The sequence below is a fragment of the Anser anser genome (assembly GCF_964211835.1).
Source record: "Anser anser genome assembly, chromosome: 1".
Taxonomy (NCBI): Eukaryota; Metazoa; Chordata; class Aves; order Anseriformes; family Anatidae; genus Anser; species Anser anser.
In genome coordinates, this window is record NC_139720.1 from 194,441,131 (window position 1) to 194,513,219 (window position 72,089).

At 42.9% G+C, this 72,089-nt stretch overlaps 1 protein-coding gene and 1 long non-coding RNA gene across 12 annotated transcripts; one reads left to right on the plus strand and one right to left on the minus strand.

Moving 5' to 3' along the window:
* Positions 1-1,519: 1,519 nt before the first annotated feature.
* On the minus strand, positions 1,520-49,253 carry ZC3H12C (zinc finger CCCH-type containing 12C). 11 transcript variants are annotated; one of them, XM_083810662.1, is made up of 7 exons: positions 45,217-46,004; positions 44,390-44,527; positions 25,397-26,163; positions 12,669-12,808; positions 9,348-9,582; positions 8,205-8,311; positions 1,520-7,021 (listed from the first exon to the last, which is right to left on the minus strand). In XM_083810662.1, the coding sequence occupies exons 3-7, from the start codon at positions 26,089-26,091 to the stop codon at positions 5,622-5,624; spliced, it is 2,577 nt and encodes an 858-aa protein (XP_083666788.1). In that variant the 5' UTR covers positions 26,092-26,163; positions 44,390-44,527; positions 45,217-46,004; the 3' UTR covers positions 1,520-5,621. The 11 variants fall into 11 exon arrangements, with proteins under 11 accessions (XP_083666788.1, XP_083666786.1, XP_083666785.1 ...); XM_083810660.1 differs by lacking the exons at positions 44,390-44,527; positions 45,217-46,004 and adding exons at positions 41,341-42,680; positions 44,528-45,205; XM_083810659.1 differs by lacking the exons at positions 44,390-44,527; positions 45,217-46,004 and adding exons at positions 41,152-42,680; positions 44,528-45,205.
* On the plus strand, positions 12,815-18,786 carry LOC310886334. Its single transcript, XR_014575272.1, has 3 exons — positions 12,815-14,209; positions 14,801-14,899; positions 15,041-18,786. It is a non-coding gene; the product is annotated as an uncharacterized lncRNA (long non-coding RNA).
* Positions 49,254-72,089: the final 22,836 nt, after the last annotated feature.

Below are 72,089 nucleotides of genomic sequence, written 5' to 3' on the forward strand. Positions count from 1 at the left end.
GAGGTACATGTTTCTTTTTTTTTTTTTTTTGTATGGTTTAGACGGTGGTTTTAAGATGTGAATTGTCACCTCACAGAAACAACACAGAACAACCAGTGAAGGAACAAGGAGCAAGTTTGACAATTGCTTTATCACGTAGTCCAAACATGACTTTTAACTAACGTTTTTGCCAGAGCTGGCTTCAGGACAATAAAATCTCGCCTACTCAGTACAAGTACAGAGATAATGAGGGGAAAAAGAACTACAAAACACAATTATTGCTGCTGTATCTGCATTTCTGTTTCCTTGCAAGATGTTCTGTAATATGCTGGTAAAACATTTCTTAAATACCAGTATAATTAAGAATGTTGTTCATATAAAGTAACCATCCAGCCAACCTCACTTGTTAAATGAGACTTCATCAGAGAACAACAACAAAAAGGCTGTCTTACAAAAATGGAGAGGTTTTTAGGAGGTGTAATTGTTACACCTTTGAAACAGTGAGGATGAGATGTGCAGAAATGGCTGAATAGATTTTGGTTTCTGCGTGCTTTCAGTGTTGGCAGCAGCAGTGAGACCTCACCTCTGCAGGGCAGCAGGCGTTCCCCAGCTGTTCCCGATGTGCTCCTCAAGGCCCTGACTCCTCCAGCACTTGCACACATGCCCACCTTTATTCGGGCCTTCTCCAATTCCACCAAAACCAGCCAATGCAAGCACTTGTGCTGAAGTCAGGCATGTGCGTAAGCACTCAGGAGACGGGGCCCTCAAACGGCAACTAAAGCTGAGCGAGGGGAGGAGACCTACTGCAGCCATTTACACTTTAGACGTGAATGGATAGGCAGAGGAATAAACAATTCAAGCACGCATTATGCTCATCCCTCGGGACCTGAAAACGGAAGATGGAAAATGATTTGCAGCACGCTCACAGCTATCAACAGCTCGGTGTATTCGGTAGTGCCTGCATAAACAGCTCCTGTATTTCCCGGACACCAGCGTACCACCTGGTAACGCGCTGCACAGAAAACCCAGCGTACGGGAGTAGGATCCACACGCGTGGAGACGTTCTACGTGTGATAGATCACGACACCACCAGCTCCTGGTGAAGCCTTAAGATATCCATGAAATGTATGAAATGCATGCTAGAACATCTGAACGTGAAGTCTGAACACAGCTCGCGTTATCTACCGAAAGGTTAGCTGGAACAACCGTTTCATCACACAGATGATTTTGGGATTAGTTACACGGTTAGTCTGAACAATGCACACACACACATTGAATTCCAACAAAATTCTTAGACTAAACTTCTCTATAATTTACAAAGTATATAAAATGCACGATTTGACATTTAAAAAAAACCTCAGCCCTTTTGTAAGAAAACAAAACAAGGCCATAGGGTTTTGTTTTGTTTTAAGCTTTAATCTGTTGTTTTTTTATTTCCAACAGCTTAAGTTCCTATGCTAAATAAAAAATATAAACGGCACTCCACCACGGCCTTATAATGCAAGGAATAAATTAGCAAGACTCACACTGTAAATCAAAATAAATAATTTCTAAATTATTTTTATTAAAAAATGGTCTCTTTAATTGCACAGTATTTTAATTTCTCAGTAGCAATGCAAAGTCAGTTGGGTGTTGTATTATTCTAAATGCTTTAGACAGTACAAAAAGCATCTCGCTTTTTTTTTTTTTTTCAAGCTTCACACGTCAAAAACGTCAAAGTTGGTCAAACCAGCAACTGATAGAACTGACAAGGGTTTTGGTAGTCTCGCGAGGTGCTGCGGCACCTCTCCCCCGGGCACTGCGTCCTCCCTCTGTCACCCCGCGGGGACAAGAGCCGCCGGCTTCCCGCTCCAAGTGAGGTACTCCGGTTTGCACTGACGGGTTTGGTATTTTTGGAGAAGTGTTCACCAGTAACTACTACTTTCACAGCAGAAGGTCGGCAACAAGTCAGCAACAGTCCGCATACTCAAAGGCTGCAAAAGTCCCCTTCAAGGGCATCCCCAGGCTGGCACTCCTCCTTTTTGGGGTGTTCCACGAACACAGCAGACTTCTGGCTCTCCTCGGAGCTACTCTGCAGCGGAGCACCGAGCGACAGTTCAGACATACCACAGACAACGGGACACCTGAAAGGATGTGGCCTTACCTCAGAGCATTAGCGGTAGTTGGCAAGTGAGTTTAAGGTATTAAAAAACAAAATAACAAAACAACAACATGACATTTCGGGATTTTTTTCAAAAAAGACATCTTAGTGATTAACACTGTCGCAGCCCGGGCACGTTGAGCTCAAAGTCAGGTATCCACGGGGCATTTTAAGAACTCTAAATGTTGGCAACACACTTCATACACAAAACTGTTGTGGGCAGATGCCTAATGTCAACGTGCCCTCGAAACACCGTGTATCTACACACCATTACTGAGGGAGCTATAATGGCTTGGATTGTATTTAAAAATACGGAGTTTTTGCTAAGTATCAAAACAACTCTTGAGTAGTGAAGACAAGGGAAAGCGCTGCCCTCTTTTTAGGGGTGGGACAGGCCTAACTGTGCTTTATTCTCTCTAACTCCAGCACTTGCAGCAAGGACAATGTTAACGAGCCACCTTTTACTGTTTAAGATGCTACGGTTCAGTTATTTGCATCAACGCAACTACACCAACAGGCGCGGTACTGACCAGTACCATCGCGTTCGTGCTTAGCACTGGTTTCCTCTCTACAGGGTGTTAAATACACAGACTGATCTCCTCCTGGAGGGGGAGGTCACACACACCTCCTCCTTCCCTCTGCTACTCACAACAACAACAAAGGAAATACCAAGGCCAACGCTTTGTCCGCTGCGTGTTTTCTTTACCCAACATAAGAGCCTAAGGGGAACTAGCACATCATTGCACAACACTAAGAACCACCAAATATCTCCCGTTCTTATACTTTTAAAGCATTTTCAGTGCTTCAGCACAAAGCACAGAACGTACGGCAAGGATTCCCCCGCCACCACCACGCTTCCGGGGGCTCGACGCCGCACGCGGCGGCGCCACTGCCGGCAGCTCCGACCTGGGCACGGCGGCGCTGCTCGAAGCCTTCTGAGGCTCGCGTGACAGGGAGGAAAGATGAAACGCCTCTTCTACACGCACACGCTTCTGTTCGCGTTTAAGGAATTCATCTTTTGGCAGAAGTGAATTCCTACATAAAAATGAATGTAGAAACTCATCAAAAACACAAATACAGTAACTGCAGTACTAAAACAGCTGCATCTACACTATGGTGTAGTACTTCAGTGTAATTCAGTTTTTAAAAAATCTTAGAGTACAACTGAGATGAGACCCATTTACCACTCCAAACCTCAGCGCTAGCGCTGCACCAACGTCTACGTTCAGACATGCTCTACAGATAGCGACCCACCAAACCAAGGGAAAAACTACTGTCAAACAGACAACTCAGGCTAGATTATGTACAGCACCTCCTGTATTGTCACAGGGACAGGCGAATGCAGATCCCACGCCAAATCAGCAGTAAAAGCCGTCTGGAACACTACTTCCTGAATTAGTTTGCTGAACATGGTTCAGATTATTGGATATGTCTATAAGCACAATGCTCTTTAGAAGCATTTACTGTATACCCAAATCCTACTCACCGCAACACACGGTGTCGCGCAAGTAGTGAAAATGTCTTCGTATTCAAAGGTGCTTGGACATCATTTTCAGGCAGCATTTTACCTTTATTTTAGTGAGTTTACACTACAAAGATTTTAGAAGGAAGAAGATCCCAATAGTTTCTTTCTTTTTTTTTTTTAATATGTGAAATTGAGACAGACACCTAAATAAATATCTATTTTTACTCGCCTAAGTCTATTCTATGTCTGAAAACTCTAATTTTCCAATAAGGGATAAAATGTTGCCCAAAAGACTATAGTTATACATTTCTGTTTCTACTAAATCTACAAATCAAAATAGTTCTCAGTTAAAAAGATACAATTTGTATCAACAGTAAAAGGTACTTTCTGGTTCTTCAGGGCCTTTAAATTCCAGCAAGTGTACCAAAATTATCAGCAGTAATAGTGTAAACTAGTGGTTTTTTTAACACTGAAAAACATTACAACGGATGGAAACCTAAAACTGTAGGTAACTGACTATGTCACGTTAAGTACAACTGACATCAATTGCAAGATCTATTTCTATTTTATATATATATATATATATATATAAAAGCTTACGAGGTGCTAGTAAAACCCATGACTTTAACCAGAAATATCCCTTACTAGTACTAAAACAGACTTGTTTTGTCTGTTTCTAAAACTACACTATTTGTGGCAAGAATCAGGCCTCCACGATGCAACAGGCCAAGGACTAACCTCAGGAACACATACAGCCTCTTCTCTCCCCGCGACCCTCCCTCCCCAACCGAAACAGAAAAAAGTTTAAGTTATTATTTTGAGCTACAATATCATTACCATAGTGCAGTTAATAAACGTTGCATATCCTCAACACACAAACCCTTTTCAGGCCAGCCTTGATAAATAGCAAGAAAAAATCAAACAGTATCTTAAATACAAAACTTGCATTGAGATAATTAAATTCATTTAAAAACAGGTAAATATTTTATGAAAAGCGTATTTTATCCAGTACACTGGTGCAGCAATACAAAGAAAAACACATAAAACAACTAAACAGAACCCTATGATTTCAGGCCCCTTTCTACTGACCAGGAGTACACAAAGCTGGAAAACAGCACATGGGGATTGAAACAAGGTGGCCTGTTTTTAGGAGGTACTGAGTGTTTGCAGTTTGTGGTAGGTTCGAAGGGGGCTGCAAATTCTCAGCACCTTTGAAAATCAGGCAGTAAGGCTTTCCACCTTATCCATAAATTAGTAAAAAATAAAAATTAAAAGAAAAAAATTGTCCTCTGATTGCATTTGATCTTACTAATCAACTGCATCAACAAAACATGTAACTATTTAAACAAAACAAAGAGCAATGAAAAGTGCCATACTATAAATTACTAATATATCGTTACCCATTTCACCGTTAACTGGTAACTCAATTATTCGTTTAAAAAATAAAGTCAGTGCTGTAGTAAATCTTTGTTTCCTATAAATATGATTATAGCACACAAAAAAAAAAGCCCACAAAAACAAACAAACAAACAAACATGGTGTTGTAAAAAGTTCAAAAACTTGGCTTGAAAATTGTCTGCTGGAAGAAGCAAAATCCTCCCTCTGCAGGTCGTTTTGACACCCCGCAGCCCAAGGACAAACATCCAGCAAGTTAAAAAACAAAACCGAAGATCGCAACAACATGTAACAAGGATAGAAAGTGCTGCATATAAACCCCTGATGCACCAAAGATTATAACCAGAGACGACAGATTTTTTTTTTCATATATATATATATGTATATATTAATTTAAACTGGAGCATCCTCCAGCCATGAAAATAGCCATTTAAAAATTTTCAAACTAGAACACAAAACATACCGGGTACTTCAGATGCATGGGGCTATACATACAGACTCCATGATACAGTATTTCACATAAACGGATTACTATATAACCTCCTTGCTGAGAAGGAGATCCCAAATGCTATTGTAGCAAACCTCCCTCAGCATTAGAGCTGAGCTGAAAAACTACTAGACACCACAAAGATGCATCATCTCTCAATAACCTAGCTGAGATTTCTCCACTAAGATGGCTGCGGCGAGCTGCTGCGCGTCCGTCACGTGAGGGTTTTTTTTCATGACAATCCTCACAAGATCGGGGGGGAAGATGTTGCACAGGTTTATGTAAACCTTCTCCCTGGTGTCTTGGTGCCTCGGGGGGTCTTGAGGGATTCCACAGTAAGGTACGCGCCAGGTCTGCTCCTGCTGTTCGGGCAGGCTTTGGAAGGCAAACTGCTCGTAGCACGGCTGCGTGGGGTTACTGGGCAAGGAGTAGGTCTGACGGTAGCCGTAGGCATCGACCCCGTAACTCTGCCTGTCCCAGCTTCCAAGCCCGTCTTGGCCAGAAAAAGGCTTCCTGTGTCTCAGTGGAGAATTATCGTACAAGCGCGAGTCCGAAATGCTGTCGATTCTGGTGGACACGAGGGCTCTGCCCAGGTGCATGGTCTTTGAGTGCGGCGAGCTCTGAGACGCTGGGTAGTCGTTTGGGCAACTAGAACGAGCACCGACTGCTGGATGCTGCAGATGCACAGCCATGTACGGAACTGGAGGTTTGTGGTGATGCTTTGGTTCTTCGTGACTGTAACTCTGCACTCGTGTTAGAGGCTCGTGGTAGCTCTGTAAGAAGGGCTGAGAGTTAAGGCGGCCGTGGGGGTGCATGTGCTGGCACTTCAAGTTCTCCTCCAGCTGCGGGTCAGGCGAACTCATGTAGGAGCGGTCGCTGTAACCCACGTAGGAATCACTGCTGCCACAACTAACGCTCCCTTCACTGCTGCAGTCAGAAGCCACAGAGCTGATCCTATAATCTGTGTCCAAGGAGAAGCGCCTTTCGGGACTACGTGGACCAGATATACTCAGATTTGAATACGCATTCAGCATAGAGTAATACCCTACATCCACGGGAGAGTCACATTTGGGATACTGGTCGTAAGGCATTGGCGTTCCGTGATTTTTGGTTGCCATCATCACTGTAGGAGGATATTGTCCCTGTGGTCTTTGATCCTGAGGTGGGAAATGGACTCCGGATGGAAGGCCGTTGGTTAAAGGTGCAGTACTTTGGGGTTTTGCAGCAGAGGAACTTGGTATGCTAACTAAGGAAGGTACAGACCTGGTTTCCAATTTGTTTTTGGTGGGAAGCTTTTCCTCCAAGTCTTGATAGACTTGAGTCCTTATACTAGGATCCGATTGCCTTTTCGGAGCGGCACGCTTAAGCTCAGAAGTGCCATCATTCTTAGTACTACAGGGAACACTATTGCTTTTTACCAGTCCTCCTTCACTTGTAGTTTTGGCAGCTGTGCTTCTAGACATGGCACGAAGCTCATCAGCTACAGATCGCTGAGGCTGATTTCCTCTTTCTGGATGATAGTATTTGCACTTGTGTCCATAGGTACATTTCTTCCCTGTTAACACAAACATAATGAGATTAAAAACGTGCAGTAAAATCTGTTAACTGTTAATGAAAATGCCTCTCATTTAAAGTTTTGCTGACAATTTGAAAGATTGATCAGAGGGCTGCAGCACCTCTCCTATGAAGACAGACTGAGGGATTTGGGGTTGTTTAGTCTGGAGAAGAGAAGGCTCTGGGGAGACCTTACAGCAGCCTTCCAGTACCTAAAGGGGGCCTACAGGAAAGCTGGGGACGGACTGTCAGGGAGTGTAGTGATAGGATGCAGGGGAATGGCTTTAAACTAAAAGAGGGGAGATTTAGATTAGATATAAGGAAGAAATTATTTGCTCAGAGGGCGGTGAGGCCCTGGCACAGGTTGCCCAGAGAAGCTGTGGATGCTCCATCCCCGGAGGTGTTCAAGGCCAGGCTGGATGGGGCTTTGGGCAACCTGGTCTGGTGGGAGGTGTCCCTGCCCATGGCAGGGGGTTGGAATTTGATGATGTTTAAGGTCCCTTCCAACCCAAACCATTCTGTGTTTCTAAAAGGATCGTGCAAATGGTTTTGTGTGACATGGTGAGATCTAGGATCTCCTTTCTTGAATTGTCAGTAAAAGAGGCAGTGGTAATGTGCTGCAGTAACTGCTGTAGGAATACAGACCAACACCACCAGCCAAATTTTGAGCTGAACACGATGCCATCTGCGTGTATGCGCACACGTGCTGTATTGTGCTAAGGAGATATACAAGTGGGAAACTTAACATGAAAATCATAGAGTCATAAGAGCAGCAAACGTTCAGCTCAGTCAAGATGCTGGTGTGCCTGTAAGGAAGGCGAGTACCTAAACGTCAGGCAGCTCAATCCATTTTCTGGCAGAAAACTTAGATGTGCTATGGACAAAGCACATTATAAAATGGCTTTCTGGAGCCTGAGGAATTTAGGTGATGTTTTGGATCTCTTCCTACCAATGATTAATGAAGTTGCTCCTTTAGTTCAACTGGTACACAGAAATGTTCTTTAGCTAGCACATGTAAAAAAATCACTAACTCCAGTGCTCAGCTTTTCAAACATTCTCAGGCTAAGACAATAACGTAAGAACCTCTGTTTAAAAGTTTTATTTTTGGCAGCGTTAAAATAAAGCAGGAGTTCAGCCCCCAGTCCCAGCAGTACAGAAAGCACATGAACAGAAGAACAAATTACCATATGGACAAGGTTGCTTCTTATGTTCTGGCACAATAGGCTTCTTCCTAAGAAAATTGTCCAGACTTGGGCCATGGCGGCCAAGAGGATCATCAGGAGGCATAAATCTGTAAGGCAACAAAAAGGTATTATGGAAGCAAATGCCTTTTCATATTCCTCATGCAATGATCAAGAACCTCACGACTGCGTCCCACACCGTAAGCTGCCATGCTAACATTTTTAAGCCTGGGTACTTTCAGAGCTGCTTTGAAATCAGCTGCAGCTCTTGACGTCCCTGTCCTGCAGCGATGCAAGACCACCTTTCTGCTGCGGGTGCTACCTGAGAGACCAGTCACACAAACATACTGTGTGGACACCCCTCGTCTGCTTCAGGCACCTCTAATCTGGCCCAGCTGACTGCCCTGCAGCAAGGCAGGGCTGCACACAATCCATCCCTAAACCAGTGCAAGGGCAGCAATTTCTTAAAACAGCACGACTAGATTTGCAAAACTGCTGATTGTCAAAGGCTTTTTCATCATTACTGAGGCACTCAAATACAAATGTCTGCTTGACAGAGTACTGAGACCTTCCCAATACAAGAAGACACCAGTATTAATTGCAGGTGACACTTAAGGCCAGGGGTATGAATTTACCAGAGATGGATCTAAGTAGATGGTTCAGCTAGAGACCTCCTGATGTCCATTCCAACTTGGGTTGTTCTATGACTTTATGATTTAGGAAACTAACCATAGGTACCCAAAAATGCTGGCTCAGTACACCAAGAAAATTGAAATACTATACTGTAGCATACGTACAATATAGCATTTACATTGGCATACACCAGAAGAGGCAAATAATTTTACAATATAAAGATATAAACATATTGCCATAAAAAGGTCTGGCAAAAAACAAACAAAAAAACCAACCAAACAAACAAACAAAAACAAGTTCAAGTACATTTATTCAGAACACCAAATCTATGACAAACTATTCCTTCTATTTTCCTGCATCTACTTTAATGATTTGGGTGGAAGATAAATTTATACAAGTCTTCACACTGTCGTTTCCTCATTTATTTTACTTACTTATTTAGTTATTTTAGTTTAGTTTTAGTTATTTTTACTTTTCCTCAGCTATTTTACTTAGAAGGACAGAATGACTTACTTGTCATTAACAAATGAATACATCAGCAAGCGTTCATCTATGAACTTCTTCCATTCAGGCTTCTCATTAGCTAGATCCCTGTAGTTGTCATTAGAAACAATGATGCCATCGGACTCAAAGGCCAGCTTCACTATGAACCGGTCATCGTAGCATACCACCCTTCTCCCTTGCACTCGGCGGGACGGTGTGAACACAAGAATCTTCTCTTTTTCTAATTTACGCAAGATCTCTTGATCTACAAGGAATAAGAATCAAAGGTCAAAAAAAAATAAAAAGAAAGTAAAGAAAAAGATGTTTGTTTCACCTCTGAAGACATTAGATTTTAGGAAGAAAACCCAAGCATTTAGGACTAACCATGTCTTAAAAGGCTACAGCCCTGCAGAAGATGTGTGATGTGTGATACTTGAAGTTACAGGCAGCAATCAACCAGCAATACTTTCAAAACCAAACCAAAGCAAATGAAAACCTTCCGCTACACAGCATTTCTCTAAGAGCAACACAGGGGACCTTGTTCACTTCGCTGTGGTTAAAAGAAACACTGCTTACCAAAACTCCTGTGAAAAACCTCTCTGCTTGAGGGAAAAAAAGTCTTAAATCTTACTTAATGTCCGTGATTAGGAAGGTTACACCCAGCTACAGCCAAAGGTTTTCCGTAACTGAGCTCTGTGGTAATGATACAACTCTTCCATCCTGTTGTGGTACCCCGCCAGCAAGAAATATCTTTTGCAACAACTTCGGTAGCTTAAATTAATGGAACTGCCTCATTAAAGTCTCTCCCCATCATGAGAAGGGTACTCCTAGTACCCGTAAGGACTAGAAAACCTATGTTGTGTACAGACATTCAGGCTCTCCACAAATTTTAATAATATCTGCTAAAAAGACTTCTGATGTCATCTTGTAACCATATAAAAAAAGCAACAGAATTTTTACTTATTTTTTTACTGCCAGTATTGGCTCAGAACTTATCTTTCACTGAAGTGTTTTCAATGTTATGTATGAAGTCTTACCAAACCCAAAAAGGTTTCTCTTCATCCTGCTGAGTAAGTGTTTAACATCTGATGTAATTCCTTCTTGTCCTACACAGTCCTTCAGTCACCCCTCCAAAAGCATTCTCTCTTTCTTTTTACTGAACCCGGAGGCCCTGAGGAGCTCAGACTACCAAGGAGGTGACCTGGACTAAGACTCCGGGCGTAGCACCAGTGCACCTAGCGCTGGGGCACCCCTGCCTTCTGTTGTTTCTGCTAGCTATCACTCTCCTCAGAGCAGACAAGCTACAAAAGAAAAATAAGCAGAAAGCTAGGCAACACCTACAACTGCAGAAGACACTTGCATGCTGAATATGAGTCATGGCTTTTAATAATGGTTTAAATCTCAAATAACTCAGCTGTTTTGTAGCACAAGAAACTCGACAGGGAAGATGTTCCATCCAGAAAAAAAAAAGACTCCAATACAGCACTAATATTACAAATATGCAATATATTTCATGCAAGCATTTATCTGCTTACTAGAAAAAACACAAGATTAGAAATGATTTTCTAAGGAGCCTTTTTGTAGGCATTTTTCTCCCTGTGTGGTAGATGATGAGTGAGAGTCTGAAGGAAAGTGATTTTTCCCCATTAAGAACAAAAAATCTGCCAAGTCTAGATGAATGACAGGTAGTAATAAGAAAAATTCAGTCATTACATAGTCCAAGAAGTTTCTTATAAATATGGACAGTCTAGAACCATTAGTTAGTCATTTGAGACTTTTTCAAAATTCCAGATGGCCACGTATTTCAGATACATCTCTCCAGAAATGGAGTGTCAGCACAATGTATTTCGCAAGACTGTTGGCCAACAGGCTCCCTGCATCCTGATTAAAATTTTGTTTTACAGAAGACACAATAAATTGCTTTGGTTTTCCTCCCATTTTCAGGGTCCATGATGACACGCAGGAAATTAGTTTTTCATGGTAGACAACTGGTCAACTCTAAGACTTCCTACTTGCTTGAAACTCCTTTCAGGGCTTCTAGGCCTAGCCACAGCTCCAGCAGATGTTATATTTCAATTCTAAATAGTCAACTCTTTATTACTTAGCCAATGCTCTTCTCATACCTCAAACACTAGTACAGTGAAACAACTTGATCAAGACCAGCTCTTATGAAAGGCAATATATCTTCTTTCTCGGGGTATGGTTTTCTGTATTATCTTTGCAATAGCCTATAACAAACATTTACCTGACTACCTTCAAGAGAAAGGCTCCACACTGCCTCTGTTGAGGGGATGACAACAGCTTTCCAAATGCTTTCTTGCACTAACATTGCATGCTCTTGTAGCAATAGGGCAAATGAAACGAAGAGTTGTAAAGACCTTTCCAGCTCTTCAGAAATGCACGTGCAAATCAAAACATGCTTCCATATTATTTTAGAAATCATAGCTACTATTCTCATAAGCTTCCCTTCCTTTGCACCAGGGGAGGTCCAGGTTGGAAATGAGGACACATTTCTTCTCAGAAAGAGCAGTCAGGCACTGGGACGGGTTGCCCAGGGAGGTGGTGGAGTCACCGTCCCTGGGGGTGTTCAAGGAAAGGTTGGACGTGGTGCTTAGGGACATGGTTTAGTGGGTGACATTGGTGGTAGGGGGATGGTTGGACCAGATGATCTTGGAGGTCTTTTCCAGACTTAATGATTCTGTGATTCTATGTTTAAAATGAAAAAAAAAAGGCAAAAAAAAAAAAAGCCCTAATTCTCTGCTTCAGCTTTAGGGCAGAAGTGGGACAACTCTCCATACTCCATACAGAACAAAGAAGCTGCATAAAGAAGTAAATGCCTTGACAGCTTTTTTTTTTTTTAATAAGCACATTTAAAACAGACATTTTCAAAAGCTTTCTCACTTGTTAACAGTAGCGTTCAAAAGGAGAACTGTTCCCTTTCTGCCAGGATCATTCCTCACTCCCGGCGCAGGGCAGAGTGACTCACCGCAGGTGACTGGCAGACAGGCCAGGCTGGCAGACTGCTCACCACAAGAACCATCTCTTGGTGAATCACTGCCTTCAAACCTTTGCTGCCAATGCTACATGGTTGGAACAGGTTTAAAAAATGGCAGTAATGTTCTTGAAGAAGTAAGTAGCAATATTAAGGGAAAACTTATAAGGCGAGCAGAAAGGGAGGACTTGGTGATAACATTACTTTGCCTTTTTCCTTCCTGAAGATTGCAATGAAGTTGCTACACCAAAGATACTTTCTATTACAGTCTTTCATTTTTTATGATCTGTTCATTTGTGCAGTAGCATTCACATTGTACAAAGCATCAAACAAACCAGTAAAGGCAGAACAGAGCTTACCTGTGATGAGAGCATCGGGTCTTGACTGTTCTTTCCTCCATGCTGGCACAAACACTGTAACATCCTTATGGCCTCTTTCCAAAAACCAGTCTACTGCCAATTTGATTCCTCGACAAGAAAATACTTCTTTATTCCCATGGCTGAAACACACATTAAAATTCCTTGTTATATGACTTTGCTTTTCTGTGAGCGCACAAGGAACACAGCGAAACACAAATCTCCCCATCCAGGATCATGTTGTTCACTTGTTTCAGGGTTTCTAAAGGCAACTGGGGGTCAGTCTGAGCCTTGCTCAAACGCTGCTATCACTTGCAAAATGGTATGGCAGAGGGACAATGAATCTGCTGAGTATTTTTAGTATCTCTAAACAGATTAGACAAATAGGAAAAATACAAGCACAGAGCGTTAAAAACCCTCACAGCCCAAACAAAAATCTGGTGTATAACAACCCCCACAGAGACTTGGTAAGGGAAGGCTGAAATACCCCATGAAAGAGCGCAACTTTTTGAGGAAATGCAGGCAATGAACACCGAGCCCCTGTGTGCACGGGGCCTGAAGGGCCAGCAGGGTCCCAGCACAGGAGCTCGGCGAGCTCCCATCTGAGCAGAGGAAGAGGAGGAGGACTCCTAACCCCAGGGGGAGGCAGGAGCTCTGCAAGACAGATTAGGGCAAACTGGAGACTGAAGTCAACAAAAGAAAACTAAGAATTTGCTTAGTGCTGCACTTAGGAAGGTGAAATTAATTGTGTATTAAAAAAAAACACGGAGAGACACAAGTTCAGCAGAATACGATCAGACACAAGCAAAACAAAAGATGTGCGTCCATTGTGCAATAACTGTCTGAGGTAAGGCAAGGGATGCAATTATTTCATTTTCTAAAGGCAGATGAGTCCTCAGCTGACTTCCACATCCAATTTCAGGCACTGCATATTATAAAAGATAGAGAGAAACTGGAGAGGATCCAAAAGAAAGCAAAACGAAACCTATGGGGAAAGGCTGGAAGAACTTCATGTAGTTAATCTGGGGAAAAAAAAAGTCTTAATACACTGGATGCAATCGAAACGTAAGACAGCAACCAACCACTGGGCCTCCATGGAAAGGTTCTAGTCCCGGGGAGGCCGCAGGGGTGGCTGCTGTGAGGAGAGGTCAGAGGCTCCCCATGCTGGATACAGCTGATTCCAGCTTGCTGCCCAACAGGCCTGTCAGAGAAGCTGGTCGTACCTCTGTGAAAATACACTTCAGAAAGGGCAAAAGCACGGCACAGTCAGAGGAGAAGGTAATGAGGGACCCCCAAGGCCAGAGGAGGAGATGGTGCTCTGTGGGAGAGCAGGTACCTCCCTCAGAGGGACTGCGACCAGGGATGGGGCCATGCTGGAGCAGGCACAGCCCCGGAGGGACTGCGGCCTGTGGAGGGCCCGTGCTAGAGCGCAGGAAGAAAAGCATGAAAAGGAAGGAGCAGCGCAGACAGATGTGTCCTGAGCCCAACCCCCTACACCACTCATGGCCTCACGGAAGGGACTGAATGTAACCTGGGGAGGAGAGGTGCCTGCAGTGAGCGTGGGGATAAGGAAGCAGGGAGGAGAGGGGGCTGAAGTGAAGCGAGTGTGGAAAAGGGAAAAGAGAGACATTTTCCCTCATGTATTTTAATGTTTGTCTTTTTTGTTTTCCAGTATCTGAGTAAGTAATTAGATAATTATTAACGGCTTATAAACTAAAATAAATTTCCCAAGTTGAGACTTTTTTGCTTGCATCAATACTTAGTGAGTCATTTCCCTGTCATTATTTTGAGTTTTCTTGCTGGTGTTCCTCCTGTTTTCTCCCCTGTGCTGCTGTGGGGTGGTGGTGAGCAAGCAGCTGGCTGGGTGCTTGGCTGCCAGCTGGGGCCAGCCCATCCTGGTCCCACTGGGTAGGGACACAAAAGTCACTATAACGTGTGTATGGAACAGCTAAGCAATGCACTAGAAAAATCTTTCTAATCAATTAACGGGACAATCTGCCTAGGGGTGTTTTGAGATCTCCTCATGGGACACGTTTAAGAACAAGCCAGATGGCTCCTCTGGGGCTGGTCCGAGCTTTGTCCCCACACAAACAAGAAGGCTGGCAATTTTTCTAAGGTCTTTCCCAACCCCACAGGTCTATGTAGCAGAAGAGACACGCGGGCACAAGAGCAAGCCACCAGCTTTCGCCTGACATGCTTGTTGCATACACTGCATCACCTGCTTTTCCAGAAAGGTAGGAGACAATTCATTCACCGAGGAGCGGTTTGTGACAGGGACAATACGATGACACACCTAAAAGTTCTTCCTACTTTCAAGTTGCTAAGTAAATATAAACACAAGAAAAGTTATTAAAAAACTTTTTTTTTTTTTTCAGTACAGCCATTCTAAAGTATCCTTTCTAAACCACAGCACTGCCCTATGTTCCTTGGTAGTTTGAGGAAACTTGAGTAACTGCACACTGGATGAAGCGCTACAGGAATAATGAGGAAAAAAATTAGAAACTGTGTTCAGATTCCAGAAGCCTGCACAGGATGTGGCCTACACCTTCGTATGTGTCCAGGGGCTGAGAGATGTTGAATTGTGGCTAACACCCTCACAAAGAACCATCCTCAGCAGAGGCTGTGTTGAAGGTCACAGGCCCCACAAAAGAAGAACAAAAAAAAAAATAGAAAAAAAGAAGACTACCACATTTCTGTTTTAAGGAAGTACTTGCATTATTTCCTCTCCAATGATACTGGAAACAGGACCTGGGAACGTAAATCAAGATATTGCAATTGCTGCAGACTGCAACAATCAAAGTTTGCAGGTTTTAGCTGGCACAAGGAACTCTCTAAGGACTGCTTAAGTCCATCTCCTTGCCTACAGGGCTATACTAGGAAGACTGTAGGGCACAAGAGATTTATGTACCTTCATAGCCTGTTTAGCTATGGGTAGAGACCTCTGCAATAGTACATTCCTTGCTTTGTACATTACTGTAATGTAATACACTATTACATTGTAATAACACAATAATAATAAACTACATACAATATTTTTTCTAGGCATCACTTTATATCATACAATTATTCTTGCATTTGTTTAGCTGAAAGAGCAATATGTATTTTGTAACTTCCCAGGAATGGGAAGCCAAACCATGCACAGATGCATCACATTTAAAATCCACACATATGCACAGAAAAAAAATGGCCAAGAGTATTTCCAGCTATGGCAAATGTAATTACACCCCCCTGTGATAACACACATGCAGGACTCCTGGGTGTAAGGACTTCATGGGGCAGGCCAAGCACCACGTTTTTATTTTTGCTGAGTGATGCAGGGTTTCTTCCCTGCATGCATCAGTCAGCCTCCCTTGTGGAGCCTGATACAAGAAGTTACTGCTCGTGCTATCAGCAGATCGTGTGCAACCATGCACATATTGCAATCCATTTTAAAACAGTCAGGAAGGGTTTCTTCCAGCTACTAAATTCCAGTGAAATCACCGTGCTGATATTACTCCAAACAATCTCCATGGTTTCAAATGGATAAAACCACTTTTCACTCCTTACGGTGAACCAGCGTTTTGTTAGAGAACATTTTAGTAACAGTATGAACAGTATGTTTCTCCCCATAAATCGGATAAATCACTTCTGGAAGGAAATCCTGGCCTCTCTGAAAGAAATGAAAATTCTTTCCTGCTGCTCTCCGCTGGGTTGGAATTCAAGCCACACTGTTCAAGGCAGAGCAAGGCAGTTCAGCTCCTCAGCTTTCTCTTTCCTAACACAGACCATTGAAATATTCTCAAACAGAGCATAAATTTGAAATATACTTAAACTCCACATAACAGAAATGGGAAATATATTACAATCCATACAAGCTTTTCAGCATTGCTGAGCAAGTGGATTTACAGCTCACATAAGTCTTCACATTTTTTTGCTTCTCTTCAAAGGCATGCCTAAGCTAGTATCTGAACCGATAAAAATCCCCCCCCCCCCAAAATAATTTGAATTATTAGTGAAAAAGGCTGAAAAATGTGATTAAAATTTGTTCTTTTTTTGTGTTGTGGTTATGCAGATTTGACACTCTCCTTTTTGTGATCTTTGTGCTTCATCAGCTTTATGATATATCATGATGAAAAGACTGAAATCATGCTTCTTCCTCTTTCTTCCTTCTGATTATTTGTAAAGAGAAGAAATATTTGTATTTCTTTGTCAAGAAGCTTTTTTTTTTTTTTAAAAAAAAAGAAAACTCTTCCAAACATTGCAAGTATTTGGAAGCTCTGGGCAGTCAGGATAACAGCAATAGCAAATTAGTGTATTCTGCTCTGTTTCTGTTTGCTGACTGTATTTAAACTACTGCTCCAAGTTAAAGGAAAATAAAGAATATTCCTCAAGAAGTATCTATTACTCTTTCATACCATGCATGAATGATTTCTTTTTGTTACTACCTTCATGTTTGGCCTATCGATAGATGTAGTTTTATTTTTAAAAGAAAAAAAAAAAAGCTAGTAGTACTACACCGAACACTTCCTGAGCAAAATCAGTCAAGCATTTTCTAGGCTGACAGAGTTAGTAGAAAAGTGGTAAAATATCTGATGAGAGCATTTTCATTTTCTCGGTTACCTTCCTAGCCCCTAGATTAGATTTTCAAGCGATTAAGTCATGGCAAGGAGTTATGGTATACTCCTGAAACACTGACTAATAACAATAGTTGCAAGGCTTCTGCCATGCTGTAATCCAATATTCAACCCAAAATTTGGCTCAGATTTTGAAAGCTGCAGAATACAAACTAATGACATTAGGGTTGAAAGCTGTAATAAGGTCTGTGGTAATTCATATACAGGCTTTTATCTAAGTGAATTCTGTACACAACAAATACTTCACAGATAAAAGTATATTTATTAAAAAACAAGAACAACAAAACTAAAATGCTGATCAGTCTAGTACATTTAGAGGTGATTTTCTTAAATTCAGAGGATTTTCTTCCATCATTTCACGGGGGGAAGCAGTCCACCAGAGAGATAAGAATTTCCACCCTGGATGAGTGACTCATTAGCCTGGCAGGCTGGTTTTATCACTAACCTCATCCCTCCTCGCCCTCCCTTTTATTATTATAACGAAATTTAAAATAATAATAAAGCTCCACCAATTTCCTGACCAGGGTAATAATTTGTTCCAAAGCATTTCTCAGTAACCAGAGCCTTCCATGCTGCTTCTTATCTGCATTTTGGTGCAGATGTGAAGTGGATCAAACAGTTTACTTTTTTTTTTTTCCCCATTAGTCCAAATGACTCCAGTGCTTTGAGGTCTCTTTGAGGTCTTTGAGGGAAGAGGCCTTGTATCAAAGGTCTGTATGAAAACACCACTTCAGCTGCAGGACTTCCAGCGCTGGGGCACTCTCAGGAGCACGGGAACTGCTGGCACCGGCCAGACACGCATGCGGGTGTGTGACCGAGCCAGAGTCACGCACTCAGCAGTCAGAGTTCAAAACAGACAAAGAGAAGTTACACTCAGAGCTGCCAGTAACAGGCTCCCATCCACATGATCGTTACTTGTTGGAAAAATATTTTTATCTATTGCTTAAAGCGGCTTCTCAAAATAATGTAAGAAACAAGTCAGAGCACGGAGAAAAGGCTGCTTTAGTGCCATGTTAGTGCCGGTGCCACTGAGGGATGAACGTCACAACCAGTGTTCTTGTGGCTACTGAGCTCAGCAGCAGACAGTCTGAGAAGAGGCTAATGCAGCTGAATTGTTGGTTAATTATCACAATACATAGCAATTTAATTGCTAGATGGAAACTACATCTGGCATATAGGAGACAAAACCAATCACCCTTTGGTTGACACTGCACGAAGATTTGCAGCTGTGGAAAAACTATGTAGTCTGGGTATCAGCAAACCCTTTACTACGGCCAAATGGCCTGCGTCGTGATTAACACACGTGGAGAGGACTCAGATACCTAAAGAGATGTCCAGTGCTGGCTGAGCCACCTTTGGGTATCTCCTGCACATCCTCCAGCTGAATGCCCCTCCTGAACAGCATTGGTGCTGTCATACCTGCCAGGTGTGGACGTGCATTTCTGATACCGCCGAGCGCCTAGACCATCCAGCTGGAGGCAAGGCTGGGCACGAAAGCTGTAAGAAAACTGTAAAAGTTGTGCCTTTCTGAAGTGGGAGCGCATTTAACTAAAAAACAAAAAGTCAGCATCTTCCTCTCCCAAATAAAAGTTAGGTATGCAATGGACATCTCAGGTGGCACTGTCCTTGTGCAAGGATGTACCACCAATACGGCTGGGGTTTTCCAAACGGGGAAGCTGAAGTTCAATGCCTACCTCGTCTTGGAATACTAAGGGCGAAGGTTTCAGAAAAATCTAATTATTCAGAATAAGATTCACTGATTTCAACCAGAAAACCCGCATGACACATGATCAAAACTTCAGTTCTTTCTCCTACGTAATTCTGAAAGTGGTTGAATAAAAATTCTAATACAGCCATTACATGCTTACCATTCTTGTCTTCACATTGCTTTCACCATAAGCACAGCAACAAGGTTCAGACTTTGTTTACACGTTTTCAGCACAAAGTTTTATGTACATTTACGTAAAACCTGTAATTCATTGTCCCTGTCAGTAAAGAAAGTGAAGGCACCCACAGTTGCCTTGTAAAGGTAATAAATATGGGACAGAAGCACATAAATAACATAGTGAAAGTTTTGCAATTGTCTTTGTAACTAACAACACTGTTTCTTACTCTGTACTCTTGCTGGCAAAAGGCTGACTTTGATTCCAGCAAAGAAAAGCATCGCAGCAGTAACTAATTTCAGGCAATTTTCAGAGTCCCAACCTTATCCTTGAAAAGGACAAGCAAAGGAAAAGGACTGTGTCAAATAAGCCACAGCCTATTTTCTCTCTTCAGAAGGAACTCTCTGAACCTCTGCAGTAAAGTCTTAAAAAGAAAGGGCAAAAACCCCTCAAATCCTTGTCTCTGCTGCCTCGTGGAGAAACAGGACCTTCTCCCCTCCACTCCAGACGAAGCAGCCTGGGATGCACAAAAAGCGGATCCAGGACAGACAACAGACACAGGGGTGAAGAGGTGATGATCGGTAGTTGCTAGATAGGCAAAGATTACCTTCTTTTGTCTACCTCTGTTAAGTAAATGGAAAATTTAAGTTAGCTTAAAGGTTCAAATGGGGATACAGAACTACTGTGTACTGAAAGGTGTTATCTGTATAGTATCTGCTGCGCAGTTTGCACTAAGTAAGGTGCTGAGTATAGTGCTTCTGTATAGTGGCCAAATGCTTTTCTTACTCTTGTGGACTAAGGCTCTAAATTACAATTTTGCATTACAATGAATACAATCTAGAACACTGTTCTGCAGCACAGTTACATCTACACAACTCTCCGCAATGCCAGTGTACTTCACTGCATAAGTACGGTACGAGTGAATCCCAGGTTTCTACCCCGCAGTCCAGCTTCACTCTCAGTTGTAGTAAATGTACAGCAAGTGCTCTACACCTGCTCTAAGGGATTATCCAGTCTACTCTTCAGATCTAATTTTAAATTAGGTACACGCACACACAAGCCAGTCTCATCTGTAGGACTGGTTTAAGAAAAGAGTGTATGTACGTGTGTTGAAAGAGGGGGGAATGTTGCTTTGTTTTCACACTTTAACCAATTCATATTCTTTAGCCAATATTGGAGCATTAAAATATGAAATACACAAGATGCATCTGATCAACTGTTCTCATTTTAACATGCACAAACAAGCAATGCCATCTCAAAGTATAAGAAAGATTTTCCAAGCATTAGTGAATGTCAGGAAGCCCACTACAGTAAGAGAGTTTTAGCAAGCTTGCTAAAGCAGCTTGTCTGGAACAGCAGCCACCGGACTAGACCGGCACCTAAACCAGCCAGAGTGAGTTATTCTGGCCCAAGCCTGGATCTATGCTGCCCTTTATCCCCAAGGGACTCACAAATCTACCCACCATCACTTGGCTTTACGCAACCAGCTACACAAATATGAACATCCAGCCACATAATCAGACAAGTCCTTCCTCCTTTGTTTCAGACCTAGCTGTTCTCCCAACCACCAAGACATCTGGTTTCATTTACAGGTCTAATGGAAAAAATAACCCTAATTTAGAAGAAAAAAAAGTCAGAAATGAAGCTGAATCAACTCAGCTTGCAGCTGTGCTGTCACCAGATAAGATGCAGAGAGGGAAGCATCACTTTCAGGCTCACCTCTCAGTGCCAGGAAGTCACCCTGTGTCCCTCCCTGGATGTGCTGTGAAACCACATCCCTAGACACAAAATGGAGACAGGGCAGCACGCAGTCTCTGATGCTTCCAGAAGAGGACAGCTGTCTCGCCTCACTTGTATTATTGGGCATTGCTCACCTCAACTTTCACCAGAATACCTCCCTTCCTCCCCCATACACCAAATTGATCCCTTAAAGGAAAACAAGCAGTTCTTATTTAGAGTAATTATAATAGTAAATCAGTATGTACTTGTCTTATGACAACAGAGGGATAAGAATATAACTCAGTCTACCCACTCCTGTGAGAACATACAAGAAAACTTCCAAGACTAGCTATGGTCTTGCTTTTCCTGTTAGCAGCTCCGAAGCGGGCTAGTTGGCAACAGCTTGGAAAAGCAAAGAGGAAAGAAAAACAATAGACTGTGCCAGTTCATAGGTGTTAGGTACTCATAACAGTACCCTGGACGTACACAGATACAGAAATTTGAATAAGATGTCTGAACTGCAGGAGAACTCCTGTATCTTACATGCAAACCAACAACATTCAAAGCAGTGGGAAAAAGCTGAACTCCTTCCTTTTAAGTATTTAAAGTATTTATTTACTATTACCTATTTTCTCGAAGGGGAGAGGACCTATCCTGCAGGTAAACAACTGGTTGCATAGCTAGTGTCAGCAACAGGTGCACACATTTTTTACAAACATGGTACCCTCTTCCACAATCAAGGACTGATCTCTAGCTAAACATGGAATCCACTTGGCCAAGCAGAACGAACACATCTTTGCCAACTGGCTGAATGAAAGCAGAGCAAAAGTGTCTTTGAAGCAGAGCAAAACCCAGAAGTTTCTAGAGTGCATTGATGACAACTTCTTAGCATCGGTGACTGAGGAAACCAACATGGGAACCTTGCTGGACCTCGTACTTACAGGCAAGGAAGAACTGGTCAGGGATATGAAGGTCAGGGGCAGCCTCGGCTGCAGTGACCTGAGTGGTGTTCAGGAGCCTTCAAAGAAAGAGCAATGGAAAAAGCACAATCACAACCCTGGACTTCAGAAGAGCAGACTCTACCCTGTTTAGAAGAATCCCATGGGATATGGCCCTGGAGAGAAGAAGTAGGTACCTTGTCACAAAGGATGTGAGAAGGCTGAAGGTACTCAATGCTTTCTTTACTCTGGTCTTTACTGGAAAGATTTGCCTTCAGGAATCTTGGTCCAAGGAAAGTCTGGAGCAAGGAAGGCTTCTCCTTGGCAGAGGTCCGGGAACACTTCAACTGGACATTCCCAAACCACTGGGTCCTGACAGGATGCATTCAGGAGTGCTGGCTGATGACACTGTGAGGCCATTCTTGGTAACCTCTGAAAGGTCATGGTGAATGTGGATGTTCCTGAGGACTGGCAGAGAAACGGGCCAACAGGAACCTCAGCAAGTTCAACACACGGAAACGCCAATCCTGCAGCTGGGGAGGAATAACCCCAGACATCAGTACAAACTGGGGGCCACCAAGTGGAAAGCAAGTCTGAAGAGAATGACTCTGGGGCTTCTGGTGTGCACTGAGCTGGCCATGAGCCAGCAATGTGCCTTTGTAGCATGGAAGACCAACAGAGTCCTTGGATGCATTTAGGAAAAGCGTTGCCAGCAGGTTGAGGGAGGTGATCCTTCTTCTCTGCTCAGTCCTTGTGAGACACATCTGGTGTGCTGGGTTCAGTGCTGGGCTCCCCCATATAAGAATAGATATGGGCATACTGGAGCAAGCCCAGCGAATGGCAACAAAGATAATTAAGGGACTGGAGCATCTGTCACACCAGGAGAGGCCGACAGGGCTGGGACTGGTGAACAGAAGGCTCAGGGAGATCTTATCCATATGTATAAATACCTTATAGGGAGAGAATAAAGAAGACTGAAACAGACTTCTCAGTGGTGTCCAGTGACACGACAAGAGGCAATGAGCACTAACAAAAATACAAGAAATTTTGTTGAAACATTAAAAAAAAAAGAAAATCAACTTCCTTATAGTGAGGGCATTCAAACACTGGCCCAGAGAACACGTGCAATCTCTATCCTTAAACACATTTGAAACCCAAATGACCATGGCCTAGAATTGACACTACTCTGTGCAAGGGGGACCGGACTAGAAAACCTCAAGAAGTCCCTCCCAAACTCAATGATTCTATCAGATAAAGTTGGTGAAAAAGAAGTAAAGAGCTGTTAATTATGTTCTTAGATACACACTAAATCAGTTAATATAATAGTTTTTCTACCTTAAGGCCCTGTAGCATGCATAGCATGGACTCACCTTTGGCCCGTTTTATGTAGGCATCAAGGAAGTAACTGAGAATAGGAAGTCATATCCTTATTACTTAAGGTAATAGCTGAATAAAAATCAGGGAAAAGTGACCGGTCTGGAGCTACTGGAATCTGTTGGGTGCAGTTAATGGGAGTAGGGCACCTTAAGTTCAGGCATCACATTTAAGCAATGCAAACTAACTAACACACAAGTGTTTTGGATTTCTGTAAAAGGCAGTTCAAATCCATTTTAGCATCAGAATAGTGTTTGTTCAACTGGACAAAACTCCTTTACAACTCAAGTTGAGCAAGACTACTAATGACTCATCAAGTACAAAAAAATACGAATACCCCATTTGGAAAGAAGCACTAGAGAATCACAGAATATCCTGAGTTGGAACGGTCCCACAAGGACCACTGAATCCAACTGAATTCCACACAGGAGCACACAAAAATAAGACCAGACATCTGTGAGCGTTATCCAAATGGTTCTTGAACTCCAGCAGGCTTGGTGCCATTACCACTGCCCTGGGGAGCCTGTCCCAGTGCCCGACCACCCTCTGGGTGCAGAACCTTTCCCTAACCCCCAGCCTGACCCTCCCCTGCCCCAGCTCCATGCCGTTCCCTCGGGTCCTGTCGCTGTCCCCAGAGAGCAGAGCTCAGCGCCTGCCCCTCCGCTCCCCTCGTGAGGGAGCTGCAGGCCGCCATGAGGCCTCCCCTCAGCCTGCTCTGCTCTGAACAAACCAAGGGACTGCAGCTGCTCCTCATACATCTTGCCTTCTAGACCCTTCACCATCTTTGTAGCCCTCCTTTGGATACTTTCTAATAGTTTTATGTTCTTCTTATATTGTGGCGCTCAAAACAGCATGCAGTACTTGAGGGCGAGGCCGCACCAGTGCAAGCAGAGTGGGACAATCCCTTCCCTCACCTGGCTGGCAGTGCCATTCTTGATGCACCCCAGAGTATGGTTGCCCCCCTGGCTACCAGGACACACTGCAGGCTCATTCAACTTGCTGTTGACTGGAACACCCAGATCCCTCTTGTCCCCCACTCTGTACGTACGGACAGGGTTGCTCCATCCCATGCACAGAATCTGTCTCTTGCTCTTGTTAAACTTCATATTGTTGGTGATTGCCCAGTTCTCTCATTTGTCAAGATGTCTCTGCAGGGCCTCTCTACCTTCAATAGAGTCAACAGCTCTTCCCAATTTAGTACCATCTGCAAACTTACTCAAAACACCTTCAAGTCCTCCATCCAAATCATTTATGAAAACATTGAAGAGAACTGGCCCTAAAATGGAGCCCTGGGAAGCCCCACTAGTGACCTATAGCCTTTATCCCGGAAGAGTCTCGCACCAACTTTTATTGCTATGTTAATATAACCACATCGATTCATTAGGAGATGAAAAACGTCCTTCTAAACTGTGCTGCCAGTAATCAGATAATCCCTATGAATTACCTAATTAGTTACTAATCAATTTGTCACTTAATCATTTACATAGCTGTAAAAACCATCTCTGAGCATCTCTCTGCCATTTCCTTCTCTCTAATCACTGAGGAAGTATGAACCTCCTGCCTCCCGCCAGACAAGTTTCTTGCTGTGCACCTAGACCAGTGGGGTCAGAATGGGTGAATGCTGCAGGTAGAAGCATCACCCACAGGCATGTAAGTGAAAGTCTGAAGATGCAGTTATCTCAGGATTTAACAACAGTAAAGTCTAGCTCCAAATCTGATAACCAACACTCAGATTTTACTGATAGATCACTTTTCATATGAACCTACCAAGGAAAAGTACCCCTTAAACCACTCTCTTCTAAGTCACTTACTGGTTTATAATCTTAAAGAATCTTTGCTTTGACCTCTTGTATGTAACCGGATACAGCAATTACTTGTAGCAATGGTGCCTAATAAGGATTTTTTAAGTATATCAAAGTTAGTTTACTATTAGACTGGCAGTGGGAAGGAGAGATTTGATAGCTGTGTACACAGGGAGATTGACATAATTAACCTATGGTTATTTTAACAGCAAGTACAAACCACTGAACTCTTACAGACCTCTAGCCTGATTACAAGATCGGCATACTGTGTGGTTGAGGAAGAAGCTTGCAAGAGAACCTGCATACAGTTTTAGACAATTATACAGAACATCAGTGCTTGAATTGGTCAAGGCAATTCTGTTTCCATTTAAAGACAAAAGCAAAAGCTTCATGGTCACATACCTCATTGCAACATTGCTGCCATCAATAACTATTGGCCTCAGGTTGTCACCATCCTCCGTCACATCCTCCTGCAGCGGAGATTCTGACCTCTGAGACTCTATGGAAGACGCTTCACGCATTACACTAGTGTTAGCATTAGTTACAGACTGATCAGTCTCAGTTTTATTCCCAAGTTTGACAAGTTCTCCCAAAATATCGTTTATTAAAGCATCAGTACCAAGTTTATTTAGTACAAGTTGAACCTGCTCTTCAGAGTAACCCAACTTAAGTGCAAACTCCAGTTTGGTTTGATATTCTTTCACCACATCAGGGGGCTTTTTGACTTCCTTCGGTACTATCTGAGCCTCTTCTATCCTAAAGTCTTGCAAGATCTCATTTCTTTTTAGAATATGAGGCTCTAAGCAAGGAGATCGGCACAGCTGTCGGTGAGTCTTAGGCAATAAATGTGATTCTGATGCAGAATTATTCAGTTTCTCTGAATCATTATCGGAATTTGTGCTTTCTTCAGAGTCACAACTGGAGCTTCCTGAAGTCTCTTCAGATGCCTCCTTGTCTACATCTTCTTTCCTAGAATTAACCTTATCCATCGTCGGCTTCTCCGCCATCGACCAAGGTACAATTGCATTTATTTGTGTGCCAGTGCTCCCCACATAAAGATGGCCTAAGTCATGCCCCAGGTGATCCTTCAAGCCCATGAAGCTGCTGCATGTACTTGACTCCACTTTGCTGTTTTTCTTGTATTCCTGAATATAAAGTGTTCCGTATTCCTGAAGAGAGAACAAAAACGTTGCAACTGGTTACACATCTTACTTGTTTTGTATTTTCTTCCTGCTTCCTTGGAACTGCATTTATTGTCTCCCAGAAATGAAATATGACTTATTTTTTAAACACAGAAAACTTTTTTCGGAAAAAACAACAACAAAAATTAATAAGGAATAAAAATAGGTAAGCCGACTAACAACTGTTTTCCAAATGTATGAAATGCTTTTACTTAATCATTTCTAGAAATATGAAAGAATAGGAAAGTTTATATAGTTTATGAAAATAAATAGTTTAGGAAAGAATACGAAACCAAATGCTACAAGTTTGTTTACTGTAACTCAGAACTCATCAAGACCTAAAGGTACCAGGTATTTCTTTTAACTTTAGACAATACTGCAACAATAAAAGAAAGATGCAGCTATACAATACAAGTACTATAAAAACCTTTTAAATTAAGTAACTTAGGTTCTCTGTTGAACAGAAATTAGCACAATACTAGATTATCTGGCTTATTAGGCAAATATAAGATGCTATCATAAACAAAAGTTATTAGTAACATAAAACGAGGAAAAACTTACTGGCCCTAAAATACACTATCACTCAACCTATTTCTGAACTCTTTCATAAAGTGATAGTTAACTGAAGAAAGACTAATTGCTCTCAGAGTACTGCATTACTAACATATATAGGATGCAGAGGCATGGATTGATCTAACGGTCAATAAAGCCAATGGAAATCCTTGCACTGATCGCACCAGGCTATTCATCAAGCCAATAAAGCAACAAAATTAAATGCTAATGTCAACTCTTGGACTTGACTTGTGCAAGCCTTTTCCTGGATCAAACTAAATATATAGGAGGAAGTCACATAGGAAGAACAGAAAGAGAAAAGTTGCAGTTTTCCGGACTTTGTACACTTGCTGCACCAGTTTTTCTGGAGAACTTTTGTATAATGGCAGTTATACAGAAGTTAGCTACCCATTTCATCACAAAGATTACTTTCCACAACCTATACTTCTAAAGACAGCTTGCTACCTCTTTCCCGTATTTTGTTCTTTTAGATGGGATTTTTTTACTAACTGCTTCAATTAAAAAAGTAAAAGACTTCTCATAAATGACAATGGTCAACATGAAGCAATCGTACTGCAAGGTTACGATAAAATAATAATAAAAAACACCAAGGGAAGACTATGAAACAAAGAGTTCTTTCACATTTCCATCTTACAAGGCAAAATATAAGAGTAAGATGTAGATCCAAGGGATTTCACTTGAACTTGACAAATACAGTACTGACACAAACTTCATCAAAGAAGTTACACTGAGAAAAAAACATTATGCTAAGCAGAAAACCTTGATCTACACTAATACAAGTTACAGATACGTCCCACAAAGAGCCAACATCTCTGACAGCAAGTACATTAACTCTCCCATTACCTTACAGGAGAGCATTTAAGAATAACCCAGTATTTTTAAAATACGGTGTATGTTCCTCTTCTGGGGATAAGGATCTGGGTGCACATGAGCAATTCATCCAGGCTGGTCTTAAGACTTAAGGGAATCAAGCAAGAAAACTGGTCCCTGATTTAATAACAGAGCATCCCATAGGCACTTAATGCTAAGATATCATCGCTATGGTGGAGATTTTATCAAGTGAATAAAAAAAAAGTTTACCTGAGAGTTTTTACTTAAAATAAATAAATAAAAATCATCAGAAGCATTTTTTGTATCCAGTGCCATAATCCAGTTAAGACTGACCACTAAAAATATTCTACTTTGAAGTTTTATTTTGATCTGACTGTTAGAAGAGAGTAAGGCCATAACATTCTCCCAACAGCTTATCAAGGAATATTACATTCCCTTAACTTGAAGTTTTAGGATTTCAAGCCATACCACAGACTAAACAGAACAAGAAATTAAGAAATGAACCTTTCCACCCAGTGATTTACTAACTAACGTAATGCACTTGATAGCACAGTGCTAGTAACAAATCACAGCGATATCCCAATAAAAGAATACAGTTAGAAAACCCAACGCTGTGGCCTTCATAGAACTGACCCCCCTCCCAAAAAAACAACAACAACAAAAAAACTCAAACAAGAAAAACCTATTGGAAGCAAGGCTGCTAAGCAACAAGCCCTTAGTTGCTAGGATGCACTCCTTTAACATACCATCATGAATACTAGCGCGGCAAAAGAATAATTTGGTATGAACAAAAGCCCATGAAAAAGAGTGGGACTTAAGTGCGTCTGGTTTCCCCTCTGAGAACAATGCAGCTGCCAAACCAATCTGGAAGGCCCGACATCATTGTTCCCCAGCCGCAATCTGCTCTGACTCGAGGAAGTCCAGTTAATGGGCAACACTGAAAAGTTGAGCTGGCTCATGTACCGCCGCCGCAGAATGCGCTCGGATAATGGGTCGCTGCCTAAACCCGTGTACTGTGAAATGTCATTTTAGCACTGAGCTAGGAGAGAGAGGCTGGGTTTTGTTTTTCCTTTTTTCCCCCCCTTGGAAGTGTGGGAGGGATGAGGTTGGATATTAACAGCATGGCATAAAGAAATCTTGAAATGCCTCGATCACTAGGAGGATTTTGTTTGCTTAGTGTTAAAATAATACTTAAGTTGTTTTCCAATTCCTTCTTCACTGAAATCTGAGTGCCTCACAGCAACTACAGTCATAACACCCTCCAGTGTGATTAAAAAACCTCATTGGCATATGAATATATCTGAAGATCAGACCTAATACGGAGCATAGTTGAGATGATTTGCACATCAACTACATACAAAAAGTGACCACAAGTTGAGCTTTGTGCATTGTTGGGAACATATATATCCCAGCCTCACATCCATCTGCTTTAAGTCTCGTCAGCCTCTCAAGGGTAGTTAAGATGAGGCATCTACTGCAAATCCCGAACTGAAAATTTCTGAAATAGCTGTGCTTAATAAGCAGTATGCTATTCCTGGCATTTGGCCTATACCCTGCATGCAAACTGTACTTGTTTTCAGACCAATTTTTGCAACATCTGTGAACTTTGCACACTGTATTTGTGGTCAGCAGCATCTCTTAGAAATGCTGGACTTGGGAGCTCCCAAGCTGATGTCCCTTACAAGAGCCCTTGGTTAGAACCGCGAAAATCAGACGTCACTGTTAAGTGCTGCTGGAGTTGATTTATTTTATCTTGACCTGGTTAGTGAGGAGCACTATGCCAGAATCTATTTATTTGGAATTCAAATTCATTCAAACACTAGTGTACCTAGATATAGGACAACGAAGGTCAAAAAAAAAAACCACAAAAAACAGAAAAGGTGGCATTTATTCAAGGAGTAACATCAGATATGAAGAACTCCTTACATTCTTTATTTACACAGAACTCTCATTATGCACATAAGGTTTTGAAGTACGCTTGCTGATACAATGCCATATAGATAACAAAAACATCCACTATGAGTTCTGACTTGACTGAGTGCCAAACAAGCAAACAAAATCTTCAAAAAAAATCAAAAAAATCTTGTCAAGAAAAGTCTGCAACTTTTGGTTATGCTCACAGCTGAGTAACATAACTTGCTTTTATGTGTAAAGAAAAAAAAATTGTCCAAATTGGGGGTTATCAATTTCATTATACTTACAGCAACACAACTTTTAAGAACAAACTACAGCCTGTTTGAAACTAGAGCATCTCATACTGGGTTCACTGATAAAGGCCCAAAATATTGTATTATTGAGTCACTTATGAAGTATAAACGTAGTATGTTGGATGAGCACTGTGCTACTACATCGTAGAACTGCATTCCTTTTTCTTTTCCATTTTCATCCACTATTCTCCACTAACTGTTAACAACAATCAACTCATTAATTCACAGAATATTTCTATTTCTCAGAGGAATGTGGGCAAAGAGATCATCTAATCTTTTAATGCATATTCTGAATATTATCCACTTACAATTGAACATACGAGAAGTAGTTTAATGCAAATTTTGTTCATGGAGGAAAACAACAAGGAGCAAATGGCATGTCTTGTGGCAAAGTACCAGAAATTGTGTATTCTCAAAAGAATTCAAGAGTTTCTGAAGATACATTCTACAGTGAAATAGATCATCCTGTTTTCACGCAGGAAGTTTTTTTTTCTAAATCTTCTAAAAAGAAAATGGGAAATATTGAAATCACAGTTTGTTGAAACACTGTAATCACTTGTCACAAAGAAGTGCATAGCTGATAAGAAAAAATGAATGTATGTTACTCAAATCGTAAAGATACTGCAACAATGCAAATAAAATAATGAATATGTAATAAATACCTACTGCTGTAGTTTCTATGTATTTAATTACCATTGTATTTCAGCGAGTGCTGTTGTCTGCATCATTCTATCCAACAAAGGAAGGATGTCCCATTGAACAGATTGGTTAATGCTCTGGGGCAACAGATGTCTACTGGAACTGCAGGAGACCAGCAACTGGTGGCCTGCCCATCTTCTGAAAACTTTCAATAGACTCATGCATATGTTCACACAATAGGGCATGTGGTAGAAATGCAAACCTCTTTTTAACCCTTTTATATGCTCTCTTTCCCTCCCAACTCATATATGAAGGTCTTTGGTTTTTTTTTTTTTGTTTTGTTTTGTTTTTTTTTTTTCTTTACAGGATCCTTGGAACACAGGCTCATGGAGTATATAGCGCTTGTTCTTCAGTCTAACATCTGAACTCAAAACATAAAACAAAACAGATTAGAAACTTTATAAAAATAACTATGCTAGATCCGACACACTTCTGAATAGCTTTCAGAGCACAAAAGCTTTGAATGGAACACGTTTCCACCTGAGAATATCCTAATGCTCTCACAATACAGTATCTCTGCACAGCCCACAATGGAGCTCTTCCTATTTTCACAAACAGAAAAACTTACCCATTGTATGGTACAAAGTAAAAGTTTTCTTTCTTCTTCTAAAAGCGTTTTCTACCTCTCAGAAATTAAAATAAGCAATAGCCTACTTGCAAAAAGAATGTCAATACCCATAACTCAAGGTTGAAACCTTCCCTTCTCCTCAAGGGGCTAGAAGAAAATTTGTTCTACTGATGGCTACTGCCTACCATTTTCAGGTTCTTGGAAATGCACTGTTTCTAGTGCTTTTAAAAGTTCCTTAATAGAACGCACTGAGCTAGAAGATGACTCTTTAATATACTTAGTCTTCAGATAGATTTTTTTTTTTTTAAAGAGATACCCAGAGTGTGCAAACCTCAGCTGACGCATACGCTAGCTACGTTGTCAGAGCACAAACTGACCTGCCGGAACATCAGAAAGGTGAAGCGTCCCATTTCTGCAGAGAGAAGCCCGTATACTTACGTTTGCTGGAAAACACACAGACATTGGTTTCTTGTGGCTGTTCCAGAAGCAACTCCTTAACACGATTTCAGCTGCAGACTTCAGGCAAGCAAGCAGAACAATGAATGGATGAACAGATGGACCCGCAATGTCTTTGCTTAACCTATTACTGAGCGGAAGAGGAGCCAATCACAACCCGCAGAGCTCACAATTAGTTGGCCAGGCAGATGCAAGGCAACCTCCCCACCCTGCATCAGGTTTGGAGGTTTCTAAGATAAGCAAGTTGATGTCATTCGCAGGGTCTGCCCCGGGCAGCATGTGTATTAACGAGGGGTATGCAGCAACAATAGGCCATACAAAAGAGACTAGCAGGCAGCTGCTGTATGAGAGCCAGAGTCATTAGGGAGCAGGCTGCCAACAAGAAACACCTGGCTTGGGCAGACTTCGGCTTCTCCTCATTGTTTCTAATTCATGAAACAAAGAAAGGAATTATTTTTTAAGTAGTAAAAGTTGTGAGTTCCTATGAAAAAAATCACTCCTGAGGAATATAATCTCTTCTATCACAGAAACTAAAAGTTCTTTTTTTGGAAAAATTTTGAAGAGAAATAAATCCATCAGTAGCTATGTGCGTTCCCCTTCTCTTGTTAGCAAAATTAATCATATCGGTACATTGTGCAAGGAGGTATGAAAGGGGCCCACACTAAGCACTGAAATGTATTCAGAAACCGCTTTCTGAATTTCCTGACACTTTTGTGCATCAGTCAATAAGTGTAATAAATTTGCATTTATACACAGTTATAACAGTACTTGTGGGTATATTTCAGTTTCAGCAGAAGGCAAAACTGATTAAACTAAACTCACATAATATTTATACGCGCAATAATGCATATTTTTATGCAATGGCAGTGAAACATTAGGGCACTTGATAGAAAGGCAACAAGAAGCACCCTTTTGTTCTGGCACCACTCCTATTTGTTTGTAACAGAACTTCTCTCCCTGTTATTTCACATGCCTGTTCTAGATGTCAAGATCTTCCTGCTTCTTTGCAGTGATGAAATATTTGAACAAAAGTCAGGAGCTAGGCAATAGCCAGCTTCTCTTGTTTTTATTTTGATTGAGGTAAGCCACACAGATACCCAAACCCAAACTCCAGTCCTGCTCCCTGCACTTACCAACATTTCCAATACAACAGGCCCTATAACAGCAGCAAAGTTTGATGTCTGATTAAAAAAAGCAGAGTCATACGGCCTTTCAAATAAGAAGCTGCCACAGCTGGTAACTTTAACACAGACAGCTCAGTGCAGAGAAGCACACAGCCCTGAGGAGATTCTATGTTTGCAAATATTCACCTGAATGACTGCTAGAAAAGCGAATTTACTGACCTTCAGCATCTGCACGTGGCTGAAAGCACTACTGAAAACCACAGGGTCAGCTGTTCTCGTCTGCCTGGGAAGACAGGCGACCTGCTGGGAAACTTCAGCTGTGATTTAGAAGAAATAACGAATGTGAATAGGTTTGTTAGACCTCTCTGGGTGATTTCCCAGAGCTTTACGTGGATATTAGTGATTCAAGACTGTAAACGAAACCACACGCCATCACGCTACTACCTGATGACTTTACCATACGTCCAGATACAAAACCGAAGATCAGGACCCCCAAGTTTAGTTCCTCTGCACTGTCCACTAAACACTCCCGAGAACAACAGCTAGCACCACTATTTTGGGGCTTTTGAGTCGGCGGCAGGAGGAGACTCCTCACTAATTTCTGCCACCGTGAACACAAAGACTGAGGGAAAGCTACCCACAAGCACAGTGGGAAGCCTGATCTCCAGCACTGGATTAAGCCTCTTTGCAAACAGCGAATAAAAGCAGTGATCTGAAAAAGCTAATCAGTCCCTGCTGTGGTATTTAGACTACCTCAGTTGCCGGTATTGGATAACGTTAAGCATGTTAAAACTTCTGCAGGCAAAATAAGAAGCCAGTCCAGTTCCCCTATGCCCAAGAACTGCCCTTAAAAGCAAGCAGGATCAGTTGGCTAGTCATTAGTTTAGTATCTCCCTGATTAGAGCCAGGCACTTCTTCCGTGATACCAGAAAGGCCTGTTCTGGCAGAGGGCAAGAAAGACACCATTTACATACAAACTGAGAACTTCCCAGCACATAAACGGTGTACTTATGGCTGCACACACACAATTAGGACACAAGTATGATCTGGCTTGAAAACCTACCTTAAAAAGAAGGGTGTAAGTTCTGCAAGTTTACTTGCTAAGATGGGTCCCCTCAATGTCTTCTGCAGTAACAATAAGTACAATAACAAACAAAAAAAACAACACACGAAACAAACAAAAACCCTACACTACAAAGCAACTTTCCATACTGCAACTGCGTGTCTTCTGGGCACCAGGTCTGAACGTCGGCTGCTGATAAATCTTCATGCTAACGCCACGCTGCAGCCCTGACTGTGACTAAACTCAGAACAATCTCAAGACTTGTGTTATATTGTTTTATTTGCATAAAGTATTCTAACAAGCTGCAGTTGCATGAATTAAGAAAACATTTTTTGCATGATGTCAGTTACGTAAAACAGCTGCCTGTACTTGAAGAATTTTCTCAGCTCGCCCCTGAAAGAAGTTGTGCTGTCGAAGGTTTACAAAATGTCAGATCATCCTATTAAATCATGTTTGCAATGACAGCAAAGCATTCATATTAAGGTTTTAACCAGTACACTAGGCTTCCTACTGGGATTGAGGAGGTCAACAAAGAAACCTCAGTAAGAAACAATGTGGGTCTCCTGTCACATCTGTGACGGGCTACAATAGAATCACTCGAAAGTACACAGTGCAAATGAACAAAGAGGGCTCTACTTCTTTGCTAAAACCTGCAAATCCAATAACTTGACTAGCTCAGCAACCTCCTATTACCTCATTTAAAATACAAAGAGTCACGAAGTTAAACCCCGTCACCAAAATACAGCATATGGCAGTTCTTCAAACTTCTGACCTTTCAAGATGGGGAAGCTCCAAACACCTACTTCTCGTGGCTCCCACAGATCCCACACTGCGTACAGCGCTCATCGGGTCTCTAACACCACTTGACTGAGCAGCAGGCTAGCCCAAAATCGTGAACTGGCTGGAGGTGGTGGGATAACTCGGACTCAGAGGCAGGAGGAGACTTGAGGAGAGCACAGAGCCAGGTGTAGGATGCTGTAGGGGTGCAGCCTGGGGTAAGCCCCTCAACTGGGCAAGGGGGGGGAAGCGAAGTGTCCCCTCCTGGTCACTGCTGCACAGCCAGGTCCGAAATGCACACCTGGGAGGGTCTGAGGGACCACAGACAGAGCTGGAGCAGCTGGGAAATCCGGACTGCCTAGGCCAGCAGTATTTGGGAAGTACTACTATAATGGAAACTGGGGGACAAAAAAGAAAAAAATTAGAAGTCGTCTTCTACTTTCAAACAACCCTTGTCATTTCAAGCATGAAGACAAAGCCTTTAAAAAAAGAAATGATTGTATGCAAGCATACAGAGTGGTCATTCTGTAACTCCAGGGCTACGGTTGCAGCAATTAGATGATTTGCCTACTAAAGCATTTCATTATCTTTTATTGTAGAACTTTATGCTAAGTCTCCAGTAATAACCGATGTATTCACAAGAATAGACTGTACAAGTTAAATCAAGCACATAACACTGCATTTACGAAAGAGAGACAAAGGTTGTATACTAAGACAAAGCTCACATTGCAAAATATCCTACATTGACTATTGTACTTGGGAGCTACAAGGGAAAAGCTTATATTCCAAATGATGAGGTGGAAACAGGCGTTCAAGACCAGGCTGGACGAGGCCCTGGGCAACCTGATCTAGTGGGTGGCATCCCTGCCCATGGGAGGGGGCTGGAACTGGATGGTCTGTAAGGTCCCTACCAACCCGAGCCATCCTATGATATGATGCTATGAAATACAGCAGAAATTCCTGTTCACCAGTCAGTATCTTGAGTGATGCCAAGTATCTCAAGCTCAGCACTTTGAGAGAAGTACGCTTAGTTTGGAGAAATGGTTAAGTGGCACTCTAGACTCAATCCACATGTGGTCACAAAACAAACAAACAAAAAACCACCGCCACTCTTACAGCCACGCAGAGGAGAGAACTAACCGACCAGTAAAAACTCCCTAGAATTCAGAAACACAACTGATGTTATGATGAGTAATGCTCTGCCTAGAGAAAATAGCTACCCTTCAAAAAAATATTTTTAAAGTATCAATTGCATTTGAAAGTGAAATGTGATTTCTCCATGGGAAGATATATAAAACCACTTCCAAACGCAAAAAGCGGAGCGGCAAAGAGTTACTTCAATTTTGGAAAGAAAACTAAAGGTGCCTGTAGTTATCCTTAAAGTTTAACAAGGTAGAGATGCACTTTCCACCAGGCCATCACCTTAAAAGAGGTCAACAAGTTCCCAGTATAAGCCTGTTAGATCACCAGTATTGACAGCATGCAAGACTTGAGCAAGCTGTTGCTCAATTCATCACATCCTCTAATATGTTTTAAAGAGGAGAGGAAAAACTTCAGCTTTTTCTTTTCCAGAAGTAGCAATTATTTCTTTGCTGACCATGCATATGAACAGCTGCAGTCTTTCCTCATCTGTGGGTAGACAAAGGCCGTGACCACAGGCTCTTTGCCATGAGATGACATGGTGCCCACATGCAGCTGCCCCCAGCTACAGCCTGCCTACTTAAGGAGGCCGACGGGATCGAGCTCCATCAGCCAACTGTGCAGAAAGCACAGAGCAGAAACACTGCAGTCACCCTTCAGCATCACACCGAGCAACTCCTGAAATGAAGCACGTTTCCTTGGGCCAAGAGCTTCATTCTGACAGCGAATAGTTTTGATGATGCGACAAAGGAAACAAACAAAGAAAACACCACACTTAACTAAGAAGATAATGGAAAGGTAGTTGCCTCAGCCGCACAACTTCAGATATCCATTGCAGGCATGGCTCCATAACCAGTGCTTCTTCCAAGGAATCACAGCATCACAGGTTGAGGTTGGACCTCTGGAGGCCCCTGGTGCCACCCCTGCCCAAGCAGGGACACCCAGAGCAGGCTGCCCAGGACCACGTCCAGGCGGCTTTTGGAGATCCCCAAGGAGGAGACCCCACAGCCTCTCTGGGGGTCACCGAGCAGAGCCTGGCTCCGGCCTCTCTGCACCCTCCCTTCAGGGACTGAGGGACACGGATGAGATCCCCCTGAGCCTCCTCTTCTCCAGGCTGAGCAGCCCCAGCTCTCCCAGCCTCTCCTCACAGCAGAGATGCTCCAGTGCCTTCATCATCCTGGTGGCCCTGCCTTGGGCTCTCTCCAGTATGCCCAGGTCCCTCTGGTACTGGGGAGCCCAGAACTGGACCCAGCACTCCAGGTGTGGCCCCACCAGTGCTGAGAGGGAAGGATCCTGTCCCTTGATCTGCTGGTTCAACTTTGCCTGATACAGCCCAGAATACCATTTGCCTTCTTTGCAGCAAAGGCACGCAGCTAGCACGAGGGTTTTCCCATGTTTAAGCGATGCTCCAACTGAAGCATGGTTAAAACCAGGCACAAACAACCAAATTACACGACCACACCTGCACAAATAAACCAGTGCACGCACACACAGAGGACATAGCCACAGAAGTCCTGCTTCCAAGAAGAGTAAGTCAGGTGACCAGAAATTCTTGGTGTTTTGGGGAAATAGACACACAAGAGCAATCCAAACTGTATCAGGAAAATGTTCTTTTTTACAGGATGTAAATGAAATTTCACCATTCCCACTCGAGGTCACTCAAGATTTGATTTTGAAACTATGTCTATGTCTGTAGAAGATACTTTCACTCCCTGTTGAGATACAACCCTGAGCAAGACCCACCAACCCTGTAGACCTTCTTTCAGGATCGTTCCCTCAGTTACAGTCTCCCGAGGGAGAGAATTCCCCCCCCCCCTTAAAAATGCAAATATCATGGAAAAATACAACAGCTGCCACTAGCACTGAGGGTAAGTTCAGAAGCTTTCTTTAGAAATGCACTGTAATCTAGTATCTTATATTTATTTCTGCTCTTTTTGGTGATGCAAGAGCCTACAATATGTTGTTATTAAGAAAATTACCCAGATTAAAAATCCTTAAAAAAAAAAAAAAGACAGAAAAATCACCTGCCGGTGGTTATCAAATTCCAGTCTGTAGCCACTTACGGGTCTATCCTATTTTTATACAGCTTGCTAAAGAAAACCAAGAGAAGCAGCTTCCAACCTGCGCCTTCCAGCTCTACTACTAAGTTTTTCCTTCTGATTGCAAACCACGATGTCGAAAGCCCATTGTGCACAAGGGTGGCTGCTGATCAACTGCTCTCATCAACACCAGGGCAGCGCGGAACATGCAGATTTCCGCCACAAACTAGATGACGACAATTAGTTTAAGATCACTGCCAGAGGACATTGTTTCATTCCTTCCTTATTTTTATTTATTTCCTCATGAATCGAGGCAGAGACACTGACATACAAATCGCTCTAGAGACAAAAAAGGAGTTTCCGGCGATACACGTTGGATTTGATCTCTTCCCACTTCCAGAATGAGTCACGGTGTCTGGGTGCTTTCTGAACATGAAAATCTGAACTGTCTAATTAACTTTCCTTGTGACAATATTGGGCGGCCAGACAATGCCTACAACTGTACAAAGTGTACGCCGTCATGCTTAGCAAAGTACTTTTATTCAAATTTGTTCTGTCAGAAGAAAATCCGCTAACAAAACTAACATGGTTAAGTGGGAAAAAAAAAAAGTATTGTCTTCATTTAAATACAAATTTAAGAGACTTCACTAGTCAACCTAACATCTTTTATCTGTGCCATGCTATTATTAAGAGTTTGAAAGGAGTGTCGGAGGAAAATAGGCTTCTCAAACTGTCTAGCGACACAGGCAGGTTGTGTTTCAGGTCATGCTGCTGGCAACAGAGCTCCTTAATCTCCAGGGTTCCTGGACAGAGTTCAAGGTGTTGGTTGGACTCTGTGTAGCCCTAAATGGCTTCACAGGGCTATGCTTATTTGAGAGACAATTCCTGTGCCTGTACCACACTGCTGCAGTTGTCATTTTGGACAGGAGCCTTCTCCGAGAGAGCTGCCAGCAGCAGATTTTCTGCAAGACTTTCAACTTTACAATTCACTCTCTACAGGGATGAAAAAGCCAAAAAAAATATGTTAAGGTTCAAATTTTTACTCAGATTTTTAAAGTAAAGAATTAAGAAAGAGACAGCAAATGCAGTTTGCTGAGACACACACAGTATATAATTCTTTCCTGCTTTCTGGGGAATCTTTTAATAGCACTGACAAATAGTAACAATAGCCAGATCATATAGTAAGTAGGTTACTGTAGCTGCAAATCCAAGCTCAAAAATAAATAACGAGAAAATAGCTACCCAGAGGTCGATTTGATTACCTGTCATCTAGGTACGGGTTTTCTTCAGATTGCTGTATCCCAAAACCCAGGAGAACCCACCGGGAAGTCCACACACTAAGCTATGCGCACCAGCCTTTAAAATCCTAATTTTACATATTAATAAAACAGTTTGGCCACTTTTGTTTAATAACCTAATATATCAAGAAGAGACAAACCATCTGGTAGTGATTTTAAATAACCTTTGTAGGTCTTCAAAGTTGCAGATTCATTTCGTTCTAAGCTCAGAAGGTTGCAACTTTTAAATTAGAAATGAACATTGCAGACCAGATTTCCTCTATGTTTAGTCCCCACTTTATCATTTTATTTTTAAAGTTGGAATGCAAATCAGATTTTTGTCCTGTGAATGAATACCTGTACATAGTCCTCCATTAAAGTTAATACATTTTGATTCTTTTTGGCTCCCCGAGCTCACATTTTCCTTTCCTGAGTTCCACCTTCATACACTGAGTGATGCTGCATTTAGAATTAAATAATTTAGTTTGGAAGGGATCTCCAGAGGCAACTAGTTCAACAAATCCCACGAAACTCAAAGCAAGGGCAGCTACAGCAGGTCGCTCGGCACCTTTTCCAGTCAAGCTTCCAGTCAATTTCCAAGACTGCAGATCCCACAGCCTCCCTAAGTGCCTGCCCCAGCGTTTAAATACCTTCACGTGGAGAACATTTTTCTTTATGGCCAGTGAGAATTTCTTCACTGTGACTTGTGACTGCTGGCTGCTGTCCTTGTGGTCCATACCTCTACATGGAGCATTTCTGTCTTCTCTACACCCTCAGGTTATATACCTGAAGAGAGCCATAAGATTCCCCTGAAACTTCTCTTACCAAGGCCAAACAAATTTGGGTTTCCCAGCCTCTCCTCGTGCGTGATGTACTTCAGCCCCCTGCACATGCTTGGAGCCGCCCTCCGGATTTGCTTCAGCAAGTCCATGTCTCCTGTCCTTCAGAGACCAAACCTGGGCACGGTGCTCCAAGGGCGACATCCTGAGTGCCAAAAAGAGGCGAACAATCACCCTGCGCATCTGCTGGCTGCACTCTTGCTATTGCAGCACGCTTGGCCTTATTACCTATTTCTGCAACATCATCTTGTGCTTATCAGGCGGTGAGGCTTCACTTTCCACAAAAGCCTTCCACGTCAGCAGATGAACTAAACTCTACTCACAATGCCTGCTGGAGGCATCTGCTTCCAGTGCTCCCCCAGGCACACCGATGAGCGTGTCCAAGCTGCACACGAGCAATTCAAACCGCTTTCTGTACATAGAGTGCAGAAAGATCACAGTAAGATGATGACACTTGTTCTCTTGTGAATGAGTTTGCTTACCTGAGGCCCTTCTTGTACATGTCAAACGGTAACCGATTTGTAACATGCTACCCTCTGAACCCTAGCAAGGTGTTCTCATCAGCAGAGAAACGAAGCCAGAGCCACCTCTGCGCATCTGCACCACCTTGATGGAATCAAAAACTCCAGAGGCTGGTGTTTCATGCAGTTCCACGTGAGCTACAGACCGCTACAACGGCCTCACGAAACCTTGGAGCTGCCAGCTTTATGAAACAAATCCGATGGAGGCCCATCACCAAACGCTGAACAGAACCTTATGGAGAGGCTACACACGGGACTAACAAAGCCAAAGTGCAATTATTCTGAGTCGTGGAAAAAGGCTGGCTGCCTAACTCCACAGTGCAAACACACGCTCGATTTCCGTGAGGAACTACAGTTTAATGTCTCATAAGTTATCGGGCAAGGGAAGCTTACCAAGTTCCACTCGTAACACAAGGGATGGCCCCCTCAGAGAAGAAGGCAGAGTTCAGAAGAAACTGCCTAACTTTGAATGAGTTTTGGAATTAAGATCAAGCTGCAGCTAGTGGGCACCACACTCATGAGCCACACAGCCTCTTGCTGGAACCAGATGAAAGCTCTGCCAATGCACACACGATATCAGATGTTAGTTTCCAAGCGATGGCTACCATAAAAAGCTATTAACAGACAACTGATCAAGTGGCTGGGGAAACAACAGCTGAAGCAGAAAACTCTGATTTTAATCTTACAGCAGCAGGACCAACACGCAGCTCGGCTGGCAGCCCAGCAAGGGTAGCAGCAACAATCCCAGAGCAGCTGCTATAGAGACTCGCGAACCCAGGTGCACTGCCCTGGGCATTTGTAAATCACAGCCCTTCCCCAGCCAGAAGAAACCATTTCCAAAGGTGCATCTGGCAAGACAAACCTTATGTATTGGAATTACGGCTGACGGAGAAATTATCTCAGGTTTTTTTTAACTCGGTTGAGCATTTTGAGCTGGGAGGGCCTTTAGGGGATGTGGCTGCAGTCTGTGAGCTCTCAGACCCTCCACTTCGATAAAGTGGAGATCTCCGTGAAAGCGCTGGTGGCACTTTACCAGGGAAACGTCTCTCACCGAGGATGAGGCTATGCTTCGATGCTCTGCGCAGGAAGGAGTAGGTAACTCAGTGGTTCGAGTAACTTCACAGATGAGAAGGATTCGAGAGCCCTGTCAGAGACAGGGCACCAAACGTAACAGCAACTAGGAAAGCAGAGAGACAAGGGTTTATAGATACCAGCTACTTGTATAAACAGAAGCTTGCAGAACAAAAGGAAGCTAGAAAAGTAGTTTCTATTAACAGAATTGCAATCTGTCCCTTCTCCAGCCAGTCTTAGCCAAAACCACCAAATTTAATTAGTCCTAAGATAAAAGGACTAAGTGACAGCAGAGCAGTAATTTTCAACTCATCGCAAAATTTCAAAGTTTCACGGCATTTTGCCTCGAGAACTGATTCATTGATTTCTCAACTTAACACATCACTTTTTATGGCTCTTATGGGAGGATGGCTCACAGAAATGGTCTTTTAGGAACTATCATGACAGTTTTTGTCAATTACTAAAGCACTCAAGGATTTCAGACTCTTGCCAGCCTCGGAGCTTTAGCTGCTTGCAGCAAGCAGACTGCTTTTCAGGTATTTGCAGAAACTTGTGTCACACGTGCTGTTGAACACCTCCAGCTTCACTAACTTCCCCAATCTTTGGCACCACTCTGCAACTTTCAACCACCTCCTAAGACATTCCTTTCATACCAAAAGAAATTGCTGTATTTCTTCCTCTGGGAGGATTACTAATGACCACTAAATTCTCCTTCACTCCCGACCACTTCATGTCTTGCTTTGTCTCTTCCTCGCTTTTCCCTGCTTTTCTCAAAACACCAACTTCCACAGAAGTAAAATCCCTCCTCCTGAGCATAGCTTTACTTTTCTCTCTATCCAGGCTCAATAAAACTATTTTATGAGAATGCATTTTTAGTTTGTACACTCTTGCTGATCTTTTATGCCTATTTATCCTGAAAGAACTCAGACCCAAATCACTTTGGGTTAAAACAACGGTATTGGGAACTGTATTTCCTGAGCATGTATGATGTTTCTACATTTAAAGGACAACAGACCCTGGGGATGGTCTAGCATTTTGTTCTTTATCTATATCTACCTACATGTATACATACACAGACACCTCCCAGGGAGGAAGCTGACGAATGTGAAATCTTCAAGTGGTACACTGGAATCATAAATCAAGAAAAAACAACCCCAACACAGGCAGGCACTCAGGAGAGGTAGTCTGGAGCGTGACTGTGCGGTGAGCCTGGCAGAAGGAATCCTGCAGTTGCAGAGGGTGAGCTGCTTTTCTCCCTGTGGCAAACTTCAGAAGGGTTCTTGTCTGGACCTTTCCAGTTGGGACTACAGATGCACAAGTCTGAAAATTCAAGTAGTCTTTTGAAACATTCTCATTCTGCAGCTGTGATACAAGAATGAACAGAGCTGGAGTTTACCAAAAAGCTAAAACAACTCCTTAACCGGGGAGCACAATATCCTTGCAGAGTGGCAAAGTGTCAAGTGTCAAGTCCAGCTCTTTATGCTAGGCAAAATACAGTTTGAAGTTTTGGTAGTGCAAGTTCAGCCTTTTTACACAAGAAATGTGATACAGCCTGAAGTAATCAATCCCAAAGCAGGTAAAAAAGGGAAATGCCTAGTTCATCTAAGCAGAAAGCCCCAAGGTTATGAAAACCTTCATCAGTTTCTGCTCATCAATAAACAACATGGCACAGAACATGCTTTTTGACAGAGCCTCAAGATGCTATATAACAGTACTTAAAGATGCAGAGCTTTAAGGGAGAAAACATCCATACGGTATTTTCCCCCTCTAACCCTGCAGAGCTGCCTATTCCACAAGATACGTAGAGGAAAAACATGGAGAGAGGGGAAAAAAAATAAAAGGAGAAAAGGAGGAGGGGGAAGAGAAGGAAAATTTGAGAGATGCCTCATAACTCTAGCAGTAAGGCAATTATGAGCAGATTACAATTGATTTTCTATCTGCATGCTAACTGGAAATGAGCAGGGGGGTAAGAAAAATGACTCCACTTCTTGTTACACCATCTTACCTCTGCTCTTCTTATACACTACTTTCAACATACAAATTAGTAACTAAAAAGCAGTAAGTGTCAATTCTTTCAAGCATAAAAAAAAGAGGCTTGTTCAGCTAATGGGTTACTCACTTCAAACATATGGCAGTGGTAGTACATTCACTGTAAATATTTAGCATGCTTGAAGATGGGAGGCATTTTAAACATAACTACGCAGTACACAGTAAGAAATATAACACATAACTATACAATAACTTCAGTCCAAGGACTGAAACATTTCAGTCTTTTCACAGAAACAGCTCACTACGGTCTATGTACAACATCTGTTTCTTCTGGTACCTCAGATATAGTTCCCAGTATCACAAGACACGAAAAAAGAAGTGTAACCACCTTCATCACTAATAAGGCCACTGGCCAGCTGCCATGGCAACAAACACTACGGAAATGAGTGAACGAGGAAATATCTCCTGAATAACAACAACAAAAAAACCCACCCCATCCACTACTTCCTAGCTACATGTGGGACACTGCTTCACCGAACAGCAAAAGCAGCAGAATAATATTTACAGAACAGGAAAAAGGTAAATTTTACGCCATAACCTTACATATCCCATTTCCAACCTTCCCTTTGATTACTGTAACTCTCTACCCCCACCCCTTTTACTACTGTCATTCTTTTTCAGGTAGCTCAGCTTTTAAGAATTAATTAAAATACAGGGTGAGATCCATGGTTAGTAGCTGAGGCTAGAAAATTCAGATCAGGATCTGTTATAATTAAAAAAAAGAAAAGCATAAGCAGTGAAAAATCTACAGACTTGAAGTACCGAAGGGGGTAGATTTTTTTTTACTATTATGATTTTTTCCAAAGTATTCATTCAAGCCAGAAGTTACAGAGCTGATGCAGAAAATACTGAACAAGATTGTGACTTTATTAACTTAAGAAATTAACCTAAATGACATGTGCCCTTTCTACCAAGCACTGAGGTTTTTCTCCTTTTTTTTTTTTAATCTGTAGCCATTTCTGAATACAACAAAAACCGACCTGAGCCAAGCAAGTTCCTCATTTCACTTCAAGTTGACTTTGAATTGTCCTGTTTCAGCTTGCTTAAGGAGTATTTTCAGCTGCATGTAGGATATGTAAGATGTCAGTGAAGAAAATCTTGTAAGGTTTTTCACTTACCTATGTAAAATTAAACAGCAAATGGTTTCATCAAATATCGAACTGAGACTCCAGTCTTTTCGTCTCATCAACTGCTAGCCTAGTTTTCTTCAAAGAAATAAACAGTTCTGGAATACCAGTAACATTTTAAACACTTGGTACAATCCAGAAAAGCGAGCAGTGAAATCACTCCAGTGGACTGTTACTCAGCTCAGTGTTCAGCCTAAAATGCACAATATACACAGATGAGTCAAGTCTAGATAATCCTTCATGCTCTGTCTGGTTGAATGTATAGGGCTTGCTTTTAAATTGCATACCTTAAATAAACTCCACTTTTCTTTGCATTTATATCAGAAGACCACATTTCTTTAAAGCTTCTCGAATTGGAGATGCCTAAAATTTTTTTGGGAAGTTCTATCTACCAGGACCTCATAAATTATAACTGTTTTTCTAAAAGGATCAAAAATGGTAATGTTTATTGTAAGACCATTGAGTAACTGCTGTCCTATAGATGTCTAGTTTAGTAGTAACAGTGAAACGGGCACATTGGACTGAAACCATAAACACAGCAAGGTTTGTAGGGAGATGAGATACCTTGAATTGGTTCAACTATCTCCACTAGAAAAAAAAAAGTTTTTGATTTCTCAACACTAATCATTCTAATTAATGAAAAAAAAGGGGAAGGGAGAAGGAAGAGGAAGCACATTTACCTGTAAAAGTAATGTAAGCATACTAAAATAGCTGTGAACTTGTTTTGCACTGAGATAACAAATTCTTCTCAAAACGACAGCATGCTTGAATTTTGATCTGCTCACTACTTTACACTTTGTTGAGGTGGAATCTCATCTCAGAGCATCCTCACACAGAAAAAAAAAAAAAAAAGTTTGTTAAGATTTATCTAATGCTGTCCCAGAAGAGGGTTATAGTAAGCTCATTGGATTGCTCTATGGGCACATGCCAGGTGGCAACGAGACAGTGGAAGAGGCAGCATCCCGGCACTTTGCAAACCCAGACATGAACGGTTTATTTTCTTTCCAGATCAAAAGACTGTACACCCAGCACTTTCTTAAGCACATTCTTAATTGTGTAACACGAAGATTCCCAATTACGAACTACGGCTCCACTTTGCAAACACAGACCAAGAGGACAGGACACAGCACTTTAACGCTTCACCTGGTGGAGAAGCGAGACCCAATGTTTAGCGGGATGGCTTGACTGGCTGAAGCCAACTTTCAGCAACAATATCTAACGTGGGCTACCTGGCCTTACCACAACCACCAAGCCGTGGCCAGGCACAGGACTGCCAGACCGGACCGGCTGCTGTGGGTGCTGCACAAACACAGCAGCCGAGTTTCCTTGCCGGAGGGCATTGTAAAATAACGTCACGGTGCCACAAATGCAACTGTACATGCCCGACGTTACTCATACCCGTCTGCAGAATGAAGTCCAAAACACACAGGTGAATGGAAATTATTATTTTTTTTTTTCTAAAGAGAAACTGCACCTGGAAAGGCTCGGCTGGACCTGGAAATGATTCAGGCGGTGCTCTCAGAGGTGGCTGCCTACCACGGGGGTGGCTACACGTCCTGCACAGCCCACAAGCGCGGAGTGAAGCCCCCCGCCGCCCTGACTTATTAAAAATAACAATAAAAAAGGGGAACGGCGGGGCGAGCAGAGGACCCGATCCAACTTTCTAATTCCCTCCGGGGCTCCGAGCGCCCGCCGAGCGGGGCAGGGGCACCCCGGGACCCCCGGGCCGGCAGCGCGGGGCCCCGGGGCCGACGGACGGCGCCGTCTCCTACCTCCACCGAGCTGCTCCTCCTCCTCCTCCTCCTCCTCGTCCTCTGCCGCCCGTGCGACCTCAGGGAGGCGCCGGGGGCAGGGCCGTGTTTACCCGCACGCCGGCCCGGCCCCAGCAATGGGCGGCCCCGGGGCCGCCGCTGCCGCCATGGCCGCCACCGCCCCCCCGTCCCCCCGGCACCCACCTGGCCGCCATGCGGGGCGGAGGCCGGCCCGCCCCGCCAAGGTCGCCGCCACCTCGCCCACCGCCACCGCCCGCCTCATGGCCTCAGCCCGCCTGGCCCCCGAGCCCAGCCGCCGCCTCTTCCTCTTCCTCCTCCTCCTCCTTCTCCTCCTCCTCCTCCTCCTCCTCCTGCCGGGCGGCACCTGCCGGTGAGGGACCGGGCGAGGCCGGCGGTGGGTGCCATGGTGCCGCCCCCGAGGCACCCACACGTTACCCCAGTGCTGGAGGGGGGGCTCCGTGCTGAACCCCCCCGGCCGTGGCAGCGGCGCGGCCTGGGCGTGTGGTCCTCCAGGCCCGCCCGGCTGCCATCGGCGAGGTGCTGACAGACAGAGCTTTGCGACCGGAGTCTCCTCGTACCTCACTGTCCTTGGCTTTACAGGTGGAGGAGCAGAGACGGAAGAGCTCTTTGGCAAGGACCGCAAACGGAGTCTGTGGCAGAGTTGGTACAAAGCTCAGTTTCCGTCCCATGTTCTAAATAGGGGGTGTTTCCTCCCACCCCGCTGTTACTTGTGTGGAGATGAAGTAATCCATCTACCTCGCACCAGCCTACGGTGCCTTCTGTGTTCGTGCAGACGTGGCTGCGCGCCAGGAAGGTGGTTAGAAGATATGAATGAAGCGATGATGTTGCGGTTGTGGCTTGCTAGCTGACTGAGCGTATACACGATATGACATAAAGCCATCGCTACTCACAGGCGCAAAGTGTGTATGTAATCGATAGTCACTCACAGAATCACAGAATCATCTAGGTTGGAAGAGACCTCCAAGATCACCCAGTCCAACCTCTGACCTAACACTAACAAGTCCTACACTAAACCATATCACTAAGGGCTACATCTAAACGTCTTTTAAAGACCTCCAGGGATGGTGACCCAACCACTTCCCTGGGCAGCCCATTCCAATGCCTACTCATATCCTACTACTGAAGTTTGTAAAGAATTCTTCGGGCACCCAGCAGAAAATGGGCTACATTTCTGAATTTTGCGTGTAATAAATCCTATGCAGAAATATCAGCCTGAAATGCCGTTCTGCAGGTTTCATTTTTCCAATAAAATGTGATAGATTTACTTAGAACATTCTAGAGAAACAGAGCCGTGTCACTTTCCTATATATATTTCAATAAAGCTTCCCTCATAGAGCTGACAGAGTCTATAAGCAGGATGACATGATTTTGTCTATTCTACTATTCAGCACAAGATTTGCTCAATTTCTCAGTGTATCTCATCCCCAGTTTGCTTGAGCATGATTTGGAAGATTCGGCTCGGTGCAAGAGGCTATCTGTGGTTTACTCCTTGGCTGTGCAGAGTTTGAGACCTCTACTAAAAAAAAAAACAATGCTTGTACCCTTAGTCCCAGACATGCTGATGCTGTTTCAGAAATGTCAGAGTGGTGTCCAAATGCAACTAAGAATATTAATTTAGAAGAGGAAATTAGTGAAAGCAAGACTAAAGAATTAGACACTTGCAGTTCCACTTTGCTGCTTATTATGGAAGGCTTTGCTGGTGATTGAGGAGTGTATGAGTCAGTTAAAAGCACTGCGGCACTGAAGAAAATGATTCGCAATTATCAGAAGAAGAGAGAGAGACTGGAATTGATTTTGAAACTACTTAAAGTCACAAGAGAGTTTCACATTAACTTTTTTCCTTAGTAAACTCTAGTTCCCAGTGAGTTTGTCTAAAAGATCTTTTTGACCTCATCTCCTGTTTCAGATTATGTAAACCTCCAGTACCTTTGTAACTGATTAAAATGTGCTCATTGTAAGCGTGAGTTAAGTTTGCTCAAACATGAGTTTAAATGAAATGAGCTGCTTGATGTCACTGGGTTGCTTATTGGCAAAATCCCATTTCCACTCTATTGACTTAAGTAGCAAGTTGCTTCCAAATTAAAATAGAAGTGTGGGAGTCGGAATCCAAGATTTTTCTGTCCCATGATCGCAAACCCCAAATATAGCAGCAGTACCTGGAAGGGAACGTTGTAGGAGTTAAAAGTCTTCCTCTTGGTAGGACAGTCAGGTGCTGGGAATTCATACGCCTCCAGAACTTCCGATGCCTCTCTTCTCCCTCTGAGTTTGCTTCCCCATTATATGTTCACTGTTCTTCCCACACCACTGTTTTTCAGGTTTTGCTGAAACTCAGGACTTCAGTAGCTCGTCCGGGACTTTCACATGTTGCACAACCCTTTCCTGGTACGTAAACGGAGGAAAAAGTTGTTATTAATAACTGACAGTGCACTCGTGAGCATAATCAGTGCTTAAAAAAGAAGAGGGAAAACAGGACCCGCTGCCCCGTGCTGGAACCAGAATCTCCTTCATTTCCAGAATCTGTACTTACATCACTATAATGTAACAATACAGAATCAGATAAGTTTATAAACAGTACATTTTCTCTGAAACCATCTGTCTTCCTGTACATGTTAACTCTAATTTCCCTTGCCTTCTTTATGAATCTCTGTTAAGTCAGGTTGGCTTTAGCAACTTTGCATCACAGCTGCCTTTTTTTTTTTTAAATTAAAAAGTGCATATTAATATTTTCAAAGTTTGTTTACTTTCTCAAATGTGCTGTGCATTTATTCTGCCATGTCTGCTCTCCCCATACTAGCTACAGCTTTTTTCCATGACTTGAATATTTTCTGCCTGTTGGACAGAAAATGCCTCTTTTATTCCTGCAGTTGTCCAACAAGCTGCCCTGTAAGTGAACCTACTCACCCTCTTGTCATGGGAAACCTGTGTTAAGCGCCTTCCTCCACACCAGTCCACTTCTTTCAGTTAGTCCTTGCTCAAAACTCTCTTGATCCGGCTTGTTCTCATCAGATGTGCCAGAGCAGATAATGGATTTCAACAGAGCGATTGTTAGTGCTTGTTGCCTTTATTTTATAACTGCTGCTTTACTTTAAGATCCTAAATGGTAAGTCTATTTCCCGCTGGCCACCTGCTTCAGTATTTTGAGTACCTTTTGCAAGTAGACCCTCATCCTTTCCTTTTTTTTTTCTTCACTAAAACACAATTGTGGTCCCTGGTTCCAAACAGGCATCCTTAAAACATCTAGATGATTCGTCAGCTCTTGCTTTAGCCTCCCACTGTCATTATTTTCCCTTTTCAGCCACCACATTTTGTCCAGTTACTTTTTCATCTCAGATCCTTGTGCTGCTTCTGCCATGATTTGCGTAGAAAAGCCTACATACTTGCTATGACAAAGCTGCTACGACAATGTACATTTTGTTAATTTATGTTACCACAGCAACTGAGTCATGCAAAGATGTAATGTCACGTTGTTTGATACTGTACCTTGGTATGCTCATAGAAAGCTAGGGAAACGGGGTCTGTGCAGAGCTGCTATGGAACTGGGGCTGAAAAAGTTAGATAACCATACCTACAGAGTATATGTCAAGGGTTTGTGTCAAAATGGATGCACCACATAAGATCCTCTAGGAATCTAGATTCGGTTCTGTTCAGTTCTGGGAGGAATTGCAGACATACTGGAGGAGGGGGGTAGCGTCTTGAGAAATACAAAACTGGTCTAAAAAACAAGGCATAACTTGTGGGGAGGACAAAAGCAAGCTGCTTAACTTAGGCAGGTATTAAAAATTGCACAAACTCAGGAAGAAGAACAACTGGTGAAAAAGTAACCATTCAGAAATAAATCTGGAGTCTACTGTAAGCCATAAGTTTAACATGAATCAGCAATGTGCTTTTGTGGCAAAAATAGTAAACATCCCAGGAAGATGTACATGCAGGACGCGATCCATGGTCTTTGCAGTATTGGTAGGATATCAGCAGAAGAGTTGGTTTTGTGCACCATAGCCCAGGAAGGATGGGAGCCAACAGGAGACAGTGCAGGTGGCAACAAGAACAAGCAGAGGGTCGGGAAGACGAAAGGAGCTGGAGCTGTTGGACTAAATAAAAGAGGGCAGGGGAAAGACATGCTAAGGGTCGTCATGTACTTTTAAGTACATGCCATTGCAAAGAGGAAGGGAATAATCTATTCTTGGGTAGGTAGAGTAAGATGTAATGGATCTAAATTGCATCACGGAGGAAAAGCTTTTTTAATGGTAACATTAGTGAGGCACAGCTTTATGTTACGGAGGGTGTAGTAGTGTCTCCATTACTGGATGTCTTTAAGGATGTGCTGGACAAGTAGTAAGTACTATTGATCTGGCATTGGAATTGGAGGATGGATTAGGTGACTAATCCAAGTCCATCGCAGAGGTATTTTTCTGTGATTACACATACTCTGAGGCTCCTCATTAATCACCGTTCATTTATCCAGTCCCGTTGTACATTCTGTTTTCTTTTCAAGTAGGATCCGCAGTCATTCCTGTGCCCATTGGAGGGCAAAAAAATGTTTTGTCCCATTTTTCTCTTGAGTATAGTCAAAGACCCAAGCTTTTCTCATTTTCTTGGCAGCCCGCGAGAGACACGGGTTGGTGACTTGTACAGCAGTTAGCTGCTGAGGTAACTGATAATTTCATGTGAGTCAAACATGCAATAAAAATTATTTAGATGACTGTTTCAGTCTATTCAAACACGTTCAACATAAACCCTACATAATGTTAACATAAATCTGATGTTCTTTGGACATATACTAGATAGAATCACTCCATTTGTAAAATGTTATTGGTATTCCAAACCTAGCTCATGCACACACTCCTAAATTCCCCTATTTTCTCTGCCAGGAGCTCATAGGAGTTTTTAATGGAAACCGTGATGTGTTACTTATTTTCTAGGTAGCATTTTCTTTTAAATTTTAAATTAAAACTGAATTACAATTTAAAAATGTAGTTTAATACCCACTTACACATTTCAATTTAACATAAATAGCTTATACCAAGAACAATGACCATTTGTTTACTTGTTAGATCTGATCAACAGAGAGCATGCATGATAGGTTTGCTATTTTCTGACCAGGCTATCTAGTCTAAGTAGATATTACTTGCTTCTACAAACTTTTGCTGCTACAGCCTTAAATTAGCATGTCTGCGAGTGTAGACCCAGGCACATTTTGGGCACCCTGGAATAAAAATGCTATTGTGGTAAATGCCAACGCTGAATACATCACTTATGGAGCTTTTAAAGACAATGTCCATTAAGAGATTAAACCTACATTTTTTCCCATTAAAGATAACTTTGGAAAATTGGATGGCCATTTTATCCTTTCAAAGAACGGAGATTTTCTTTCTGTACTTATTTCCTGCTAAAGATTAAAAGTGTGCTTTTCTGCACAGAATATGTATTGCCCATTTCTTTTACCTGCACAGGTCTGTGTACTTGCACCTCTGCTGACCACCATATTTGTAGCAATGTGGAAAAAGAAGCAGGGGATAAAGGGGAAAAAATTCCATGATCTTTTTTTTTTGAGGTCATAAAAACTAAAATCCAGTGAGGAAGAACTATTGACCTCATGTGAGGCAAAGGACATTGGGGTTATAATGAACACGTCAGTGTTCAACAGTGGCTGAAAGAAATCGGTATTAAAAAAGAATAAAAACCAGAAAGCATCATTATGCCACTGTACACACGTATGGTGCTCCAGGGTTTTGGATGCTCCAAGCAGTTCTCACCTCTGTATCTCAAAAGAGACACAGTAGAAGCAGGGGAAAGTGATGCAGATGGTCAGGGATGTGGAGCAGCTTCTCCGTGAGGTGTGACTGAACAGGCACTCTTCAGTCTGCACAGGACACACAGCCAGGTGAGGGTATGAGAGAGACCTGTGAACCATGGATGGCATGAAAAACATCAATAGAGCGTAACTATTTGTTGTCCCTCTTCATATAGGAATTAGGGAGCATCAGATGAAATTGTCAGATGTCAAGTTTCAGAGTAACAGAAGGAGAAATTCCCTGAAACTACCAATGTTTTCCAAAAACAAGCAGAGTCATTCATGGAATAAAAATCCCTCTAGAGCTATTGAAAACCGAGGAGCAGAGAGCTCTGTTTCAGCAAGTCCCTAAGACAGCACTGAGCCATAAGCTCCCTGCTGGAGCTTTTTATGTTTGTTTGGTTCTTGTGCTTGGCAGAGGACTTCATCAGCTGGCTGCTGCCAGAGAAAGATACGGGGCTGGGCTAAGACCTGTGTCCCAGCGCAAACGTTCATCCTTTAATGTTTATTAGCCTGTTTACTGGGAAAGGCTCTGAAACACTTCGACTTGTCCAGGGCTGTGCTCCTGCAGCCTTACAGCACTGTGGGAGACAGTGAGACTGGGAGGTGATCAAAAGGATAATCAGGAGGCAGAAATCTGCCTTTGACGAGTCAGCATTTTTTTTTTTAGTTAAAAAAGAAAGAAAAAAAGGCTGCCTCATACATCTGTGGATGCAGACAAGCGTGGCCTGCATTATCACCTTCCCCCTCATCGTGAAAAAAACAAGCAAAACCCTGAGGCCTTTTGAAGCCACGAGATGTGTCAGTAACGCTGGGGTGGGGGAGCCAGAGAAGTAATTCCCTGGCTGTGCCTGTGGGAGAGTGAACCGAGCAAATGCAAGCTCCTTCCTGCAGCTGGGAGCCATCGCTTGGGGGATCCCTGAAGTGGGTCAGGGCAGGTCAGAGGCGCGGGCTGCAAAAATTCCACAGCACCAGCAGGAAGGAGAATTACTCACTGTCAGCATATCCAGGGGCATGATTGAAAACCGAGGGGAATCTTCTTCCTAGCAGAGAACAGGAAAGCAGGAATCCGACGTTCGGAAAATGCTGATGGGCTTTCGCTTAGCAGGATGTGAGCACGTCGGCTTCTGGAGCCCAGAAAGGACAGGAGGCACCTCGAGCTTGTTGGGAAGCTGTGAGGCACGGCATAGCCAGAGGAACATCGGTGCTGGGGGTGTTCCTCATGCCAAAGGTCCCCTTTGGGCTGGGGAGAGTGCTGGGAGAAGGTGGTGAAGAAACCCAGTGTATGGGGTTTGTCCTTCCTTTAGGAAGGGCTTTATTACCCCATATATTCGTCTGTTGCTTTTAATAGATAAGGCAAAGAAGGAAGGTGGGAGAGTGAAATGCCTTCATCCCATTTTTTTTTTATTTTGTGTGTCTGTGTATTGAAGTAATGCAAATTTGAACAAAAATAGTTGCTATAGTGTTTCAAGTTTGGAGTCAAAATCCTTTAGAAATGGAGCACTTTTAGATGGAAAAGTTTTACAGAATTTTCGTTATGTAAAATAATTTGAGTTTCCATCTTTATTTGGGTTTTTTGATTCCATGGTTAGGAGAAAAAAGAATCTTTGAAATTTCCTTTAGTTTATCTTAAAACATTTTAAACGCCAAAAATTAAAATGAACAACTGCTTGAGTGATAATTTTCAGATAGTCCAAAGTCAACTAGAATTTCCAGTGAAACTAAACCTGCTTGTCCCTATAAATTCTGTCCAGGACTGGGCTTTCATGTCAAGGAGGTTTGTGCACCAACATCCAGATTCTGTAAAAATAATGCTATACTTTGGATTTCGTGTGCAGGAAACTCAAGTGCCCAAACCAGAAGAGGGCTGTGTCTTGCTCCAGCAGCTGGTCCTTTGATTCATTTAATTGTGGCATTAATATTTTGGGGCGTACTGCAATTGTGGCTTTCCTCTGGGGTAAACATTGCTTATGGGAGGTGGGGAGAGGAGATTCACCTGTCACAAGACTAGGAATGTTTTCTGAAAAGCATGTAACAAATTTGAAACTTGGTATCTTTGAAAGAAAAATCAAATCGAAGTGTCCCACTGAATTTGTAAGTAAAATTTTTCTATTGGTAAATTTGACAGATGGCAAAAACTGGCAGAGTGCTGCAGAGGAACAAACTTTTCTGTCCTTCTGCAGCCTCTTAGTCGTCTTCTGTGGTTTCACCTGACAGTATTTTTTATTGTAAGTTTTTTAGCTCAGTGCTGTAGCTGGTTGGTGCTTTTACAAGTTGAAGTGATACAATTTTGTTTCCTTTGTTTTGCTAAATTCTGATCTTACTGACGCAAAAGAAGAGTCAACGCTAGCGTTTTCTTTCCTGATTTTTTTTCCCCATGTATTTTTCTGCTTCACGATGGCTCAGGGCTGAGCACAGCAGAACAGTTTCCACAGGCGAACAAAATGGCTTTTGGTTGCAGTGAGAATTTATTTTTTCAGGAACTACGCAATTTGACCCAAAGCTGCTAAATACATGATGTTACCATTTTCTTAGTGGTTTTGCCTATTGTTAATGAGAGAGCAGTAGTATCTTCTCTCTTCGTAGTTGCTGTTCTTTATGCATCATCTCCTGAGAGGTAAGAATCTCTACTTCCTTCCCTCAATTTAAATAAATGTTCTGCCCTTTTTTTTGAAAAAAAAGTTCTGAAAACAGGCAAGCACTCAACCATCTCCATATTTATATACTTATTCATTGCATTTGAGATGGCAATAGCACGATAGCTGCAACTGAGCATCCAGGTTCTCAGATCCTCCTCTGAGTTATGTTCGCTCTGATTTCTCTTTGTAACAATTTTTGAACTAATGGAACAGTTTCCAGCATATATAGATTGCTCAAGAGGCAATAACAGCTTTATACGTTCACCTTTTTAATGCTCTAGTCTTTGAGCCTTTTGGGGTCTATTACCCACATCTTTGGCCACCTTTGTACATCCTTATGTGCAGAATCATAGAAATCACAGAAAATAGGATGACAAGAGACATCATTTGCCCCCGCTTTATGCTCCACAGCAATATCATCTTCACCTAAATTAGTTCTAAATGTGTTTGTCCTAGCTCTTCTTGAGAACATCTGGTGACGGAGATGCCATACACTCTATAGACAAAATGCTCCAGCACTTACTTGTTCGTACTATTAGAACCATTTCCCTGGGAATTTTTCAAATACTCAGCATGGGATTAATTTTCTAAAACGTAGAGGTCTCCAGGTATATATCTACAAATACTGTAGGTTTCTAAGTTTCTGCTGGAAGTGGAGATCTGGAGCTTGAGTCAGTTGTCTACAGTATGGTGTTTAGAGCTGAGCGGGACAGACCGCCCCTAAAGTCTAACCTATATCCAAAGCTCTTTCTCTCTGTCTCATCTACAGGACATGTATGGTAAGCAGTTTATTCCTTTCCTGTTTGTCACACCCTTTACCCTTATTTGATATTTGTCATGCCGTCTCTCATCTTCTACTGGCGAAACAAGCCCACTGTTTCCTTTAGCATTGTTTGTTCTTAAATCATCCTTTTTGTTCCTCTTTGGGCTCCTTCCATTTGGTTCATGTAGTTCTCATAATAAGGAACTTGAAACTAAGCATGTGGTGGAAGAGAGACTACATAGCATTAAATGTATGCTGTGGGAACCCCAACTTATCTTTTAGGAGAGTTAGTGGGGAACTTAAGCAGAGGAAAAGCCCTCTCCCATTACATCACCACCGGAGCAAAAAATTGAATCACACCCCACGCAGCTGTGTGCTGTAAAGCTTGGCACTGGATGTCAGAGAGCCACAGTGCCTGCACAGAGAGCATCAAAATCAGCAAACACCACGTCAGCAAAAGCGTGCTGGTAGATCCTTGATGATATATACAATTATTTAAAAAGAAGCTCACAAAAATAAGATGCCAAAAGTGCTGTTAAGAAACCTACTAGACTGCTAGTTTAAGAAGGTATTGCCTTCATTCTTGATGTGGTGGAGTAAATTTTCAAGTTCACGGGTGGGGGAGGAATATTGAGAGGATTTTTACATATATCTAAAAAGCAAGTGGATCTAAAAATGTGCTCCATTGTAGCTCAGTGTTCAGAAATATTACTCTTTTCAGTTCTATTTTTATAAACTGCTTAAATGCTTTATAATAGTTCCATAAAAAATTCCTTATTACTATCATACATCTTGTGGGGGATAATTGTTTCTGAATCTTCCAATTGTTCATGTGTCAATCTGTAAGAAACTCAGAACATTTTTTTTGATAAAAACGGAACAAACTTCAAGAGGGGAGAGCTGTCTGAGGCCGAAGGTAATATAAAGAAAATGCAAATGACCAAACTGACATTAGGGGTGTGGGAGAATGCATGAGTGTCTGCAAACAGTGCTTGTGTTTGTGGTAATCCATACCATTTTGATTAGTCCTTGATTTTATTAGTGTTATGATACTACTAATAACCATAGTTCACATGTAACCTGAGACACAATTCTTCTGCTTCTTCCAATTATTTGATTATAATTTGTTATTTGTGTTAATATTATGCCTACAAGCTTATCAGTGCGAGATCAAGGACTTGCCGTCTGAGGTGTTGACAAACACAAAATGCAGAGAGGATCTGTCCCCTTCATACCTCCTAATTTAGAACAGGTGAAGATAGATGGGTGCCACAGTCAGAGACATGTGATCTGAACAACCATAGATTTTGGAGATCTGAAATGCAATATTTCAAGATTTATATGTAGACAATCCCATTTTTTTCTCATTTGAAATGACTTTTCTACTGAAACTGGATGGTGAGAAAACAAAATCGTCAAAAATGAATTGAAATCTCTTTTTAAACCCAAGTCATTTCATCTTTTTTAAAAGAAGACTTCTTATCCTGATTTGGAGTGGAGAATTTTTTTCAGATCTTTAAACTTTTCCCCAGGAGTCAAAACTGTTTCCCATCTGCCTCTTCCCCATCAGACTGAAGGCTCTTTGGGTCTGATGGCCCAGCCTGTACTAGCACAAGGATGCATACCGTAAACCGTACAGTTCATTTTCATGAACATCGAGCAGTTTTCTAGCCAATTTCCCTGATTTTGACTTCTTCCAAGTAATAATTAATAGCAATTCTAAGTATGCCACTAGTGCCTTTCAAAATTTAGGGTTAGCCATATTGTAGGTGGTCTGTGACAAATGACAGCTTTTCTCTAAAAGCAGCGAGAGGCAATGCTTTGAACAAACTGAAACCATGGCGCCCTGCTTAGCATTTGAGAGCCAGGATGTGGAAAAGGCCCTGACACTGGTTCCCTTTTTCTGTCGTGAAATGTCAGGTTAATTTTAGTTACCGCTGTTGCTTTTACTTGGTGTTTGTTCTATTTGTAGTTGGTCTGAATTTGCTTGAGCATTTGAGGCTGTTGAACCCAAGGCAGAGTGGCATCGAGCAGGCTTGGTTCTGTGTTATTAGAAGATTTGTTACTGTTTAGACACACTGTTGTCGGGTGAAATCTCACCATCTATTAAAAAGCCACAGGGTGCGAAGATTAGCACATTCAAGAGGCATAATGATTTCCAATCTGATTTTTTAGTATGCTCCACTGAAAATTAGCTTGCTTGATTGCTGTGTAAGTGACAATGTGCAATTTGCAAAATTACTTATGCAAAACACGTTATGAAAGGGTGGCATCTTAGGTGGAGGTTAAAAGACAGCTGAAAAGTCCTTTCCTAGCCCAAATATACTTGCACTGTGCTAGACCTACCCTAAAAAGGGTGATTAATTATGTAAATGTCTTGAACTTCCCCCAGATATTCCTGTATTTCAGTGTCTACACACTACATTAACTATAATATATTGTGACCACCATCCTGGTTCAATTAAAAATAAAGTTGCCATTTTTTATTACAGTCCAAAATGAATTTAGCGCCGATCTGGAAGAAGGTACGTAGTGCAGGATGGATAGCAGCCCGTCTGTCAGCAGTCACATGTGGGTTTTCAGTAAATGAGGACTTTGGTGATGTTTCAGCCCTCACAGGTGTCAGGTAAAAATGATTTACACTTGTCCATAAACATGTGCAGCACAGGAAAGGCTCTTCTGCCTCGCTGCTTGTGGCAAATGGAAATGAACACTATTAGGGCCACCATTCTGGGAAGTGCTGAGGGCCTGCCGCACTGGCTGCACCAAAGGCCCCAGGAGCGATACGCCTTCGGTGTAGGCCGCAACGCGGTCTGACTAACAAGTGTAGCCCCAGCTTCCAGAGGTGGTGGAGTTCAGTGAATTGCTGAGTGAAAATGCCTGAAAGAACTCCACAGATCGTGGTGGAGGTTCCACCAGAAACACCCACACTGTGTCCTAACGAGATGCACGTTGGTAACGAAACATTAGCGCAGTTATGGACCCAGCAGGAGTTAGGGAGGTGGGGAAAACAGTCAGGGCCACGTATCTGCCTTCGGTACCAGAACACTCGTGTTCCTGCTTTTAATGAAATCCTGGCCAGTTTGGGACAAGCCTCTATTGCGAAATCCTCAAGATCCAGCTCTTGAAGATGAGGCCAGGCTTGACTTGATGGGGTCTGCTGGGCAGGAGCTATGCTATGAATCCCTTAGCCTATGGTGGTATGTAAATAGGTGCAGAATCTGCTTCTTTTGACTGCAGTTTTTGTTGCTGACTCATTGAGTTTGGATGGATTTGTCATACTAGAGCCGAATCTATCTTGGTGTTTGCTGAGAGGATGAATGCAGAGTCACTTTCCTCCTGGGACAGATGGAAGAAATAGTGAGCTTGGTGCCACAGATCCACATGATGCTACAGGCTGCTTATACTTGAGGATGGCAGGAGCTGCCCAATTGCATCATTAACTTCTTTGATTTCAGCTCATGTCCATTAGTGGTGTTTGGCTCTGCTAACTGTCCTGTGTTCTGAGTTCTGGCATTCAGGGGCTCTGCATGAGATTGGTATTCATATCCTTGAGACCGGTGCTTTGTATCCTCGGGTAGCTGCACTCTCCTGGGAGTTTGGTTGGCAAGGAACTGAACTGTGCTGGCTTGTTGAGCAGAGGAATGGGTTTCTACTTTGGAAAGCCAAACCTTCAGGCTGCTTCTTAGAGCTATCACCTGTTAGAGGCAGAGTGGTGTGTTCCTGGGGCAATCTAATGCCATGTTAGAGGGAACTGAGGGAGTCCGGGGAAGAAATCACAAGGCTTCCATCTTTGCCTTCTCTAGATCTTACTCAAAACAGAACCAGTTATTCTTATATCTAGTGCTTTTTACTAGGTAGTACTGAGACTTTCAATCAAGAAACAGTCATTCCCTTATCAGTCTGGCCATGAATTTAATCTTACCTCTTTCTGCAAGAGATATTGCCACTCAAAGAGAACCTTGCAGTTTGGGCTCAGCTTACGGGTCTTGTTAACAGTTTATAAGCATCTTGCCAAAATATTAGCATAATGTGTACCATGACTGGTTCTAGGCATATTGCTGCATGAACCACGCCTCTTTGTTCACTTCTCTAAATGTGCTGCTGAAGGCTACGGTTGCAGGAGGATGATACTCAAGTGATGGTTTGCATAAGGTTAAGTTTCATCCAGTTATCTGAAAGTGCAAGCCTGAATGAAACTTGCTGTTCTTGCCTCATTTTTTGTTAATACGTTTTCAAGATCATCTGCTAGCATTACTGCATGTATATTTGCATCATGCTTAATCAGTATGATTAATCTGCTATTTTTGCACAGGCAGCAAGCTTCTATATTAGGAAAATGCCGGGTCCTTGCCTTAGATGTCACAACAGCCTTCCCTGCATCAGTCCTTATTTTGAGGGCTAGACAAAATTTAATTTAAATTTTGTCATACCCTGGGATTTACCATCTTTTTTATTTGAAAGCAGACGAATGCTTCTTTCCTTATTGTGATTTATTGTTTGGCTGGCTGAGAGTTATGTTTCCAGAAGCAGGCTGAAGTTTAAAACATCAAGTAAAAATGCAGACTTCTGTTTGATTGCTTCTGATCCAGCTAGGGCAGAAATTTGTAAGATACCTGGCTTAGCTGTCTCTAACTGGATTGAGAACATGGCTTCACTCAGTTTCATAGTAGCATCTCTGAACTGGTTTAAAACTAGATCACTTAAGTACCTCTAGTGGTTTCCATGTGCATGATGCCCTGTATGAGGGGTGAAACCTGATGGTTTGGCTTTGGGGAAACTGTAGTGGCTCAGAGAGTTTCCCTGCTGTTCTGCTGCATGCCACTGAGACTCACGTGTGTTTCTCAGCACACTGCTGGATACCTGGACTCTCTACTAGTGCTCCAAGGAGTATGAAGGGGAATTGGTCTTCTTCAGGATCAATAATAATTCTGGTATACTTTTACCTCTACTTTTCCAGCTACCCTAAAATCACTCATAGTATTATGAGCATTATTAGGATGGATATTGTTTTTTTTCCCAAGTAAAAATAAAATTTTTAAAAACCAACTGTATTGCATGAAAGTAGATGGAAGAAAGTCATCTCCATGTTTAAGGTCAAATACACAGAAACACGTGAGGCTCTTTCTTCTTCCTTCAGACACAAAGCTCTCAGGTTCTTTGATGAATCTTACCTTTGAATTTTACTGTTTTGAAATGGACTCTGATTTAAGATAGAACTTATTCTTATGCGCCCCTATTTCTCCAGAAGCCTTCAAAGAAGATTTCAAGGAAGCCCTCAAGGGAACCTCCATAAAGCTCTGTGTGGCCTTTTGGAGTACAGTTTAAAATTCATTACACAGTCCTTCATAAAGTAGCCCATGAAAATGACATTTTATATAAACATTTGAGTATCATTTCTGAGACAGAATGTTTACATTTATAAAAGAATGAAAAATATAAGTGATTACTCATGCTTCACTGAGAAAAGTTTTGAAGGTAACAAAATGAATCTGGGAGCCATAATGTATTGGTGGTAAACGTCTCCTCTCGTTTGCTATGCTCCCTCAGGTCTGGCTTTCTGACACTTGGGATACCACGATGTCTGCCAGAAAGCTGATAAAAACTCATTTACTTCTGTGCTGTTGGTAACTCCTCTGATCATTGTACGTGAAATAGCATTTTACGCTGAGTAGATGCCATTGCAAAATCTTGGCTTTGGAGGTGCCTGGTTCGACTGAAAGCAGCTTCAGGGTGCAGCCTCAGGGCGTTGTTTCCTCTTGCAGCAAAGCTGGGCTGAAGGGTTCACACCCTCCTGTGCCTCCTGCCGCTCGTCCCTGGCCCGATGGCACTCTTACTTCACTGCTCTGTTGGCGGAGATGCGTAGGAAACTGAGCCTTTTGGGAAGTTTTATTTTAATTCTGTTATTGAAAGCCACGATAACTCCAGCTGGTGCTGGAGTAAGGATGTCTTACGTGTGCTCATGTATTTTTAAGAGCTCCAGCTAATGCTTAAGGGACGTTTATATTTATATATACATATATAAAAATATAAATATAAAAATAAACACTCTCTGCATATTTATCTCCGAACTCCTTGTTTTATTCAGTGAGTAACATTGAAATCAAATAAACTATGTTTTAAATGTCTTTTTTTTTTTTTTTTGCTGGACCCCAACATCCGTGAAATGTCAAAGAGGGTGGCATTAATTACCCATACTGTGCGATGTTCTGCACCTGTTGTTTGTGCTATTTCTTCCTTTTCATTCTCAGGAAGTACAGAACTTAACAAATATTTAAAATAATTCATTTGTCCTGCCAGATTTTCTCTCCCTTTGATGAACATAATTTCATCAGAAAAGATTTCAATAGAGGTTTATTCTGCCCCTCTGCTTGGTGGTTTTGTGCCAGGCTTTATGAAATGCTGATCAGTTTTTCTGTACAGAGAAAGCTTTCGACGGTGGTATCAACACTGAAAGAAATGATGGCTGGTCACAGAGGTTACACTCTCTCTGGGAGTTATGGAAAGAGCCCTGTTCACTTCAACTGCAACAGCTAATGGGTTTTACATTAAACTAAAACAAAGTTATGGCATGCTTCTCTTCTTGCACTTACAGGAACTTGCAAACCAGCCAAGGTTGTGTTTCTGTTAGTTCTGCACCTGCACTCACTGCAGAAAACCATTGCTATAACCCGGCAGATCATGGGGCTTACAGGACCTCTTGATGTGTGCTGAGTTTGGATAATGTCTGCAGGCCTTATTCTCAACGGCTGTCACTTTTGGTGGCATTGCCACCTGTGGGCGACCACTGTGGACTCACAGCAGTGTAAATGCCGGTGGAATTGGTGATGAATGTCTCCCAGAAAGCTCTCCAGAGATGGACCCAGGACATCCTTGGGGATCTCAGAAGTGGAATTTCTCCAGTTTTGCCACTACTGTTGCTGTGGCTAATCTCTGAGGCATCCTTTGGAGTATCAGATGGGACCCTTCAGAGGCCCTTTGTGGCTGAGGGAGGTGAAGTTAGCACAGCCCTGGGCCTGCAGGCAGTTTGGATGAGGCCACTCAGTTTTATTGGATAGAGGCCATCTACATGGATGCAAGCTGTACCGTGCCAGGTGGTCAGATAGGGGTCCCCAAGCTGTTTTGTATATTTGCACAGATGTGGTATAATGGATAGGCTAATGGGCCTCACTATCTATATTTTAGTTATTCCTCCAGCACATGGATTTAGAAATACTTTCCTACATCACAGAAGTGCTTTGAGAATAAATACATTGAGAAAAGGCCATGAGATGCTCAGAAAATGTGGCTACCAGGACTGCTTAAGCACTACTGATCACATTGGAGCACTATGTTTGATGAATCTCTGCTGTTTCTTTTCCTACATAAAAGTTTTTGCATGCTCAGCATAGAAGACAGTCAGAAAGCTCAGAGAAGTAAACGCATATAATAAGCCATCATCCCCAAAGCTAATGATAGGAGAAAAACAAAATCAACAAAAACCAGTGCCATCAAGGATATGTATCACTATATCACAAAGCATGTGAACGTTTTAATTGCATTATTGCAGTTGGGAGTGAGCAAGTCTCCTGTTGTTTCAGCCTGTTCTTCCTCTTTGTTTCCCTGTTTGACAGAAGGAAAAATCATTTGTAATCCTCTCTTTAAAAATGTGGCAGCATGCTGGTGTCTGAAAAGCAGTTTTCCCTCTGCTCTCCTCCCTCCCAAGGGTTCGTGTTGGTCTCTCCTGCAGGGCTTTTAGCGCACAGCCGGACTGGAAGCGCACCACGTGCTGCTACATCCCTGCTGTCCCTGGCTGTACAGACAGACCAGGCTGTGATGTGCTGTGTGCTGGAGCCCTTACAGCTTCATTATTATAACTCATTAGGTCTCAATCAGCTTAAAACAACACTCGATTGTGCCAAGTGACAATGTTTTGCTCCATGACTCTTCCACTCTGTATTGTCCCCGCTTCCCATACAGTGTGTGGTTCAAGGGCAGTGTCCTGTCAAAGCCCTTGTGACACCAGCCTGAGCTTCCTGAGCCCCTGCTGACCCTGAGGCAGCGATGTGCAATGGAAGCTGTCCTCAGCTGGAGGCCGTCCTGGACTTGTGAGGTCCTGTGGGTTCCTTCCCGTAGCCAGGCTGCACATCTGGGACACCCTTCTGCAACGAAAAGGATGACCACAGGTCGAGCCATCGTCGCGCCTCAGCACCCAGGCCTAGAGAAGTCCCTGCCATGGCACCAAGCTGCTTCCCCTCCAGGCTGGGGAAGGAGGCCCTGGGGAAGTCAGGTAGGTGGTGGCCTGACTGCCCGAGGTGGCTGTGTCTCTGAAGGACATGGGCAAAGCAGCCAGCTTCAGGTCTTCCAGCCTTTTTCTCCAGCTGCTTCTATGCTTCTCTCTGGCTTCCTCAAGGTCAAAGGCAGCACCACGGTCTGAGAGAGGAATATTTTAAGCCCTGAATATCGTGGAACATGTTTAGAGTCAGAGCTGCTCTCACACGCTAGCAGCTAAATAAATACCAGCCTAGCTGCAGAGTCACAAACACAGACAGCCCTTCCAAGCTGAGCTTTTATTTAAGAATTAAAGTTCCCAAAATATCCATCTAGCTTGTCCCATGGGTCACCCCAGCAATCTACTGTATTAAACAGGGCAGGAATTACTTTCTCTTCCAAGTGAAAGTATGTGGCAGGTGTCAGCATCCTTTCCAAGGTAGAAGGCCAAGCTGAATGTTTCTTTTCTGAATTAAAGGTCAAATGTGCCAGAGGAGAACTGCAGGAGCCAGAGCAAGATGCCGCTAATCAGATATCTGAAGCATCTTGGCTCAGGGTGAAGCGTGCACTGGTGGGCAGCAGAGATCTGAAGCCCTTCTCTCTCACAGCCTGCAAGATGTCACAGCCACAAGCTCCAGCTCAGGGAGAAGGACAGGGACGATGTTCACAAAATAACCAGGTACAGCTGTTTAGTAGATATGATTCAGACTGCCTCCCTCACCCCAAAGGAAAAAAATAAATACATCAGTGCTGTTTTCTTTTAAAGACCCATCTATTTTTGTTTCTGGCCCTCCCTCCCCTGTCCTTGGACAAGTCATAGAACCATAGGCTGGTTTGGGTTGGAAGGGACCTTAAAGCCCACCCAGTTCCACCCCCCTGCCATGGGCAGGGACACCTCCCACCAGACCAGGTTGCCCAAAGCCCCATCCAGCCTGGCCTTGAGCACCTCCAGGGATGGGGCATCCACAGCTTCTCTGGGCAACCTGTGCCAGGGCCTCAACACCCTCACAGTAAAGAATTTTGTCCTAATATCTAACCTAAATCTCCCCTCCTTTAGTTCAAAACCATTACCCCTTGTCCTATCACTGCACTCCCTGACAAAGAGCCCCTCCCCAGCTTTCCTGTAGGCCCTTTTAGGTACTTTTAGGTACTTTTAGGAAGGCCGCTGTAAGGTCTCCATGCTTTGTCCCACCAGAGCAAGAGTTAGAAATGGGATCGATCTGCACTGAAGGCCAAGCTCCTCACTTGACCGTGGTGCCCTGTGCTTGGAGCTGGGAGTTGGCAGGAGCTGAGGAGACGCCGTGGCACCAAAACAGGGACCTCAGCCAAAAGTGTGTGTAGAGAGCCCACTTCCACACCTTTGGGAAGCTGGAGATCAGAGGAAAATAATGAAAGCAGGCAGTGAAGTTTATTTCAGTAGACTCAGGGGAACAGGGCTGAGGATTAGGGACTCCACAACCTGTTCTGAAGCTCTGTGCAAATCCAAGGAGGCATTAAGGAGCATCAAGGAGTTTGTGATATCTCCTCCTTCCTGACTCACCAGCAGGAGTGCCTGTGGCAAGTACTCACCTTCCTTTTAAAATTGGTCCAGACTTAGGATTTTTTTTTTTCCTGAGAGTAATTAAAATGCACAGGAAAATATGTTTTCTCTTATGTCTTTGCTGATGACTGCTGTCAGCCTGTTGCAGACATTTTGGCATGTCTATGTCCGGATTACATCTGCTGTCAGTTGGTGTCCTGCATGAACTTGCTCTAAGTCTGGAGCTGAAAAACCTTTCAGATAAACTCCAAATAAATTTAGGAGAATGCAGTGACCTGAATGGGAGACTGGTGGCTGGGGTTGATGCTGTCAGGAAGTTTCTTTTTCACTGACTCTGCCAGTGAATAAAACCAGTGTTCATCACTCATTTTCTGCAAAACAATTCTCCTAAATACGTGTAAAATTGGGATATAAAATCAGTTTTAAAAAATTTGGGCTACAATTTCTTATGTCTTTAAGGTTATTTGGCCAAGAGGATTGTGAAGAAAAAAAAAAAAAGAAAATGGGTGAGCCCTAAAAACTAAATAATAATAGTAATCCTGTTTTTTTTTTTTTTTTTTATTCCCCCCCCGAAAATTTAGCCTTTCTGTTAGCTGAGCTCCTTTCCTGGCTCTACTTTCATTTAACACTTCTGAATGTTCCTGTGGTCTTTACTTGTGGTGATGCACAGATCCAATTTGTAGAAACAGTAGGCAAGCGAGGGGAAATTTAGTCTGAACACTTTGTCTTTGAAATTATGGGCACAACATTAAGAACATAGCTAAAACCTTAATTAATGGTATTTTCAATCCCTGTTCTGAACCAGACCTTTTGGAATCTCTGGTGTGCTCTCCCGAATGCAAGTGTTGTCCTGTTCTTGTTGCTGTCCTGTTGTTGTCCTGTTCAGTCACCTCAAATACCAGCAGCTTTGCCTCAGCAGCGATGCCTTGGGGCACGATTCTTCATGCTCTGTGCACTGAGTCAGTACCCTCTGCTGGGAGACCGACCTTCCCTTTTCTTTCCTCAAAGCCCTCGAGGGCGAAGAACAATTTGCTGGTCCTAGTTGTGCTTTTTTTATGGATGTCGAAAATATTCTATTTATTTCTAGAGATGTACTTTTACCTTTCATGCTCTTTTCCTTTTTCTTGTTAGCTAAAGAGCTATTGTGAGAGTTTCTTATTCCCTCTGTGGATTTTTCCACATAATTAGTAAGAAATGGCAATTGCAGCGTTCGCCGTGTACTTGCACAGTGGGTAAATCACATCTGAGCACTGAAAAATGTAGTGTCATTTCCCACCAAACATAATGAACAATATTGTATCACCTACAGAGTGGCAATCTGTAAAGCATTGGCTGCTCCGGAGTTGATGCAGAAGGAGAATTTAGTGCTTGATGTCCTCTGTTCACTTGCAAAGCCTAGAAAATATAAAAATGTAATCCACACGATGATGTATGGGGACTAATATTTATTTCACAGAATGCTTCTGGAGGGGCTAGAGGGGGCTGAAAATGTGTCCATCAAACAGCCTCAGCAGTGAGGGCGGTAGCAGCTTGTGCTTGCGTTGTGCTGCCTGGTTGCCCTTCGTCTCAGCCTGCTGGCTGGCACCGGCACCTTTTGGGATGCAGATAAATTCCCATCAGTAGTGGAACTGGGATCAGAAGCCCAGCCATTTATAAAATGACTGCATCTTGAGAGGACTGAGATAAATGGGCATCTCAGAGGATAAGAAGTCCTCAACCAAATCCCTTATGCATTCCAGGGAACCCACTGAAGTTTTTGGTGAGACAAAGCAGAGCAACACTGCCCTGTTTGCTCGCACCACAAGCTAATCAGGTAGAGCTGAGGACTCAAAGTATAGGAAGTTCATTAACTGCTGTACAAAATCCTGGTCCCCACACTGAGTAGTTTCCCTTAAACAAAGCCACAATTCAATTGCTGCTACACCACACAACATTTCCTCATTCAGCTGGTATGCAAGGGCCTGTCTTGCATGGCAGCAGTGAAATGGGATGCAAAGGCAAAAAAAAAATAAATCTCAGTCTTTTACTGTTATCTATCTGACAGCTCTAATAACAGTAATTTAATAAATGATTTAGTATTTTTTCAGGTGGCAGTAAAAAGTCGGTTCTTCACTGTTAGGAGGACGAGACTTGTATCCCAGATGTCCAGTATGCAGTCCATGTGCTACGTGCAACATCTTTAGCATAAAAGCTGAGTTTAACTCTCCGAGCCAGATTCTGACTCAGTAAGAGTACAAATGTCCGATCCCATGCCCTCCAAAAACAAGGAAATGACTCTAGTGGACTTGCATATAATACAGATAAGGCTCACATACAGATTAGTTAACCCAACTTCAATCTCTGTAGGAGTCAGTGACATTGCTGAATATTTACATGGGTATAGCAGAACAGGAAATCCAGTAGGTTATGTTTGCAGCTTACCTTAGCTCTCAAGTCTGCACACGCTCTGCCTGGTCACTGGAGTTGCTCCTTGCTATGTATGTGGAAATCAGTGCAACAGAGCTTGCTTCCTACTCATGGCTTTCATAGTAAATTGACTGTAATATTTTACAGCTTTCAGCCAAAGTAATCTTTCAGACCTTTATCGAAGAAACCACTTAAACAATTACCTGTTAGGTTATATGAAAGAGCATAGGAAACCAACTGTGATCTGTTTTAAATGGAAACAAAATCAGCATCCTTTCAAACAGGTGTTTTTCCTAGCAATGTCACAGAGGACATGCTGTACCCTTGACTTCTAGATGGGAACCCAGGGTGATGTTGGACACACTGGCCCCTTTTCTTGTGCCAGTTTCCTGCACCTGAGAATTATAGTTGAAATCTGAGAATTATAGATGAAAAGTAAAACAGGGCTGGATGGTTCCTTTCAGGTCACCTAGTTGTCCCAAGGAAAAATTAACTGTAACTGTATTTTTTTTCTCTGTTTCTGATTTTGTTTTTGTTTCAATGTGCTTCAACACAGGAGGCTGGGAAAGAAGGCAGCACTTTCCATCTTGGTTTGGCTAATTCACAGTAAACTCCCCAGCTGTACTAACTGGAAGCTGTTACCATGCTTCTCATCTGCCCAGATAATACAAAACAGTTGGATGCATCACTCGCATGTCCCCCCGTAGCAGATATAAGCCTGATCCAGCCACCCAAAGTTTGAAATAGAAAGAAAAGGTAGCACTTGGGGCTGGTAATAGAAGCATAAAGAGGTTTAGCTTTTGTAGCTGTCAAATGGACTCTGTCCCCCTGCAGCCGGTTTACAAAGACATGCAAAACCAGAGAAAATTGTATTACTTAGAGGAGAGTGTTATAGGTGGAACAGATTAACTGAGATCATGGCCACATCTTTTTAAAATTCAGTAGCACGTCTACATTTCAAATGGTATTTTCTTCCTGATTTCTCTCAGCTTAATTTCACCAGGGCTAAATTCCTTTTTTTTTCAGACTGATTTGCACAGATGAATTATCTGGCAGCATGTAATACAGACTCCTGAAAGAATCAGGTTTCTGTAGCTGGTTGCCATAATTCACAGCATATTTAAGGCAGTAAAAACTTGCAGCAGAGAGAAAATAGAGAAGAAAAGATGGGAAGTGGAAGAAACAACACCAAGGTCACCTCAAGATCATTGAAGCCACAGGAAAGAAATGCACTGATTTCTATAGCCTTTGGGCTGGGGCCATAGGAGTCTCAGTTATGAGAGCCCCCAGGCATCAGGGCGAGTTTGCCTGGCTTTGCAGCATGGCAAGCAAGAGGCAGATGCCTTTCAGGTGAGACGAGGCTGGGTGGTACAGGCTGACGTGGCAGCTCAGGGGAGGGCAGGTAAACACCACGGGAAGTTTGCCTCATAGCCCTCTGCGTGAGAGTTGCAAACACCTGTCAACTTTTCCTGGTATTCCCTGCACCTGAAAAGAGTGGAAAAGAGAATTTCTCCAGGCCTTTTGGATCCATTAGTATTGCTAAGCCCTTGAGAAACCATCCTGACTGTTTTCTTGATGGTTGAAACAGCCTTTGCTATTTTGTGCAGTAGTATGGGACCACAGGTAAAGGCATACCAGAACTGCTTTCAAATTGTTAAGGTTTAAACAGACATTTAAGATGTAAATGCATGCTTAACTGTGTCCCAAATAAAAATATATTTCTGAACTGGGCCACTAGTGGTGGGACAGATCATATACCTGGAACACATGGATCACACAACTGCAACACTGGAACAGAGGGCTACAAGCTCTTCAGAAGAGACAGGCAGGGAAGGAGGGGTGGGGTTGGGTTGCCCTCTGTGTTAAGGAAGGGATTGATTGTGAAGAGATGCCTCTGAGAAACAGCCATGGCAGGGCTGAGAGCCTGTGGGTAAAAGTTAAGGACCGGGCCCGTAAAGGTCACCTTGTGGTTGGGGTCTACTACAGGCTGCCTGATCAAGGGGAGCTTGTTGATGAGGCCTTCCTGCTTCAGCTACAAGAAGCATCATGCTCGCACACTCTCATTTTGGTGGGGGACTTCAACCACCCAGATGTCTGCTGGAAAAGCCACACAGCAGGCTGCGAGCAATCCAGGAGACTCCTAGAGTACACTGAGGATAACTTCTTGGTCCAGGTATTACACAGACCAACCAGAGAAGAAGTGTTTCTGGGCCTGGTGCTCACCAATGTGGATGAACTCATTAAAGATGTCAGGACTGGAGGCGGTCTGGGCTGCAGTGACCATGCCCTGGATGAGTTTGTGATTTTGAGGAACAGGGGCCTGGCAAAGAGCAAAGTCAGGACCCTAAACTTCTGAAGAGTGAACTTACAGCTTTTTAATGACCTAGTGGATGAGATCCCCTGGAATGCCATCCTTAGGGTCAAAGTAGCTGAACAGAGCTGGGAACTCTGTAAGGATGTTTTCCTTAGAGCACAAGAACTCTCCATCCCCCTTGTGTAAGAAAGCAGGCAGGGAGGGCAGACAACCAGGATGGCTGAGGAAGGACCTGCTGGTCAAACTGAGGCACAAGAAGGAAATGCACAGGCAGTAGAAGCAGGGACACGTGGCCTGGGAAGAGCACAGGGATGCAGTCCGGATGTGCAGGGATGGGATAAAGAAAGCCATGGATGGAACTGAGCTTGGCAAGGGATGCAAAGAACAACAGGAAGGGATTTTATAGGTACATTGCTCAGAAAGGAGAGGCCAAGGAGAGTGTGCCCCCTCTGATGGATGAGAAGGGTGAACCGGTAACAACAGACATGGTGAAGGCTGAGGTGCTCAGCAACTTTGCCTCAGTCTTCACTGGTAGTCAGGCTTCCCACATCTATCATTTCCCTGAAAGGAGGTTGTGGAGAGCTGGGGATCGGTCTCTTCTCACAGGTAACTAGTGGTAGGACTAGAGGGAATGGCCTCAAGTTGCACCAGGGGAGGTTCAGGTTGGAAATGAGGAGACATTTCTTCTCAGAAAGAGCAGTCAGGCATTGGGACGGGTTGCCCAGGGAGGTGGTGGAGTCACCGTCCCTGGGGGTGTTCAAGGAAAGGTTGGGCCTGGTGCTTAGGGACATGGTTTAGTGGGTGACATCGGTGGTAGGGGCATGGTTGGACCAGATGATCTTGAAAGTCTCTTCCAACCTTAATGATTCTGTGATTCTATGTTTAGCCTGAGGAAGAGAAGGCTCAGGGGTGACCTCACTGCAGCTTTTCTAAGAAAAAAAAAACCTCCTGCTTGGTGGCCAGGTACCGGAGACCTGCACCTCTGGGTGGGTGCCTCCATGTAGTGTCATTTTAGCTGTCTGATGTTCAGCAGGCCATGGTCCCCCATAGGTCCTGCGATGTGTCTGCTAGATCTGTGTAGAAGTTTTGGGTATCTTATGGTTTCCTAAATGATGTTAATCAAGTGTGGACACCTATAATTAAACACCTAAACTTGCATGAATACTGTGCAACTGCTTCCTACCCTGGGTTAGATACTCTTAGCTACCTTATCCCTTAGTTAACCACACCTTGAGATGGAGACATCACCTAGTAAACCAGGAAGGCACTTTTACTAAATGAACCCTGTTATGACTGCAAAATATATTCTTAAGTTTAAAGGAAAAAAAAAAAAGAGGCAAATAGATTTATAGGCCAGAACTTTTAGTCTACTTAGGCAGAGCTACGCTCAAGGTTGCTGGCAGTGCTGGTGAAGAGCATTACTTCACAATAAATAACTATTTAATACGGTGTAATCATGCTAAGATATTGCAGTCATTTGCCAGGAACTCATCTCTAACCACAGAGAACGATAAATTGACTGACATCCATTGATTAGTTTGTGACAGTGTTTAAAAAGTAAAAGTTTTTAAAGTATTGTTTTGATCAACATGACTTCACTGATTATATAGCTTATCTGTCTAACTAGGTTGATTTCCCTCTATATGATTAACTCTGAAACTTGGCTTCTTCTATCAAAGAGTTATTTCTAAATCTAGTATTTCCATTACGCAGTTAATTCCATCTGGTTCTTGTACATGTACTGACTACAGCTGAAAAGTCAGTGTTCACAACATGGTGCTATATCAAGTGCTATTTTTCCTCGTGCTGAATATAGGAAAATAAGGTACCTAAAACTGATGGCTAATCAGTGGCAGACCCCTCACGTACTACAAGCATGCTGGAGTAATACACGTCACAAGGACATGATGTCAGCTGGGACATTTTCTCCTTCACTGCCACCAAGACCTCCTCTGGACCCTTTATGGAATCCCTGTCTGTGGAATGCTGAAATCATGGCGGGCAAATTGCATTTAATAAAATCATAGAATCACAGAAAGGTTTGGGTTGGAAGGGAC

What these genes read in the sequence shown, in the direction of transcription:
- ZC3H12C (XM_083810655.1), bottom strand. Translation starts at nt 46,997, where the DNA reads ATGGGACGGAAACTGAGCTTTGTACCAACTCTGCCACAGACTCCGTTT. An exon ending in GTAAAGCCAAGGACAGTGAG is followed by an intron (nt 26,164 to 46,886) that starts GTACGAGGAGAC and finishes TTCTCTCTTCAG; the next exon opens with GAATACGGAACACTTTATAT. An exon ending in GAAGCAACCTTGTCCATATG is followed by an intron (nt 7,022 to 8,204) that starts GTAATTTGTTCT and finishes TTGTGTTAACAG; the next exon opens with GGAAGAAATGTACCTATGGA.